The sequence below is a fragment of the Danio rerio genome, chromosome 14 (assembly GCF_049306965.1).
Source record: "Danio rerio strain Tuebingen ecotype United States chromosome 14, GRCz12tu, whole genome shotgun sequence".
In the NCBI taxonomy this organism is placed as follows: Eukaryota; Metazoa; Chordata; class Actinopteri; order Cypriniformes; family Danionidae; genus Danio; species Danio rerio.
Window position 1 is genome coordinate 49,802,449 of NC_133189.1, and position 60,948 is coordinate 49,863,396.

At 36.1% G+C, this 60,948-nt stretch overlaps 3 protein-coding genes and 1 long non-coding RNA gene across 16 annotated transcripts in view; 3 read left to right on the forward strand and 1 right to left on the reverse strand.

Annotated features, from left to right (window-relative positions):
* The window catches only part of atp8a1 (ATPase phospholipid transporting 8A1), a 332,848-nt gene extending 332,536 nt beyond the window's left edge, over positions 1-312 (forward strand). For all 7 annotated transcript variants that reach the window (XM_073922212.1, XM_073922214.1, XM_073922215.1 and 4 more), the window contains one exon: positions 1-312. This exon is cut by the window's left edge and continues 2,887 nt beyond it. The gene's annotated coding sequence lies outside the window, so the exon portion shown is untranslated.
* Positions 313-4,912: 4,600 nt separating this feature from the next.
* Positions 4,913-8,456, forward strand: LOC137487621 (uncharacterized). Of its 7 annotated transcripts, XR_012389975.1 has the most exons (8): positions 4,913-4,957; positions 5,520-5,592; positions 6,546-6,603; positions 6,693-6,786; positions 6,910-7,067; positions 7,163-7,258; positions 7,433-7,550; positions 8,303-8,456. It is a non-coding gene; the product is annotated as an uncharacterized lncRNA (long non-coding RNA). The 7 variants fall into 7 exon arrangements; XR_011006270.2 differs by lacking the exon at positions 5,520-5,592 and having other exon boundaries at positions 7,433-7,562; XR_011006269.2 differs by lacking the exon at positions 5,520-5,592.
* A 9,573-nt stretch (positions 8,457-18,029) lies between these two features.
* shisa3 (shisa family member 3) lies at positions 18,030-24,793 on the reverse strand. Its single transcript, NM_001080662.2, has 2 exons — positions 24,151-24,793; positions 18,030-21,545 (listed from the first exon to the last, which is right to left on the reverse strand). The coding sequence occupies exons 1-2, from the start codon at positions 24,422-24,424 to the stop codon at positions 20,980-20,982; spliced, it is 840 nt and encodes a 279-aa protein (NP_001074131.2). The 5' UTR covers positions 24,425-24,793; the 3' UTR covers positions 18,030-20,979.
* A 6,765-nt stretch (positions 24,794-31,558) lies between these two features.
* bend4 (BEN domain containing 4) lies at positions 31,559-59,220 on the forward strand. Its single transcript, XM_690223.11, has 5 exons — positions 31,559-32,088; positions 43,713-44,273; positions 48,136-48,227; positions 48,557-48,797; positions 57,796-59,220. The coding sequence occupies exons 1-5, from the start codon at positions 31,647-31,649 to the stop codon at positions 58,029-58,031; spliced, it is 1,572 nt and encodes a 523-aa protein (XP_695315.5). The 5' UTR covers positions 31,559-31,646; the 3' UTR covers positions 58,032-59,220.
* Positions 59,221-60,948: the final 1,728 nt, after the last annotated feature.

Here is a 60,948-nt window from a genome sequence, read left to right on the forward strand (position 1 = left end):
ACACTGGACATACGAGGTGACGTTGGTTAAAGGCGGCTCGGACTGTTGCTTTCTAAAATCCCGTCTGATTGCATGAATGGAAAAGTCGTCTGGGTTTTTCGGCCTAAATGTTAATTGTACGCTCTAGTGTTGGTCACTTTAAAGAATGAAGATGCACTTTTCTATGGTTTCTCTATTGGGTGTTTGATTTGATTGGGTTTCGTTTATGTCTTTTTGGTTAAATGATTGTTTAGCATGTTGGAACTGCAAACTTTTAAGTGTTTTGTCTTTTAACTGCCATGAAGGACTACTGAAATAAACTTTACAACTCAAGCTGGACTTTCTCTCGTTATTTGTTGTATCAAGGAATTGCTCAAACAAATTCAAATTTGCATTTAATTGAAGTAGTATAATGCATCTATACTACAATACAATATATAAAGCATCTTAGGGGATCTGAGATGTACAATGGAAAATATAATGGAAGGTGCAATAGACGTTTTCAATGTTTTGTGACTTTGATTGTTCCTCTTATAACTTTTAATGGTGAAACCTTTGAAAATGTGACTTATTGACATTCTGCATAATTTTGTGCAACCCAGGCTCTTTTTGAAAACGGACCCCTTTATATTTTTCTTGAGATCCCGAAATACATCCCATGAGGTACATTTTTTTCGCAAACAGACCCACCCTCCCCCTTCCCTAAACCCAACCAATAGTGTTTTCAAAATCACAGATTGACCCACCCACTCACCCCCTTCCCCAAACCCAACCAACAGTTTTCAAAAGCAATCCAGAAATAGAAAAGCCCTCGCCTGATTTTTACCACATTCTCACCCTGTTATTTACTTCTTTATTTAATTTTTTTGGATTCTGTTTTTGTCTTACCCACTTTTTGGACTCGAACCCTGTCATCCTGTCCAACTTCTCTCTGCATCTTAAGTCCGCCGATGCACATGGCGAGCTACTGGACAAACTGGCAACAGCAGGAAAACCATCCATATTGAGGTAAGCTGGTAAGCGCGTTAAAGGGAATACATCTACCGTCCTGTAGCGTTTGTTTTAAAGACGAAATGAATCCATATGTTCCTCTAGCTACATAATTTGCCATCTCCAGAAATGGATATAGGGGTAAGTTTTCACAATGAGCCTATGTTGGTTTTTTGATCAGTTGACTGAGATGGTGTTGATTTTACAGTACAAAAACCTATTAAAAAACTACCCGTATTTTTTTCTGTTTATTTTTGGACTTATTTCTAACTTTTTTATTTACAATATTTATTTTTAAACAATATATTGGGTAAGACTTTATTTTGATGGTCCCTATTGCATATTTTGTTAACTAACCGTTGCATTGCATTTGCATTTACTTCTCATTTGAGTAACAGTAGACTGTCTGCTTGATTTCTGCTGATGCTGCTCCTTCAACAGACATTTAACTGACTATAAGAAACTTTGCAAGTACATGTCAACTTACACTAACCCTAACCTAACAGTCTACTTATAATCTAATGAGAATTAGTTGACATGTAGATGCATTGTAACTTAAATTCAACAAACAGACCATCAAAATAAAGTGATACTATATATTGTTTAAAACTACTGAAATGTCGAGAATGTTTAATTAGGTTTGTGTGTGTGTGTGTGTGTGTGTGTGTGTGTGTGTGTGTGTGTGTGTGTGTGTGTGTGTGTGTGTGTGTGTGTGTGTGTGTGTGTGTGTGTGTGTGTGTGTGTGTCCTCCAAATACAGCTTCTGCAGACACTGTGTGATGTTCTTAATGTTTATAGTGTTTTTGCAGCAGATGGGACGCGAGTCACTTTCTGCATGTCCAAAACCAAAAGCTTCAGTAAAAGCAGAATGACCTCGATGTGCGAAAGTCTTTCCATTTTCGGCAATTGAACCAAGGACCTTTATTTTAAAATTGGCATTTCTATTACTCATTTCTCATGCAACACATTAAAATGTGCCTTAACTGATAACTAGGCCCACACGGAATCTGCGCGCACAGATTTCCGCAGATTTTTAGCCTATCATTAATTCTGTTTATTTACTAGTTTAGTAAATGTGTAAATCTGAATTTATTCAGTTTTTATTCAGTAATTTATTACTTTTTATTTCATATATTAAAGTTTTAGTAATGATACTCTGCTGGATACTCCCAAAATAGTTCCGCAGAAATCCGCAGATTTTTACCAAAATTCTCCGCAGAAATAGCAAAAAACGTCCGCAGATTCCGTCTGGCCCTGCTGAAAACCCAGCTCTTGACGATTCTGATCTCACAGAAAAACAATGAAATATTAATAATGATTTTATTGTGCTCTCTATATTCTTTATTTTTTAAGCTTTTCAATGCACATCATATTTAATGCATGTCTATGTATAGTAAGCATAGCACAACAGAATACATGTTCCATGTTAAACTCATAGACTGTAAAAGATATGGACGTAGTCTCAGTGTCATCACCCATAGGTTTCTGAAGAGCGCAAAAGAAGCTACAAGTAGGCACGGCCAACCAGCGCCCCATTTACTTCCTACCTGCGACTCGTTTGTGTTCTGACCACATGTGCTCGGTTGTACACTCTATCAATAAAGTGTTTAGTCTTTAAAAAACACTGCTGTAATACATTGAGCCACTAAACATTGTTCTTATGATGTTTTTCTTCAGGAGGAAAGCACAAATTACTTTCAGATACTTTTCAGCTTACTCCCTTTGCAGACTTAATACAACTTAATATAAACAAAACGGATGAGTTATAAAAATGTTCACCCCCTCACAGTTGTCATGAAGGGTAATATTAGCTATATGAACCAAAATCGTTCTTTGTATCAGGCTGTAAACACCTTTTTTCTGCTGTAAAGTTGGCCAATTTAACAGTGGGCTCAATAGAAATCTGCTCTATTATGGAGACAGGAGTAGCAGAATTTCAATGAATTGCAGTTTCGGTTACTTCTGTAATTGCTTCACGAGCGAGAGCGGGAGGTTGCCTCTTGGTTAAACTGTATTGTCAATTAATTATCTTGTAAATATTAGAATAATTAAGTTCAGTGTTTCCATCTTATTCTCAATATAGGCTGTTCTTTATATGTCAAGTGTTTAATTAGCTTCATTAAAAGTGAACATGATTAAACTCCAGACGTCTCATCTGACCATATAGATGCAGAATTTGACAGTTCTACACGTTTACACGCTCACTGACTTTCACAAAGCTCAATGTGTTGTTTGTGTTTTTACATGTCTTAAATCAGCATTACAGGTTTTAAAGGTATGATCACTTTTTATGGTCACACTTTACAATAAGGTTCATTAGTTAATGTTAATTAATGCATTTACTGACATGAACAAACAATGAACAATACATTTACTACTGTATTTGTTCATGTTAGTTAACGTTAGTTTATGAAAATACAGTAGTTCATTGTTAGTTCATGTTAACTCATGGTGCATTAACTAATGTTAACAAGCATGGACTTGAATGTTAATAATGCATTAGTAAATGTTCAATAATGATTAATAAATGCTGTACATGTGTTGTTCATGATTAGTTAATGTTAGTAAATGCATTAACTAATGAAGCTCATTGTTTTGTGCTTGATTAAAAAAAGAGCTGCTAATAGAAGCTTAATATTTGTTTTACCAGTCAAACTTTATTGTAATGTACAATTTATGTTATTAACAAACTATTACCTAAGATTTTAGTTCAATCAACTTCCAATTAAATGCTTGTTAGTAGTTACTAAGGTAGAAGTTGGGATGAGGTATTGGATAGGATTAGGGATGTAGAGTAAGATCATATAAGTGCTTATAAATAGGTAATATCTACTAACATAAACAAACAATGAACAATACATTTACTACTGTATTTGATCATGTCACAGCCATGTCACCCTGCAGCCCAAGACCGGTTACACACTGAAGCTCAGCAGGGCTGAGCCTGGTCAGTACCTGGATGGGAGACCACTAGGGAAAACTAGGTTGCTGTTGGAAGTGGTGTTAGTGAGGCCAGCAGGGGGCGCTCAACCTGCAATCTGTGTCAGTCCTATTACCCCAGTAAAAGTAAAGGGGACACTATACTGTCAGTGGGCGCCGTCTTTCGGATGAGACGTTAAACCGAGGTCCTGACTCTCTGTGGTCATTAAAAATCCCATGGCACTACTCGTGAAAGAGCAGGGGAGTAACCCCGGTGTCCTAGCCAAAGTCCCTCTATCGGCCCATACGATCATGGCTTCCCAATCATCCCCTTCCACCGAATTGGCTCTATCACTGTCTCTCCACTCCACCTATAGCTGGTGTGTGGTGAGCGCACTGGCGCCGTTGTCCTGTGGCTGCCGTCGCATCATCCAAGTGGATGCTGCACAGTGGTGGTGGTGTGGAGAGACCCTCTCATGATTGTGAAGCACTTTGGGTGTATAGCCATACACAATAAAATGCGCTATATAAATACACATTACAGTACATTACATTACATTACATGTTAGTTAACGTTAGTTAATGAAAATACAGTAGTTCATTGTTAGTTCATGTTAACTCATGGTGCATTAACTAATGTTAACAAGCATGGACTTGAATGTTAATAATGCATTAGTAAATGTTCAATAATGATTAATAAATGCTGTACATGTGTTGTTCATGATTAGTTCATGTTAGTAAATGCATTAACTACACTGTAAACCCTAATGCTGTAACTAATTAATTGAGTTGAGTTCTATTAACTTAAATCATTAAAATTCGTTTATCTTAATTAACCTTGATGAGTATTTAGAACTTTTTCTTATTTTTGAGTTTGAAAAAATTTAATCTTTCAAGTAAGGTGAACAATTCTGCTGGGTTTAATCTATACAAAATGTCTCTTTAAAGTTTCATTAACTCAAATTCTGTCAGCCTAGTGATTTTGCGTCTGACGTCATCCAGGTTCACGTACGTGCTCATGCTTCATTCGTTTTTTTCAAGATGGCGGATCGGCCTCGCTTCACACTACAGTAAGTAAAATATTTACAAACCCAAGAAATATTAAATGTATGTTTTAATTAATATAATCACAGTAACAGTTCAATGTAATGTAGAGTTAATCAGGGTGCGTTTACATGTCGTACATTACAGAAAACATGTTTAGCCTCACTTGTTGCTAACTAACGTTAACATTACTGTTTAAAAAGTTAGAATCAGTGCAATGTTAGCGTTAGTTGTAATGTGTTAACTCTGAATTTTAACAGAGTGTGATAAAGACAAAAAATATTTAAAATCGGCAGATTACATTTTTCAAAAAAATTTCAATCTTGGCGCGAGTATGCCTTTTCTCAGCCTGTGCTGAAGTTGTCATGGAGACGTGCGCTCTCACAACCGCATGTCATGGCGCTGCGCTGAACTCCATCCAGTGTGTGAATGTGGTATTATCTTCGCGATCTGTAGGCACTTCGGAAACGAAAGGCGCAAGAAACGTAACGTTAATCATAACTCAAATGATCTCCGCCTAAACACTTAACGGTATTTTCTGATGACGCGCAAAAACGTAGTCTCAAAACTTAACTCTGTCACACGCAGCTTGTTGCTTGCTGATCCATGTATGAGGATAGCCTGACGGAGAACATTTAAGCTGCGCTCCTCACCTGAGCAGGTACAGAGCAGAGCTTCATTTTACACTACCACATTGAGGTAAAGTTGGTTTTATATTCATACATTCATTTAGTAACAACTTGTGACTCGCTCCATAAATTGTTTACCATGGTACTTTGTCTATTCGTTCTGAAATCACATGCAAGTATGACATGAAAACAACATTACACTAAATGCACTATTTTTTTTGACTGAACAATGTTGTACTTTGAAAGTCATTGGCTGCTAATATGATTTCACCATTAAGAATATGCAAAAATTACCTTTCTGAAATTACATTATTAAGGAGAAAGTCTGAATGTGTAAATATAAAACTAACTTTACCTCAATCACCAGCACTGATCAACACTTAATATTTCCTCGCGCTTAAGACGACATCTCTGCATATCAATGATTACCTGATTAATGCGATCAGTTAAATGAGTTTAAATGTCATTTAGGTCAAATGTATTTTAAAGGTATGATAAAAGTTTTTTTTTTCAATCTATTTTTTAAAATGTCTACTCTGGAGAGAATATAAACAGCCTAAAAAACAAAGTATGCATATCTATAACACATTAATACAAAATTATGTTATTAAATAAAATAATAACAAAACAAAATATTCAAGAAGTGGTAAACAAGACAGTTTTCTGATGTGCAAATTTTGTAGCTTAAAATATATTTATATCTTAAAAATATAAATATTTTAGTCTATATATTTTTACATCATTAGACAGTAAGGTAAGTTTTGTTATTTCTAGCTTTTAAAATCAGGCCTTAAATTTCTTTGTCGTCCTATTCAGTTTTAGAAATTTCAATACTGTTTAAATTAAATCTGTGTTCATCGAATTAAAGCAACTAACATGATAATCAGCTCTATTGCTAACCGTTTTGGAGGTTAACGTTAGACATCAGGCAATTGTACTACTTCCACTCTCAGCTAAATGACACTGTGACTTTGTGTACATACAGAATTGAAGGTCAGGTGTTGCTGACTACAGATAGGTTCTTAAATGGAGGCATGTGAAAGGTGGGTAAAATATTTATTTTGTACTACTATGCCTGGCATATCCAGATAAAATAAATATTACAGTGTATTTATCAATGATACTTTTGCAGCAAGGAAAGTGAAACTTCAGCTAGACCTTGAGTTCAATTTACAACATGAAGATCCTGCTTTCAACATCTGATCAACACCTGATTTTCATCTGAGGTAAAAAATAGATAAGTAAATGAAACATAATAATAATATTAATACATTTTTTCTAGAATTGTATATTTTGTGGTGTGGGTTTGTTTTATGAAATTCTCTCTTGTTTCTTTTTGCTGTTTGCAGAGTACCAACATGTTACAAATGAGAATTTTCCCCACAAATTCTTTGCAAAACTGGACCACCACCTATTTCATTTGATGACAATTTTAAGGCAAACAGCATCCAAAACTGGCAAGACAGCAGATACCCTGGCTAATCTTTTAAAGGTTTATGATGAGCAGGTATGTTTGGGGTCACGTGTTAAAGTATACATTAAAATATAATTTGAATTATTATTATTTTTTTAATTTTTAAAAAATTGATTCTTGATTTCCAGGAACTGAATGATGTCAGTTCATGACGGACTACTGTTATCAGAGGTCTTTTGGTCTTGCTGCGTGAGCGTGACTTAAGATTCTTTAGGAACACCATGGTAAGACTTCATTCATTCTTTTCACAATTAGGCATGTTTAATGAAAAGATGAAAGTTTTGAAAACTTTTACTTAAAAACATATATGTAATCAAGAATAGTTGATGAATCATATAATATTGGCTCAGTCATTTTGATACTGTCCTTACATTAATATCCTTGAATTATGTTTTTAGATTGATAATCCTGCTGACTGAAGAAGCTTTATTGGCCCTGCATTCACTGAGGGTCTCTGTTGTCCTGAAGAATGAATTGGACACCACCCACAGCACACTTCCAGACCTTTCTTGTCTTGTATGGATTAATGTATGCTCTTCACATAATATATAGTAAAGGACTTTGAACTTGTGCAAAAAGTTTTGCTTGGCATGGATGATGGAAAATAAAAAGTCTCGTAGCATGGAAACCTTAAAGAATGAGTTAATGTAGAGCTTTTTTTTTTTTTTAACTTAATAAAGACTGTCTCTGGGGTAGTAACTTCAAAACATTTATTTACCTTTAATTGGTAAATATGCATTTTATTATATAAAGGGATAGTTTGTCCAAATGTAAAATTCTGTCATTTACTAACTCTTCACTTGTCCCAAACCTGCTTGAATTTCTTGCTTCTGTTGAACACAAAAGTTAAGTAAAGCTGACAACCTGTAACCACTGACTTTCTAATAGGAAAACAAATACTGTGGAAATCGGTGGTTACAGGTCTCAGCTTTTTTTTTTTTTTTTGGTCAAAAATAACCTTTTAAGTGTTCAACAGAAGAAAGAAACTCAAACAGGTTTGGAATAAGTAAATGACAGAATCATAGTTCAACCAAGACTGAATATATATATATATATATATATATATATATATATTGTAATGAGCGCACACATGCCACGTCGCCCTGGTCGCTAATTCAACCCAGCTGGACCATCATCAACACAGGATCGTTCACAGCTGGACGTCATCAAGTGGAGAGGCATATAAACCAAGCCCACGCAAGGAGAAGATGAGCTTCATTCACCCAATGACTCCATGCGCTAACGCTTGTCTCTCTGTCTCTCCACAGCAGACTCCAGCTCGTGACAATCCCACATCCGACTACTCACTGTCCTTCACTTACTTCCCAGAGCACCAGAGCACCTCACCTTGAAGAAGAGCACCGTTTACACCCCATTCACGTTGTAAATAAAGCACCCTCCGGGGACTTGTCTGTAAACTTATCCAACTGTGTCGCTGTTTTCCCTCTGCCTCGCTACAATATATATATATATATATATATATATATATATAATCTGCTCTCCGTTAAACAGAAATTGGGGGAAAAAATAAATGGGGGCGAATAATTCTGACTTCAACGAGATATATATATATATATATATATATACAGTTTCTGTGTAGTTTACACTAAACGAGTCACTTCACAGAATGTGCACTTATTATTTTTTTTTTAACGAATGCCTTAAGAGTAAGTTTTACACTTATTAATGTATTATTAAATTTTATTAAACTTATAGTTGTTTTTTCTTGAGGCTCTTATGTCTGATATCATATTTACATTGTGGGTAATTTTTATCAATTTCAGAATAGTGTTCATTTTCAATCTCTTTATGTCTAATAGTTTTTATCGTTTTAAGACATTTGTAATTGCATAGGAGACAAATTTGAAAGTACTGTTGGACATTTTTTCTTTAACAATAAATGTCTAAAATGGTATTGTCTGTGTGTTTTAAATTACAGATTTATTTTGACAGATTTATGGGGTTTAAAGATTAAAATAATGGCTAATTTTATTTGTGAAACTGACGATGGAGAAGTTAATTTTAAATGCTATCAAAATGTATGAGCTGGGTGATTTAAGTATTTAAAGTTGAAAGAAATTAAAGCAATTAAGTTAATTGGTATTAAAATGTATGAGCTGGGTGACTAAGTATTTAAAGTTTGGAAAAATTAAAACAATTAAGTTAATTGCAATTAAAACGTATAAGCTGAGTAACTTGGGTATTTTAAGTTGAGTGAAGTGTCTTGCATGAGTACAACAAACTCAAAACTTAATGTTTCTGGTTACTTAAAATAGATAATTTCATAACTTAAAAAATTTGACGTAACTGATTACCTCAAATTTTTTGAGTTTTGTCAACTTATTCGGGATTACAGTGTAATGAACCTTATTGTAAAGTGTTACCAATACCTTAATATTACATCACTTGTTACTTAAACTAAGATATTACTATTTTACATCTGCCATTTCTTCCTATTTTAAAATAAATGTTTAAAAATGTCATTAGTAGTTTACAGAATCAAAAACCTTAAACACCTTAAAACACCTTAAAAACCTTAAAATCTGCTAATTTTCAAGCGGTGTCTTTGCAGGGGCTGTTTGTAGAAAGAAAACGAGTCACACTTTATTTTGATGGTCTGTCTGTTGAATTTAAGTTACATTGCATCTACATGCCAACTAATCCTCATTAGATTATAAGTAGAGTGTTATGTTGGAGTTAGGGTTAGTGTTGACATGTACTTGCAAAGTTTCTTATAGTCAGTTAAATGTCTGTTGAAGGAGCAGCATCAACAGATATTAAGCAGACAGTCTACTAATACTCAAATGGACCATCAAAATAAAGTGTTACCAGAAAGCGAGATAGAAAGAGAGAGAGAGAGAGAGAGTCACTAATCTTGGAACTGTGTGTGTTATGGCTTATTCAAAAAGCCCAGATCAAATAATTCTCCATCAGAGATTCACAGTTATTTGGCAATATTCTGTTTTGTTTCCATATCCTAAACTTCCATGCGCTGATTTCCTGTCTAGACTAATGCATTTTTGCACCAGCATTAAAGGATACTTTAGCAAACACTTCCCTGCATGCGCAAACCTCTGATTGTGTCTTGGAAACAGAGTAAACTGTGAAATGCCGTGTGTTAGATGTCATGTCCTTGTTCAAATTGAGCTTAATGTCTTGTTTACAGCAGCAAAATCTGTTTATTCAGTTTAATGATGAAGCACGGCTTTGGCTCTGCAGTTCCCATGAACACCCAGAGTGCTTTGCAAACTTCTGCATTTTCACAATACTGTATATACTGCCTAAATATATAAACAGACACTCCAACTACAGGCTGCAGTTATTTGATTAAAAATACAGCTTAAAAACATGGTGCGTTAACCCATTTCTCATAACTGATGACTTTTATCTTCGCCACGATGACAGCACATCATTTTTTACTAGACAGTTTTCTAGATACTAGTTTTCAGCTTAAAGTGACACTTTAAAGCTTAACTAGGTTAATTAGGGTAATTAGGCTAGTCATTGTATAACAATGGTTTGTTGAAAAATAAATACAGCTTAAGGGGGCTAATAACTTAAAATTGCTTTTAAAAAATTAATAACCGCTTTTATTCTAGCCAAAATAAAACAAATAAGACTTTCTCCAGTAGAAAAAATATTATCAGACATACTGTTAAAATTCCCTTGTTCTGTTAAGCATCATTTAGGAAATATAAAAAAATAATAATAATAATTTTTTAAAAAAAGTGTTACGCAGCAGATGCCCATCCAGTTGCAACCAATCTCTGGGGGAAAAAAGTTATAAAAAAAAGTATGTATGTATATACATACTTTTTTATATATATATATATATATATATATATATATATATATATATATATATATATATATATATATATATATATATATATATATATATATATATTGACTTACAGTTGAAGTCAGAATTATTAGCCCCTCTGAATTATCAGCCCTCCTGTTTATTTTTTCCCCCCAATTTCTGTTTAACGGAGAGAAGATTTCTGCACATTTCTTATCATAATATTTTAATAACTCATTTTATATATATATATATATATATATATATATATATATATATATATATATATATATATTTCTGCTAATAATTCAACTCAATATAATATTTTATATATTTTTTTAAGCATAACATTTTTTCTGGATTTTAAAATTCTTTCAATGATAAATCTTTGGTGTCACGTGATCATTCAGAGGTTAATCTAATATGCTGATTTGGAGCTCATTTTGCTTAATATATTTATGGAAAATTTATGGAAAAAAAATTTAGGGAAAAAAAATTTAGGGAATTTATGGAAAATTCTAGTAGAAAAGTATAGTAGAATAGTATAGAATAGAATAGAAAATTCTACTATTTCAGTATATTTCAGTATATTTCAGTATATTTTTATGTACAGAATAATTAAGCAGTAGCAACACATTATTTCATTATCTGTTAGGCATTAACTCTACATTAATAGAGGTTATTAAGCAGTTTAAAACTGCAGCTACAAATGCTGTACTCTTGACTTATAGTTAAAGTCAGAATTATTAGCCCCTCTGAATTATCAGCCCTCCTGTTTATTTTTTCCCCCCAATTTCTGTTTAACGGAGAGAAGATTTCTGCACATTTCTTATCATAATATTTTAATAACTCATTTCTAGTAACTGATTTATTTGATCTTTGCTATGATGGCAGTAAATAATATTTTACTTGATATTTTTCAAGACACTTTTATTCAGCTTATTGTAACATTTAAGGCCTTAACTAGGTTAATTAGCTTAACTAGGCAGGTAATGTTAATTAGAAGTTATTGTATAAAGAATGAAAGATGGTTTGTTCTGTAGACTATCAAAAAATTGCTTAAGGGGCTAATAATTTTGAACTTAAAATGGTGTTTAAAAAATTAAAATCTTTCTCCAGAAGAAAAAATATTATCAGACATACTGTGAAAAATTCTTTGCTCTGTTAAACATTATTTGGGAAATATAAAAAAAAATAATAATAATAATAATAATAATTCAAAGGGGGGCTAATAATTCTGGCTTTATCTATATATTCACATTTATAATGTGCTTAATCATTGCACTTTTACGACTGATTGATTTTTCATCACTAAATTAAGCATTGCATTATTTACAAATTATATAGTAATGGTTATTATGTGTGTTAATAAATGCTTTATTAACTCAGCTTGATTCACTTTTATGAGCTAATCTAAAGTGAGGACCGTTAATGCTTTATAAATCCCTTATAAATGACAGTTAAAGGCTTAGTATCTAATGAACAATAATCTTTGCAATCTTATCTAAAAAATAAAATGACATTTAAGCTTAAACATTGCTGAATAAAAGGAGTGTCAAAATGTTTAAACCGCACAGTAATTTTATTTTCGATAAGAACGCTAAGATTTAGTTTTCATTTGTTACAGTTTCATTTGTGTATCTTTAAATGAATAGAAATAAGTCATTTATGTTCTTTCTTCCTGTTTAGAATAAAACTGAGCCTTTAATTCTTATTATAAGGGATTTATAAAGCATTATTAGTCCTCACCTTAGATTAGGTCACCAAACTGAATGAAGCTGAGGTAATAAAGCATTTATTAACACACAAATTAACTACTATATTCTTGAATAATTAGATATATAAATGTTGGTTTGAATTGTTTATTAACCAATTTTTAATTGATTCTGAATGGCCTTAATGAACCCCAACAACTGTCATTAAATACAAATGGTTTGTAAACAATGCAATAATTTGGTAATTTAAGAAAATGAAACTTTAAAGTATGAAAGTACAATTATTAGGCACATTATAATAATGCTTTTAAGTCAAGAATACAGCATTTGCACCTGCTTACTAATGTTTATTAATGTACAGTTAATGCTTAACAGATAATGAATTCACTATTTGCTAATGCTTAATAAATGATTCATATATGTGTTTATTATAAACTGTTACCAAAGCATTCTTTTTTTAAATTAAAATATTTTAATAATCTTACCAACCCCTAGACTTGTAAATTATATTGTTATGCTATTATAAACCATTGAGTATTTTTCTGTGCCGGTCATCGTATGCGGTGTTAAACAGGATGCGATATCAGTCTAAACAGGAAAAGGCGGAGATTCATCAAATAAATGACATCCTGCAGTTTTGATTTATCGTTCTCGCCGTTCTCTCGGTCAGTGACAGAGTTGTTATTTGTTCTATATTTTAATAACTGCCTCTTATTTATCTTGGCCACACTTGGTGTAAATGTATCCACTGCTATGAAGAAAGAATCAGTCCAGGGTTTAAATTCAGTCTTCCATCTTTGGAGACAGAACTCTGGAATGTCAGTCTTCTAAATGTTCTAAAGCTCCTATGTAAGTGATGACATAATTTCTAGAAAAATGCATACATGTTTCTTTTCTTTTATCAGAGGATATGTTTGTTTTTAATTCATAAATGTAATTTATTTTATTTTGAGGGTATAGTCTGTACGTTTTCCTCTGTTTTCACTTATAAAAAGAAATGTGACAGGGTCTGACCTTTAAGCTTGTCCTCCTTTAAAGTCAAACAAAAAAAACAAGCATAAAATCATATTAAATTCAGTGATAGAACTCATCCTTGATCACTGTCAGCTTCTCCTCCATCAAATGACGTCACTTCCTTTGAGTCATCATAGCCTTAAAGGTGTATTGCACACATTTATATTAAATTAAATGCAAATGAGACAGAAACGTGGCAACAATTGTAAATTTATTTGCATAATACATTTATTTGTAGAATTTATTTTTCATTTGATGTTTTTAATCAATTGATGTGAATAATAACAACTTAAACTTGCTATTTCTGAAGTTTTTCCTTAATAACAGTTTTAGCATAACAAAACTATTAAAGCTGTAGGTTTAATTGGGCTGAGGACAAGGACAATAACAGAGTTTGTACAGAGTAGTGTTTTTAATAAAGAACAAAAATCTGAGAACCAAACGAACAACATATTCCAGAACAACTCACAGAAATCAACCTTCAGTCCATTTTGGAAATTTTGGGGATGAAATATTTTTTATTTATTGACTATATTTATGTTTTTATTTTAGATAAAATACGTTTCTGGAAGAATGTCCCATTAACTTTAATTTTTTTATTATTTTAATTATTATTTCTGTTTAATATGCTATTAAACTGGTCTTGTTAAATACCAATATAAAAAATAAATAATGGTTTTAAAAGATTAAATGGTTAAATGTTCTAATCACTGTTTATCGCCAATTTGTGAAAAGCGTGTTATGATGCAAACAAAAATAAATATAAATAGTATAGATGTTTAAAAAAATAAAAAACTAATTTACTCTCCTGTTGGTTGTCACTGAAATCCTGTTCACCATTTATATTACGTTATTAAATCATTGGCAGAAAAATCAAAAGGCTGCTTTAAATTTTTACCAATGAGATCCTTTCTTCCATATATGACATGTGAAATTAGTGCTTATATCCATTCTGTAGTACACTGCAAACAATGCTTTCATTACTTAGCTTATTTTGTCTTGTTTCTAGTCCAAATATCTTAAAATTCTTAAACCAAGAAGCATTTTCTAGACGAGCAAAACATGTCTTGTACTCAGAAATGGTCAAAATTAAGTGAATAATAATCTGCCAATGGCGTAAGCAAAATAATCTTGTCTCTCCTTTTGATGTAAGGTACCCCATTGGCAGATTATATTGCTTAAATTGTTTAAAACATGACCACCCCTTTAAATAATAAGAGTTTTTAACTGTATGCTGCAGTTTACAGAATGGCCACTGGAAACAAGGCTTACTGAATTCTACATCAAGACCTTTTAAATCTGATGTTTTTCAGAATGATGACCAAACAAAGCACATGTAGAAGGCAAATAGTTTAATTTAACTGTTGGTTAGAGACTCATACTGAATCGAAAGCTGTTTAGACACAAAATCCAATTCTGGTTTGTACATTTAGATTCACCAGATCATTTGTGAAAACGGCTTCTATTACATAATAAAACTGCGTGTGCAGTCTGAAACTGAGCCCATGATGGCTTTCAGATTGCTACAAATTATACAACATTGACGAATGAGCTTTGCAAATGCTCAAAACAGAAGGGTATTGCTGTTAGTGTCTGTTTTAAACATTTGTCGCAATTTTGGTTCTTTAAAGGGGTCGTGAACTGAGAAATCATATTTCCCTAGATCCTTTGACATATAAGAGTTGGCTACACTGTAAAAACATCTTGCAGGTTTCACATCTCAAAACCTTCTGTTAAGTCTAAAAACAGCCGATATTGAGGCCAAATATTGATAAATGTGTCATTTTATGTTATAGCGTGGCTAAACTCCTCCTTCTGCATCATTACCTGCTTAGCTCCGCCTACTAATTCACACTGCAGCAGGTACAGAGCATGAAGCGAACACAGATCTGTGTGATTTAGGAATTTGTGCAATCTCAATTCACTCCAAAAAATATTTTTTTACTGCTTGTTCAAACTATATTTAAAATGAGCTGAAACTACACAATTCTGGAGATTTCTTTGAGAAAACCTAAAGAGTCCATATTATACATGAAAAAGGGTCATATTTCGGTTATATGGGTCTCCAACAACATACTGATATGCATGCAAGGCCAAAAAACACTTTCATGGTCTTATAATATGCATTTATTTTTACCCAATTATCCCAGCGACTCCCATATGAATCGTTCAGCGATTCATTTGTTCCCAAACCCCTCCTTAGCACGAAGCTAATCTGCGCTAATTGCTCAGCGTTAGACAAATGCCCAGCGCAAGACAAATGCCCAGCGCGGTTTGTCAAGCCCCCGGCGGACGGGCCACGCCATAACTTAGATCATTTCTATTTGCAATTATTGCTGTGGCACCTCTTGCGTGAAGTGTTTTATGTTCTCAGGGCTTACCTGTACTCTGCTTTGCCCAAAGGTCCCATCCCCAGCCAGAGGGTTGTAGTGCTCACCAGCGTGTAGCAGGCTGCCTTTGTGCTTAATAAACTGGCCTTATTTTGCACGCACCCCTGATGTATTGTCTGCCCATTCTCACGAGTCTCATACACCAGTCTTTTCTGATCCTTCCTTTAACAAACGAATGAATCGCCCACTGTAAGCGTGTAGACTGCTGAATCAATTATTTCCCCTCTCACTTCCAATAATATCCAGGTAAGCACAGCATCTTCTTGACTTATGACTTCATTCATAATAGCATTTTTTGTGTTAGTATGATTTGCTCATCGCTCAACTAGTTGGGTTTTGGGGCACACGTCCTTTTAAATGTCTTGTTTTCATGCAAATTTAATTGTATATATTCATACAAATCACACTGTAAAAAGCTACTGTATGTTACTTTTTAAAAAAAAGTGAGTAAGCCTATTGCCTTAAAATGACAAGATGAAGTTACTTAAAGTAACTGTTAAGTTGACTTAATTTTTATAATTATGGTTCATGGTTTATTAGCTTAAAACAGTCAACCCGTCCTTAATTTGAACTGGATCCTGTTTTGGAAAATGTCAGATATTCGCATTTTGCTCTCCGGTATTTATTTTAATTGATTGGATATTAACTTGTGCATGGTGAATACCTGTATGTGTGTGTATGTATGTGTGTGCGAAGGCTGTGTGGATTGTGTGCGCACACAGATGACGGTAGTCATTTACATAAAAGTAAAAGTCACGTTTAACTATTGGCCCCCAACAATCAACAAAAAAATCAGCTTTCTTACGTTTATAATCACGCTCATTGGTCGGTGATTGTTTTGCGTGCTGTGAGCAGCGAAAATAAATAATGGCATAGTGACCTATACCTAAATAATAATTTATTTTAAACAATGAGTAAATCTGATGATGAGCCTGATCAGAAAAGATCCCCAGAAGATGGAACTGCGCGAATGGATCAGGAAAGCGGGAGACAGAAGCAAAGCAATCTTAAGTCTGCCAGCAAACATGACAGAGAAGGTAACTGTGAGCCAACTTCTTGAAGATTAGACTGAGTGAGTCATTTTGTTTTCTTTTTTTGTTCACTTGAAAGTTAACAGCAATGTCACACCACACAGTGGGAGTAACTATTTTCATCATGTGACCGCTATTGTTTAAAGCTTTTGACTTGTTTCAAATATCTGATAATTCTTAAATCAAGAAGCATTTTCTAGATTAAGTGGGCTGTAATAATAGTAATTTTGTGTTTGGCTTGCAATAAGATTATCTTGCTTGCCCCATTAGCAGACTGTTTTGCTCGTTTTAAGAAAAAGAAAAACATTTAATTTGTACTTATGAAAACAAAACAATATACAGAGTGATTCAAAAAGAATACCACAACTTTGAAAATCTGTATTTAATAAAAGAAACATTATTGAACCTTGGGTAATAATTCAATGTGAAGAGTATTTAAAGTCTTTTTTTCAGTAGAAAACAAGTTCATAGATGTTCAATATGACCCCCCTCCCTTTAATATGACACACTCAAGTGACATCAACCTGAAAGTTGTGGTATTCTTTTTGAATCGCCCTGTATTTTATTTTTTATTTTTACTTGTCTGGAATTTGTTTACTTTAAGCATTTTTAGATCTTTGGACTAAAAAAGACAAAAACCCTAAATAAGAAAAACGTTTCTTGCAATATTGTTTGGTATAATATAAATCCTTTGATAAGCACTTGTTTTATTTTTGAGTTTTTAACCAAAATCACATAAGCGTCCATCTATGAAGGACTGTCAAACATACATGCCACAAGTGTACACCACATATTTTTTGTTTCCAGAAATATATTCACATTGAGTTTCACCTTTAAACAACCAAACTCTGCAAGTGGATTAAGACAAATACATTTATTATTTTACCATAAAAAAGGCTTAATTCTGATTTTTTTTTTTTTTTTTGGAAACAACATTTTGTTTTACTTGTCTAGAAAATACCTCTTTATTTGTTAAATTATTATTTTTTTATTACAAATTTAGACAAGAAACTAGACAGTGGTAGTGCGATGAGACCAAAAAATAGACTATTACATCAAAATTATTTATTGTGAATGTCTTCATAATATTATAAATGGACCCCAGAGAACAGTACAAAACCCAAAAAAGGCAGTTGATGACACATTTAATCTGTCCCTTTCCATTCACAACCCCTAAAAATAGGACTTGGATTGTCAGAGGCTGAATGTTCGGAGGAGCTTCAGCTGCTTTCTCAATACTTTCCTCATATAACCAGATCATATAAGCAGTAGATGTAAAAATATGTTACTTCTGCTTAGCTGGATCCAGCACGTGAACATCTGTCAGATTCATTGCCCGGTAATCTCCAGAGGTGGGACCAAATCAAGTGTAAGCCCTGAGTCTTAACCTCAAGTCTAAATCAAGTCAAGACAATGTTTGTGAGACTCAAGCAAGTCAACTGACTGCTTATTTCAAGCAGGGTTGAGACCAATTCATTGTTTTTCATGTCAAGTAACCTGACTGCAAGTCTGTCATCAAGTTTCGAATCCAATCCGAGTCTTGTTTGATCAATTTTGTGACTCGAGTCCAAGTCAAGTTGCAAGTCATTGACTCCAGTCCAGACCTCTGGAAATCTCCAGCTATACCCTCGCAAGTGCCAATCAGGCTGAAAGATGCATTTGAGAGTCTTCAACAACACCATTGGGCCAGTAGTGGCCTAATGGTTAGGAGAGTTGCACTTGTGACCGGAAGGTTGTAAGTGTGAGTCACAGGCCCGAGTATGGGTCACTGTACTTGGCAACATGTCATGACTTTCATTTCTTCCCCATTGTTCTAGCATTTGTTGTCCAGTGCATCTGGATGTTGCAGATGCCAAATGGTTAGAGTTGCACTTGTGATCAGAAGGTTGCAGGTTCGAGTCCCAGATGATGGGAGTGAATAACCAGCACTCTCACCACCCTCAATACCAAACCTTGAGCAAGGCACCGATCCCCCAACTGCTTCCCGGGCATCAGCACCAATGCCAGTCCACTGCTCCAGCTGTGTGTTCAGTGTGTATGTGCATTCACTGCTATGTGGGTGCACTTGGTTTAGCTAAATGCAGAGCACAAATTCCAAGTATGGGTCAATGTACTTGGTAATACGTCACAACTTTCACTTTATCTCATTGTGCGAGTGTTTGGTGTTCGGTGCATCTGAAGGTCGCAATTGACCAATGTTTAGAGAGTTGCCCTTGGGATCAGAAGGTCACAGGATCGAGTCTCAGGTGATGGGAGTGAATAACCAGTAGTCTCACCACCCTCAGTACCACAGCTTGAGCAAGGCACCGAGCCCCCAACTGCTCCACGAGCTTCCCAACAATGCCTGCCCACTGCTCCAGTTGTGTGTGTGTGTGTGTGTTCAATGCTCTGTGTGCTCCCTTGGATGGGTTAAATGAAGATCACAAGTTCTGAGTATGGGTCACCATGTGAAATATATCATGACTTTCACTTTCACTTTTCCCAATTGTGCTAGTGTTTGGTGTCCGGTGCATCAGTAGGTTGCAAGTGTTGAATGGTTAGCAAGTTGCACTTGTGAACAGTTGGTCGCAGGTTCCCAAGTGGTGGGAGGAATAACCAGCACTCTCACCACGCTCAAAATACCACAACTTGAGCAAGACACCAATCCCCCAACTGCTCCTGGGGCACCACACCAATACCTGTCCACTGCTCTGTGTATGTTCACTGCTGTGTGTGCACCCTTGGATGGGTTGAATGCAAATTCCAAGTATGGGTCACCATGGGAAATATGTCATGACTTTTCCCCTTTGTGCTAGTGTTTGGTGTCTGGTGCATCTGGAAGTTGCCGAATAGTTAGAGAGTTGCACTTGTGAACAGAAGGTCACAGGTTTGAGTTTCGAGTGGTGGAAGTGAAAAACCAGCACTCTCACCACCCTCGAAACCATGGCTTGGGCAAGACACCAATCCCCCAACTGCTCCCAAGGTGCCACATCAATGCCTCCACACTGCTCTGTGTATGTTCACTGTTGTGTGTGCACCCTTGGATGGGTTGAATGCAAATTCCGAGTATGGGTCACCATGAGAAATATGTCATGACTTTTCCCCTTTGTGCTTGTGTTTGGTGTGTGGTGCATCTGGAGGTTGCCAGTGCCGAATGGTTGGAGAGTTGCACTTGTGAACAGAAGGTAACAGGTTTGACTCCCAAGTGGTGGAAGTGAAAAACCAGCATTATCACCACCCTCGAAACCATGGCTTGAGCAAGACACCAATCCCCCAACTGCTCCTGAGGTGCCACATCAATGCCTGCACACTGTGTATGTTCACTGTTGTGTGTGCACCCTTGGATGGATTGAGTGAAAATTCCGAGTATGGGTCACCATGGGAAATATGTCATGACTTTTCCCCTTTGTGCTAGTATTTGGTGTTTGCAAGTGCCGAATGGTTGGAGTGTTGCCCTGTGAACAGGTCACAGGTTCGAGTCCCAAGTGGTGGGAGTGAATAACCAGCACTCTCACCACTTTCAATACCACAACTTGAGGAAGGCACCAATTCCCCAGCTGTTCCAGGTGTGTGTTCACCTTGTGTGTGCACTTGGATGGGTTGAATGCAGAGCTCAAATTCCAAGTATGGGTCACCGTACTTGGCAACATGTCATGACGTTCACTTTTTCCCATTGTTCTTGCGTTTGGTGTCCAGTGCATCTGTAGCTTGCAAGTCCCAAATGGTTAGAGAGTTGCACTTGTGAACAGAAGGTTGCAGGTTTGAGTCCTAGTTTGTGGAAGCACTCCTACCACTCTCAATACCACAACTTGAGCAAGGCAAGGCTAGTATTTGGTGTCTGGTGCATCCGAAGGACGCATGTGCTTATCCAAATGGTTAGAGAGTTGGACTTGAGATCAGAAGGTCATAAGTTCAAGTCCCAGGTCTAAATATGGGTCACCGTGCTTGGCAACATATCACAACTTTCCGTTGTTCCCCTTGTGCTAGTGTTTTGGTGCGTCCCGAGGTCACAGGTCAGCTCTGACTGAAGTCTGCAAAGCTCTTGTTGGTGGAGAAGGGCTCCTGTGGGATAGGAAAGAAGAACTGCTGCGGTAGGAGAAAGCCGGAGCTCTGCAGGGTCTGATGGTGGAGCTGCAGCTCTCTGTGAGTGTGTGCATGCTGCAGAGAGTTAGTGGTGTATGGCGGAGGAGGCGGAGGTAACAGAGGCTGTGTGGGTGTGGATGCTGATGAAGATGAAACCGCCATGAGCTGCTGCTGTTGGTGTTGATGATGTTGTGAACATTGACCCATCGTTTCACTGCGGCCCAGGGAGAAGCGGCGGAGCGAGCTCCCTCCACCCGCAGAGCTGGAGCTGGTGGTGGCGGTGCTGGACTGGCGGGATGGCGTTCGCAGGCTGGGTGGAGCTGTGGTGAGGATCATGGGGATGGTTTCTCCTTGGCTGCGCAGAGAGAAGCGGATTGGCTGCTGGGTTTGCTGTTTGGGTCGCAGACAGGTGCAGCAGTACACTGCCACCAGAGAACCCACCACCACAAACGCCACAAAGATGGATCCCACCATCAGGAAGGGCACGTAGATTGGCTCTGCGAACAACAGAAGTCAGTGCATTAGCATGTGCAAAGGTTTTCAAGAGAACCTCTTGCTGAAGTATTTGTTTCATTAATTGGGATTTTGAAAGTTTTTATTAATGTGTTGTTATTATTAGCTATGAAGCACATCAAGCAGCCATGATGAGAATCACAACATCACAAACTTTGGAAATAAAAATAGGATCATCACCTTTCATAAAAGTTGTCCTAAAACTACTGAACAACACCTATTCTAGTTCTAGGACAATATTGAAAAACACTTTTGATTCTTTACTTTGAGTATTGACGTGCGTGCGTGCGTGTGTGCGTGCGTGCGTGCGTGTGTGTACAGGTGAAGTTAGAATTATTAGCCCCCCTTTGATTATTTTTTTCTTTTTTTTTTATGTTTTCCAAATGATAATGTTTTTTCTTCTAAAGAAAGCCTTATTTGTTTTATTTTAAGTAGAAAAAAAGCTGTTTAAATTTTTTTTTAAAGAATTTTAAGGTAAAAATCATTAGCCACTTTAAGCTTTTTTTTTATGATAATCAACAAAACAAACCATTTTTATACAATAATAATACTAATATCCCTAACCTGCCTTGTTAACCTAATTAACCTAGTTAAGCTAGTAAGTTTAAGTGTATTAAAAATATCTAGTCAAATATTATGTAATAATATTCTCTCTGTTAAACAGAAATTGGGGGGGGAAAAAAAATAATTTAGGGGGGCTAATAATTCTGACTTCAACTGTGTATACACACACACACACACACACACACACATATATATATATATATATTTATATGTGTGTGTGTGTGTGTGTGTGTACATATTTTAATCGGAAGCTATACAATATTAAATTATTGCATATACATCAGATTAATCACTACTGAAGCAAAATCTGGAACATATGTAACAAAATAACCTACGATAACCGTCCAAAATTAATACACTCATTTTTATTTTAATACACACATTTTTATGTTATAGAAAAATATTCAATACAAATATTAAGAAGAGGAAAAATTTTGTTTCAATTTTGTAGGCTGTAATTTTTAAGTTTGATTGTATTATCTTTCCATTTCTAAATATATTTGGTGACTAAAATAATATTTCAATAAATCTGTTTAATGAATCTCATTTGCTTAATGAACCAAAATACATTGCTTATATTCATTGAGAAATTGATAAAAATATTAATTTTCAAAATGGGGTGTACTCAATTATGCTGAGCACTATATATATATATATATGCATTATTGCATTATTATGCATTATTACATTTGAACAAAAACTTTGTCAGAATTTGCTAGTATATGAATGTTCGCATTATATATATATATAAATATATATATATATATATTTATATATATATATATATATATATATATATATATATATATATATATATATATATAATGCGAACATTCATATACTAGCAAATTCTGACAAAGTTTTTGTTCAAATGTAATAATGCATAATAATGCAATAATGCACTAATGTAATTAACGCCTCGCTTTTTACGGTGTATTAAGTGTGACTGTTGTCAAAATTACGTTTTAATTAGTTTAATTAATTATCTCAGGGTTTACTATGTGTCAGTCTTTAAATGCTCTCAGTTATTATCAGTTGGTTTTAGTTTTGTATTTGTTTTGTTTTTTAATTCACCAGTAAATTTCAAAGTTCTGTGGTAAAATATAAACTGACAATACATGTTACATTTCTGATAAGGAAAGGAAGAATATCTGGCAACTTGTAGAAATGACAAATTCTATATTGATATTTTGAGATGTGAGATGCATTGAGTAAAACCAGGTAGGTGTGTCAGGTTCATATAACTGAAAATAATTTATTCAACTAGACGTCATTACAGCAGCTTGTCATAAAACTGTTTATTTTATTATCATATATTCATCAAGGTACATTAGAATTGTTCAGTGACAAACGTATATTCAAAGACATTCTTTTTTTTTCTTTCATAACTAAAAACCCATCTCAACATAATTCCACATGTACTATTCTCTCTTCTATTATTTTTTTTCTTTGCAAACCCTTTACAACAGTTTGCAGTGATGGACAAATTATCTTTCACTACTTTGCAGGAATAACATTTTTCAGGAGATACTTTAGTCAGTTCTTTGAATCATAAGCATACAGACTGGAAAAAAAATCATCGATTTACTTCATTTTTTTAATGTAAGTGGTTGCAAAAAATTTATATGGGCTGAAACTAACAAATTGAGTTTAACATTACTAAATTTAATTTGTTTATTTAAATTTAGCCCATATAAATTGTTAGCAATTACTTATAATAATAATAAAAAAAACTTTTTTTTGTCATAATTTAACTAGCTTAATTAGCTTAAATGGGCAAGTAAGGGTAACACTGGTTTGTTCTGCAGACAATCGAATTTTTTAGACTTTCTCCGGAAAAAAAGTATAGGATATAGTGTGAAACGCTCTGTTTAACATAATTTAGAAATTATTGAAAAAGAAAAATCACAGGAGGGCTAATAATTATGACTTTAACTGTAGTTAATGTTGGTAAATTCATTAACTAATGACATCTTATTGTAAAGTGTGTCTATGTATTTAATAGTTCCTAACTCGGAGTCTTACGGGCAGCATATTGCGTGTTGTTCTCCACTTCTCTGTCATTCGTGCACGTTCCCTGATCGAGGCGCGCGTCCGGCGCCGCGCAGCAGTAGCGCAGCGAGCAGCTCCCGCAGCACACCGTCGCGTCCGCCGTGTCGAAATCCTCCGGACACTGAAAACCCTCATGGTAATTCCCACTGCTGTCCAGCCAGCCGTGACAGTACTCTCCACGGGCTTCAGATATTCGCAGATTCCATGTCAAATACCCCAGAACCAGGCAATTGAGCAGGCGCACCATACCGGCGAGACGCGATTCCAGTTTTTTAAAACTCGCCGACAAACTTGAATTAAACCAGCCTCAAATAAACTATCGATGATTTAAAATACTCCATCAGCTCACAGGATTGAAATCGTTCAGCGAAAAAAAAATCCAAAGATGCTGTCCAAATCCACTAGCTACCAGGGAACACCTAGCAAAATATACCGACTTCAAAATGTCATTTCCAGAAACTCCATGATTTTATCCGCATATCATCCGTGTCGTTTTAAGCTGCTGTTCGTGATTATGTAATCCATGTCAGTGTGGTATAATAAAAAGTTCAAAAATGTTATGAAAATACTTCGCTAACTCGTCGTTGTTCTGACTGCATGAAGATGCGCGTCTGCTCTGAAGCGGAGTATCTAAAGCGCGCCTCTCTCTCTCTCTCTCTCTCTCTCTTTCTCTCTTTCTCTCTCTCTCTCTCTCTCTCTCTCTCTCAATTATTCAAATTACCTTTATTAACATGACCTGCACAGCATTGCCAAAGCAATTATACAAGACGTAAAAAGAGAACAATTAAGAATAGATCTGTAAAATAATTACATATATATATATATATATTATATGCAGAGTAAATAAATATAAGTAAATAGCATTTATATAACAGGAAAAAGATTTTAAAGTGTTTAAGACATTAAAAGCAACAATAATAATGAAATAAATAAATTAAATAAAAAATTAAAAAATAATAAATTAAAATATAAAGATAATGGTATTACTAGTAATTATAAAAACATTTTATAAGAAAAGCTCTTGCTTTAGGTTTGTCCATTGGCTCACAGTCTGAGTTTGTGGCAGGGTGACATTTGGCTGCTGTTGGGATCATTGTGGAATTTTCATCTAACATACTGTATATCTTAATTTTTCGGAATATTTGATAATGGCATAACATTTGGATAAATTAATCACACACACACACACACACACACACACACACGAGCTCGTCTCTGCGTCCTGCTGCCCAGAGGACTTGAGATGGACAGCACGATGCGTAGGTTTGTGTTAGTCAGATTTGATTTTAATCTTTGTGGTCATATCATTGTAAAGTCATAACATTATCGATTTGACTAATTTGTATCACAGCATTAAAAGTAAGACTGATAAACTGTTGCTTAATTTCTAGCTTGTCCTAGTCATTTTAAAGATGCATCTCATTTTATTTTTTTGCCCAAAATGTTTTTATTTTATTTTATTAGATTTATAAATATTAGTTGCCTTTTTCTATGGTTGACTGCTGTTTAAAACAAATTGTAGATAAATTGAGGTCAAATTGTTTAAAAGTATATTTCGCTTTCATTTAGTGTGTCAGTCTGGTAAGCTGGAGAAAAGTTTGCCTCTGGATTCCTGTCATGTTGTCGCCCTCTTCTGGCCATTGTGATCTTTTGCTGCGCCTGTTATTGTCTGTTCATTATATTGTATATGAAATCCTCTGGAACGAGTGTTTTCTATTGTTTTCTTCTTCAGAGAACATTATGTCCCTCTTTTTATTCACAGGTTTAAAATGTTAAAAATATAGTGTAAATAGTTACAAATATTTTAGACCCCATCTGTATAATTATTGTACAGTACCTGACAAAAGTCTTATCGCCTATCCAAGTTTTAGAAACAACAAATAATATCTTGACTTCTAATTGATCATTTGGTAACAGAAGTGGTTTATATAAAAGGCAAAGGTCTCTAGATTACGCTTATTTTACCAAAATAAAATACGATCATGTCTTGATTTTTAATTATTTCATTAGGGCGGAAAGGTCTGACTTTGCTTAGACAAAAGTCTTGTCACTTAACAGAAATAATGTACAGTATAGAATATAAAGTCATGCTGCAGTGCAAGAGAAATGAATATTGTGTCTGACTCCCATGAGCTTGGAGGACTGCATCCATACATCTCTGCAATGACTCAAATCATTTATTAATAAAGTCATCTGGAATAGCAAAGAAAGCCTTCTTGCAGGACTCCCAGAGTTTATCAAGGTTATTTAGATTCATCTTCAGTGCCTCCTCCTTCATTTTCTTCAAGACAAGCTCAATAATGTTTATATCTGGTGACTGGGCTGGCCAATCATGGAGCACCTTGATCTTCTTTGCTTTCAGGAGCTTTGATGTGGTGGCTGAAGTTTGAGAAAGAGCACTATCCTGCTGGAGAATTTGCCTTCTCATGGTGTTTGTAATGTAATGGGCAGCACAAATGTCTTGATACCTCAGGCTGTTGATGTTGCCATCCACTTTGCAGATCTCTCGCACGCCCCCATACTAAATGTAACTCCAAACAATAATTTTTTTATTCACCAAACTTGACTTATTTCTGTGAGAATCTTGGGTTGATGTGGGTTCCAGTAGGTCTTCTGCAGTATTTGTGGTGATTGGGATGCAAGTATACCTTCTGCCACTTTTCCAAATGATCAACTAGAAGTCAAGTTATTATTTGTTGCTCTTACAACTGGGATCAACGACAAGACTTTTGTCAGGTAGGCCAAGTGTATAAAGACCCATGTTTGAACCAAAAAATATTGGTATTATAATTAGATCTTTTAAAATTGTGTGAAAAATATTTGGTTTCTAGTTTTATTGATACTTTGTGCTACTAATTATTCTAGTGCCGTATTTATTTACATATTTTAATCACATTTGTATTTCAGTTAGTCATGTTTCTGTTAGTTATTTTAAAAGCAAATTCATTCATTCACTTGCAATCTGGGGTTGCCACAGCGGAATGAACCACCAACCGCCAAACCCCTTAAGCACTCTCCTGTGGTCCTTGGATATCAGTTTGAAAGTCCCTGTTCCATACAGTGTGGGACTATACAATGATTTGCTTGGTGTTAGTTTTATATATTAATTTGTTCATGAAGTCTCGCTGTTTTTATGAGAATGGTTGTCACTAGCGGTTAATATAGCTATGATCAATAGCGTTTTGGCTCAGTGTAAAAAGCAATTCTTTTCGAGTAGGGTAATTTGCAGACTGACGAAAACAGTTACACAAAAATAACAAGCTTTAGCTTGCATATGATGGGCTACAAGTCCATCTGGAACCAAAGCAGAAGTGGAGAAACAGACGTTTGCTTTCTTGCTCAAAGAGTTTTAATCAGGATGCGAATTACAGGGGGGTATATGGGGGGATTGCCCCCCGCCCCCCAATTACGCCTTGATCTCTCCTGAAGGACATCAAAACAAGATGTGTGGGGGGTCAACCCTTTGAAATTGAGAAATAGTTTGCTCTGACCTGTATTTTAAATAATAATGTTAATAATGGGTGACGCGGTGGTGCTGTGGGCAGCAAGTAGGTCGTTTGTTCGTGTCTGATGTCCAGTGATGTGACTTAGGCTATATATATCCTCCTGAGACCCAAAGAAACATTTTTTTCTGTGATTTTCTGCATCCTTATGGGTAAAAAAAAATTCTACAGAGTTTTTAAATTTTGTTTTTATTTTTATTTTTACAGCATGTCCACTGTAGTGGACCACAGGACCATTTCAGTTCGAAATGACCGCCACTCAGACAACAAAACTGTACAGGATATGGCTGTAAAGGGATATTAATCCAATATTAATGTAACAAAAACAAAACAAAAGCCATTTTTTCCTTTTGTATTGAAATTCCTGAAAACATTTAGTCTGAAAGGGAGCCGAACTAAAAAGCAAAACAAAAAAAAGTGATGTTAATCCAAAACAAATTTAACATAAAAGCGCTTTAAAACGTATTGTCATTCTCTAACCGTCTAATTTTCAGACTCTCCCTCAACTTTCTTATAAAGAATCCTCTCTGCTTTAGTTTTGCCCCCACAACATGCAGTCATTAATTACATTCAGATGGTCCTGGTGTCCACTATAGTGGACATTTAAAAAAGGTGATATTTTGAAACACAAACAAGTTAACAGCTTTGAACGCTAAATGTATGGTTCCTGACAATTTAATAAATAAATATATATGTAATAATAATAGTAAAAAAACATTTAAAAGCTACATTTTACATACCTCTCTCCTTCCTATAAAATGTACTTTTTTTTGTATGTCGGCCATTTTGGATGCAGTGTAAGAAATGGTTCCTATCATGCCAGCCAATCAAATGACATATCACAGGATGTCCTCTGAACATGGACTTGACAGAGTAGCTCAAAAGATTCAAAGAAAATTAATGAAAACGCAATGTCCACTACAGAGGACCCAAGTCAATGGGCAGGGTCTAAGGAGGATAAATCGATCTTTTTTTTCTACTTTATTCAGCCTATTTCCATATAGATTTTATCTTATTTTGATTGGTTTTGTGATTTTTTTTTTAACCTTTAAGGGGACCAATTTTTTACAAGATGTAAAATAAGTCTCTAATGTCTCTAAAGTGTGTATGTGAAGTTTCATCTCAAAATATCAAACATTTAATGTTTTATAACTCTTTGAAACTCACCCTTTTAGGCTTTGATCCTAATTGTACCATTTTGGTGACCGACAAAAAATGGCAGAGTTACAAATGCCTCTGCACCAGATTTAAAACAGGACTAGTGTTATCTCTCTGAAACACTGAAAATGTCAACAGAAGTGGTTCAGAAGAAGATAAATGATATGGCTTACGCCTGCTTTTCACTCAGTTATCATCACTTAGGGGGTACTCACACTATGTACAGTTGCTTTGAACCGGGCCGAAGCAGGCTTGTCCCCCCTCCCGTCTCCCCCGATGGCCCACACTCACATTGCATTCATGCCTGAGCATGCTTACGTCATTGATGTTGTGCTGTTCAGAAAGCACTCTTGCTCAGCATAGTGGACATTTCTGTTCTGTCGTTTTAGTGGTTAGGGATGCAGTGACACGCAGTCAAATATTTCACCGAACAGATCCAGCACTTTTGACCCTCATAAACAATCATAAAGTCCTCTTGCTGCAGGAATTAGGAGGTTTGCTGACGGTGCAGCGAGGGGTTTGCATCTTTAATAAACTACGACAGTTTGCGTGCAATGAATAGTAAGAATGATTTATAAATACATATGAAATGGTCCCTTAAAAGTCACGTCTTGCAGTTTCGGGCTAAGGCATGCTTTGCACTTACAAGCATACTGCGCCCTAGTGAACCGTGCTCTGGCACACTTCTTCCAACTGGGCCAGGGCCGGCCAACTGAACTGCGAACAAGCCGGGTTCAGAGCACTCACACTTCACAAACGATCCGGGAATCGGGCCTGGGCACGGTTCACGTATAGTCTGGGCTTTTTGCCTTTGATGACATGTGCACAGGGAGAATGCCAATCCAATTGTTTCTGTTTTTAGACTGTTTTTATCAAGTGTGATTATAAAAGATAGAATGAATACATTTTTACCATTAGAGGCTATTTTAAATAATGATATTTTGGATCATTTCACACAATGCTGCCACACAACTGTGTTTAAACCCCTTATAAAATTGATTTTTGCATAATAGTTCCCCTTTTAATAGTTTTAGCATTCGAAATACAGTAGCAAAAATTATAAGAAGTTTTTTGTTCAATAAAAATTCCCAAAATGTACACACAATTTCAAAAGAAATCACTTTATGTAAAATAAGTTGTCACAGAATAGGAATATACAGTAATAGGCCTAACTAAACTATTGTATCAAACATTGAGGAGACACTAACGTGCCTTTTTTTTATTATTCATTCATTCATTTTCTTTTCGGTTTAGTCTCTTTTTTTTTATCTGGGGTCCCCACAGCGGAATGAACTGCCAACTTATCGAGCATATGTTTTATGCAGCGGATGCCCTTCCAGCTGCAACCCATCACTGAGAAACACCCATACACATACACTACAGCCAATTTAGCTTAATTCACCTATAGCGCATGTGTTTGGATTGTGGGGGAAACCAGAGCACCTGGAGGAAACCCACGCCAACTTGGGGAGAACAAGCAAACTCCACACAGAAATGCCAACAGATCCATCCGAGGCTCCAACCAACAACCTTGTGAGGCTATCGTGCTACTCACCGTGTCGCCACTATTTTAAAATCATCTATTTATTCATTTATTAAATTACAATAGGCGACACGATGGCTCAATGGGTAGCACTGTCACCTGTCAGCAAGAAGGTCAGCATGTTTTCGCCGTGTTGGTGTGGTGGAGTGTACGACTATGAATGTGAGTGTGTATGGTTGTTTCCCAGTCCTGGGTCGCAGCTGGAAGGGCATCTGCTGAGTAAAACATATGCTTGATAAGTTGGTGGTTTATTACGCTGTGGCGGCCACTGATTAATAAAGGGACTAAGCCAAAAAGCGAATGAATGAATGAAACTAGGCAATACAAAGATATATTTGACTAAATTGGACCACAAAACGTTTAATTGCATGGTGTAGCAATAGTCAAAACACAATGTATGGGTCAAAACCATTCATTTTTTTACACCAAAAATCACGAAGATCATACATTACATTCAATATTTTAAATATTTTTAAAAATTGATTAGTAATGTTTATTAGACAGTGTTAAAGACAGTTTTCTCTGAATTTTTATGCTTTATGTTCAAATATCTGCAAGACATAACATCCTAGGTGGGCTATATTTTAATAGAAAGCTTTAGTCAGATTTTAAATCTATTTTTTTTTACATTTATTTTAAATCTCAATTTCTTACAAAAACACCAGCTATTTTGTTGTTCAGTGTCGCATTTAATGTATTTACAAAAAAAAAAAAAACTTTTTACTACAATTACCTGCATGTGAATGCGGAATTTAATACAGTCTATAATTTATTTTATTTTATGTGTTTATTTATTTATTTATTTATTTAGTTATTTATCTATTTATTTAAGTTTGTTATTTGCATTGGTATTTGTATCTTTAACTGCCTCTAGGCTAAGTTTTGTTCAGTTCAGCATAAAACAACAGCAACAAAAACAAACAAGCATGCCCATAGCACCTCTATTTGCCAGAAAAAAACATGGAGGGATCTCACGCACACCTCTTCATATCCTCATGGACCTCTGTCTCATCATCCGACCGACACTCCCACTGATAGAGCATCAGCCGCCGGTGCCCCCTCCGCCGGTATTCCCCTGTTGGTAGAATTAAAGCCAGCGCGTGCGGTTACCGCCAGGGGATTGGAGCAATGACTTGTCAGTAAAGTCACCCACCCTCTGAGTGTCTCAGACACAGTTAGAAGTGTTTGAGACACAGAGAGGCAGGCAGGCGGCGAGACACTGAGCAAACCACACCGGGACGGAACGACTCTTAACTCCGCGGGAGATGGAGGAGGAGATGCTACCGGCTGACGAAGGTCTCTCTGCGGCCAAAATCAGCAGGCAGCAGCGGAGTCCGTACAGCTCCCTTAAAACCTTCCCGAGCAAGCGCACAGTAGGTAAAGCGAGATATGATGACAGACCCACAATGGTGGACATCCCGCAGCTCGGAGACCATCATCATCATCTCAGTCATCAGCATCAGCAGCAGTTTTCTCAGCGCGTGCCGCTTCCCCAATCCCCGCTGCCCATCAGCAGCAGCACCCATCAGCACCGGCTCCCCTGCGAAATCAGGCCCAGCAGCAGAGCTTCCTCAGCGGGGAGCGGCGCGGCGGCGTCGGCTTCATTTGGCAGCCCGCGGAGGGTCGCGGTCGCGGGCCAAGAGTCCGGTAGACTCCGCGCCGAGATCAGCCACCAGACTCCAGACTGCACCTACGGAATAAGCTCAGGTAAGTGGACAAGTTTGCCTAACAAAACTTTTTTATCCACTATGCTGAAAGCAGAGAGTAGGCTAACTATACCGAAAAGAGGAACTGAATTCTCCTGCATATCGCAGCATACATCCATATTTTGGAACCCACGCCCAAATGATGCGACTAATTCAAGCATGCTTAATTTCCCTCAAGAAAATAATGACTAAAAACAGTAGCAGTTGCTTAATTTCAGTAGGCAGTATGATATTGTGAATGCGTTACGGTCTTTTGTGATGCCATGCGAGTTTTCTATTTACCAACATAGGATACTTGTTTGTTTAACATTTATATCACAAGCCCAAGTGCGTAGGAAATCCCTGGAATGAACAATGATCCATGTAAACACAGAAAGCCATGCGTAGAATATCAGTAATTTGTACTCTTTTAAAAGTAAAGCTTCCGAAAAGGTTTGTGTGATGAAGCGGAATCATTTTTGTTGAGCACCTAAATGTTTAACAACCTTTTTCTATAGTGCAAATAACATTTTAATAATCTAAAGTTTACTGAATGTAGTTTTTTTTTTTTTTTTTTTTGGATGTTAAAAGTTTGTGAAACCATTTTAAAATAAAAAGTCGTTGTTTTAAAAAGTTTAATATAGATGCTTTTTATTAAAGTCATACAAGTTTAAATATATTGGTTATTAATGTCACTATTTTTGGTTGCCCAAAATTAAAAAAAAAAAAAAATCTATTTTTAAATTTTGATCAACTTAACATTTATACCTCAAACACAATTGTGAAATCCCTCAAATGAACAATGTTCTATATATGTAAACACAGCAATTCAGGAAATACTGTAGATTGACTCTCTTAAAAATAAAGCTTCCAAAGTGGTTTATGCATGAACATTTTAATAATCTAAAGTTTGGATATTAAAGCTTTGTGGAACCATTTGTAAATAGAAAACCTTATTTTTTTAAGTCTAATGTAGATGGTTTCTATTAAAGTATTAAAAATATAGGTAAAGGTTACATTAATGCCACCATTTTAGGTTGCTCAAAATTTTCTTACAAAAAACTTGTTTTATTATTTTAACATTAACCTTTCTTTAATGACATTGCTGGTTTCATAACATCCAACTACTTCATTCCACAAAAGGATCTTTATAGTGTAAAAAATGTTAAAATGTTCTGGTATAAAATGTGGTTGTGCATTAACATATCACTTGGGTTGCAGCTGGAAGGGCATTCGCTGCATAAAACATATGCTCGATAAGTTGTCAGTTCATTGCACTGTGGGTAACACTTTATTAACTAAATTCAACAAACAGACCATCATAATAAAGTGTGACCTTAAGTAGTTCTTAGGAATGGCTGTAAAATCACCCCATTGCAATCTTTATTTTTAAGTGCAAAGAACGAATGTCTGGAATGAGAAGCCAGCAAAGTCTGTAATAGATGTCTAAACATAGACGTCTTGGCTAAAACTAGGCTAAATTTGGGTTGTCAGTAAACCACTAATAGATGTCTAACAATAGTCCAAAAATAGACTATATCAAAAAGACGAATGAAATACTCCACATGTGAAGTCTGTCTATTTGAAGGGTCTATTTTTGGACTATTGTTGGACATATTAGATTTTCACTGACAGTAGCTTTGTTTTTGCCAATACATCTTTATTAAGACAGCTATTAGATGTCTTTTAAATACAAAATTGCTTGGTGGGAAAGTTAAATACTCTTTTTAAAATACAAGGTTTTTGCAAAGATGCCACAGAAGAACCATTTTTGTTATATATACCGTATATATATATATAAAACCATTTGTGACACTGAACATTTTTGGATGCATCAATGCCAATGAAGAACATTTTAAGATTAGCTGCAAAAATCTCTACATGCCGTCTGAAATTCTTCTCTAAAATGAACATTTTTATCAAGCTCCTGTGTGTATGTTCAGTAACATCACTTTTATGGCAAGGAATATGTCCTTTTCCTAGTCCCTAGTCTTTAAAGTGAAATAGCTTAACATAAACAAAGGAGGCTGAGAAAAATGTTCATTTTCAATGGAACTTTTGGACGGCACTCTTCATTAATTTAATTATATACTTTTCTTTTTGCAAATTTCTGTACATGTTAAAATTCTTCCATCACACGTCCTGTTTTTCTCACCACCTCGCTGATTTACCTAAAGTTGTCAACATCAGTAATTGTTTTTCATCTGCTTGTTTTGTTGGTTTTCATTCAGCAGAGCCTCAGGCCTTCACAAATTGCGAAGTTGTGTTGTTATCTTACGACAGGGTGCCACTGTGTCTGTACAAACATTCAGCTGATCTCTTTTTCTCCACATGAGTTATTAGATTTGATATGGAAATATTTAAGATTAACCTTGCATCTTTTTATATCTTTTGATTTGGAGCATTTCAAGACATCATTAAATGCAGAATATGAATATTCAAGATGTTTCACAGTCCATACTGTCGTTTTTTTTTTTTTTGCTTTATTGTTATGAAACATCCAATGCAAAAGAATGCATGAGAGGATTTTTTTATAGCCAATCAGACAATGCTAATGGTTTCATTTTTCAAGCCCTGGGGAAAGCAGCCGTAGACACCCAAGGACACAGCTCTGAGATCAGCGCAATAATCCAAATTGCATTTAAAAGCTCCTCCAAAGGGATTGTGATTAAAACAAATGTGGCTCATAAATTTGGCTCTGCGGCACATGTTGTGTTTAATGAAATTTCATGAGGCTCACTCTGCGTGGCACAACCGAGGAAGAAAGAAAGAAAGAAAGAGGGAGGGAGAGGAAAAAACGACAGCAGCAAAAGAGGAGGGAGAATGATATCAAATCCATCTTGCTGGGGGTAAACAGAGATGCCGCGCATGTTAATAAATGGCCACATCTGCTTAAGCCTGATAGACACATCCAGACGACGGCGGCGGAGGCTCTGCCCGTCACTCACATGCTGCCAACGCCGCTGCCGGAGCTGATAATTGTCTGCCCTGTGTCTTTGTGTGAGGTGGCAAATTCATAATCGTCCTCTTAAGATTCTGCATCTGGGTGCGGCTGTGGGAGACTGAGTAATTGTATGCGGTTCGTTGGTCAGCGTTTTCCCTTTATTAATCTCTCAGCTTCTTCTCCTCAGATTCAGAGGATTTGGAAGATGTCAGTGCTGTTTACTAGAATAATGACACAATGAAAATGAGATCTTAGTATGTGTGTGTGTGTGTGCACGCTTTTGTGACATATCAGGACACACATTTGTATAATGGCATGGGTATGGCAGTTATTACATGGAGATGGTGAATTATGAGGACATTGCTGATGTCCCCATTTTCAAAGGCTTATAAATCATACAGAATTAGTTTTTTTTTTCTTTAGAAAGTAAAACTGCACATAGTTTCTTTTAAGGGGTAGGGGTTGGGTGTAGGGTTGGGGTAAAGGAATAGAAAATACAGTCTATATCATATAAAAAGCAATAGAAGTCTATAGTATGTCCCCAAAATTTTCTAAAACCTTGTATAAGCACACATTTTTTTGTGACATATCAGGACACACATTTGTATAACAACATGAGTATAGCAGGTGTTACAAGAAGATTGTGAATTATGCGGACAGTGATGATATGTCCATTTTTCAAATGGTAATCCTACAGAATGAGTTTTGTTGTTTTCAGAAAGTAAAACTGCCACAGTTTCCTGTAAGGGGTAGGGTTTAGGTGTGGGTTTGGGGTAGGACAATAGAAAATACAGTTTGTAACATATAAAATACAATAGAAACCTATTGAATGTCCCCAAAATTCTCAAAAAAAAAATTGTGTGTGTGTGCATGTTTTTGTGACATATCAGGACACAAATTTGTATAATGGCATGGGTATGTCAGGTGTTACAAGTATAGATTGTGAATTATGAGGACATTGCTGATGTCCCCATTTTTCAAAGTGCTTATAAATCATACAGAATGAGTTTTTTTTCTTTAGAAAGTAAAACTGCACATAGTTTCTTTTAAGGGGTAGGGTTAGGTGTAGGGTTGGGGTAAGGAAATGGAAAAAACAGTTTGTATCATATAAAAAAAGCAATAGAAACCTATAGAATGTCCCCAAAAAACTTGTGTGTGTAAACACGTTTTTGTGACATATCAGGAAACACATTTGTATAATTGCATGAGTATAGCAGGAATTACAAGGAGATTGTGAATTATGAGGACAGTGCTGATGTCCCAATTTTCAAAATGGCTTATAAATCATACAGAATGTAGAAGTAGAAGTGTTTGTAGAAGTAAAACTGCACACAGTTTCCTGTAAGGGGTAGGGTTAGGTGTAGGGTTGGGGTAGGACAAAATAAAAAACAGTTTGCATCATATAAGAAAACAATGGAAACCTATGAAATGCCTGTCAAATTCTCAAAAAAACCTGTGTGATTGTTTGTGTGTACGTTTTTGTGACACATCAGGGCACCACTTTTGATAATGGCATGGGTATGGCACTTATTACAAGTAGATTGTAAATTACGAGGACATTGCTGATGTCCCAATTTTTAAAAAGGCTTATTAATCATACAGAATAAGTTTTTTTCTTCAGAAAGTGAAACTGCACACAGTTTCCTTTAAGTGGTAGGGTTAGGTGTAGGGTTGAGCAATAGAAAATACAGTTTGTATTGACTAAAAAAACAATTGAAACCTCTGGAATGCCCCCAAAATTCTCGAAAAACTTGTGATAAAACTATAATGGCATGGGTATGGCAGGTCCTGCTTCCATTCATGGCCAAGATTCTGGAGAAAGTAGTGTTCAAGTCCTGAACTTTCTTACTCAAAACAACCTCATGGACAACAAGCAATCTGGCTTTAAGAAAGGCCACTCAACTGAGACTGCCCTGCTCTCTGCCATGGAGGATCTCGGACTGGCTAAAGCAGACTCTAAATCATCAGTCCTCATCTTGCTGGATTTGTCAGCTGCTTTTGACACTGTAAACCACCAGATCCTGCTATCTACGCTTGAGTCACTGGTTATTCAGTGGTTCAGATCTTACCTCTCTGATAGGTCAATCAGGGTGTCTTGGAGGGGAGAGGTGTCCAACCTACAGCATCTAAACACTGAGGTACCTCAGGGCTCTGTTCTTGGACCACTTCTCTTCTCCAGCTACATGACATCCTCAGGATCATTCATCCAGAAACATGGATTCTCCTACCACTGCTATGCTGATGATACCCAGCTATACCTCTCTTTTCACCCTGATGATCCCTCAGTTCCAGCTCGCATCTCAGCCTGCCTGTCAGACATTTCACACTAGATGAAATCATCATCTTCAGCTTAACCTCGTGAAAACGGAAATGCTTGAAGTTGCTGCCAACCCGACTCTTTACCAACTTTTCAGTCCAGATAGATGGGGCAACCATTACTGCACCCAAAATGGTAAAAAGCCTTAGAGTAACAATAGATGACCAACTAAACTTCTCTGACCACATCTCTAGAACTGCTCGATCTTGCAGATTCGCACTCTATAACATCAGAAAGGTCCGACCCTTGTTATCTGAACATGTCGCTCAACTCATTGTTCAAGCTCTTGTTCTCTCCAGACTGGACTATTGCAACTCTCTACTAGCTGGGCTTCCAGCTAACTCTATCAAGCCTCTTCAGCTGCTTCAGAACGCAGCAGCACGAGTGGTCTTCAATGAACCTAAAAGAGCACATGTCACTCCGCTGCTAGTCCGTTTGCACTGGCTGCCAGTTGCTGCTCGCATCAAATTCAAAGCTCTGATGTTTGCTTACAAAGCGACCTCTGGCTTTGCTCCTTCTTATCTGCTCTCACTTCTGCAGATTTATGTGGCCTCCAGAAACTTGCGTTCTGTGAATGAATGTCGCCTCGTGGTTCCATCCCAAAAAGGGAAGAAATCACTTTCCCGAACTCTCGCATTCAATCTGCCCAGTTGGTGGAATGAACTCCCTAACTGCATCAGAACGACAGAGTCACTCGCTGTCTTCAAAAAACAACTAAAAACTCAACTATTTAGTCTCCACTTTCCTTCCTAATCTGTAATTGCCTCTCTGGCTCCACCACTAACTGTACTCAAAAAAAAAAAAAAACTTACATTACTAATGCTTTGCTTCTTAGACTTTACAGACCTGAAACTTGCCTACAGCACTTATTCATTGTTGCACTTATAGTTGTGTAAATTGCTTCCTTGTCCTCATTTGTAAGTCGCTTTGGATAAAAGCGTCTGCTAAATGACTAAATGTAAATGTAATACAAAGAGATGGTGAATTATGAGGACATTGCTGATGTCCCCATTTTTAAAAAGCTTATAACTCATACAGAATAAGTTTTTTTTCTTCAGAAAGTAAAACTGCATACAGCTTCCTGTTAGGGTTGGGGTAAGGCAATAGACAATACAGTTTGTATTGAATAAAAAACAATGGAAACCTATAGAATGTCCCCATAATTCACAAATAAAACCTGTGTGTGCATTCACAATGTCCTCATCTTGGTTTCCTAAATCTGTAGGCATGCATGATCAGTTGTTGAGTTAATTCTAATGATAAAAAAGTGCTAGTATTAGACAATAAAGACGGAAGAAAAGAACAATAATAGAGCTAATGAAGATTAAAAAAAAGTATTTATAATTGTGAAATGAGCTTTAAATTGAATTGTGAATTTACTGTATGTTTAATCGATTTATTTTGAGCTCCTTGTGATTAAAAAAGAAAAAGTTGTACATTGTTACTTATAAATTCATTCATTCATTTTCTTGGCGGCTTAGTCCCTTTATTAATCCGGGGGTCGCCACAGCGGAATGAACCGCTAACTTATCCAGCAAGTTTTTACGCAGGGGACGCCCTTCCAGCCGCAACCCATCCCTGGGAAAATTACTTATAAATATTAAGTGAAAATATGGAAAGTTTTTAGTTTGTAGGCTATATAGCAATCTGTAAAGCAAATTTACTACACACTGAAGGTTGACTTTAACTTATTTTAATTTAATATAATAAGTTCCAAAAAAAGCATTATAATAGTAATATTACTATCACCATAAAAATCTTTATTTTTGTTACTTACTTAAATGTTAATATATATTTAAAATTCACAAATATTTGATGTGCATTTTCTTAACATATGTTATTTTAATTATTATTTAAATGTCTAATCACACAACCAAATTACTAAATTTATAAAAATCTGAACTAAACTAAAAGTCTAAATAAGTTAAAAGCATTAATAAAAATCATAAAAGCACTGATACACAAACACAGAAAAGCAGTATTTAACATCTTTCCTTGATACAGAAAAATTGTACAGGAAATCCTTAACAAAATACATGGGAGCAATAAAACCCAGCAGAAGATTCCTAAAAGGCAGAACCATTCCCAGAAGCAGATTTTGTTTAAAAGACTTCCAAACATAGACATCTTTGCTAAATCAAGGCTAAATTTGGGCTGTCAGCGAAAAATCTAATAGATGTCTAACAATAATCCAAAAATAGACAGGAATGAATGACTCCACATGTGAAGTCTGTCTATGAGCTGATGACTTCTCTATTTTTGGACTATTGTTTGAGGTCTATAGATTTTCACTGACGGCCCAAATCTAGCCTCGTTTTAGCCAAGACGTCTCTGTTTAGATGTCTTTTAAACAAAATAGCTTGGCGGGTTTCTTTGAACAGGAAAGCAGAAATCTGATGCTTCAATGTTATTGCTACAGATTTTCAAGTACAACCACGCAAGCAAGCATGTGTGTGTGTTTGTGTTTAAAAGGCGTCTAATAGACATCTAAATGCAGACATCTTTGCTAAACCGAGGCTAAATTTGGGCTAAATCTAATAGATGTCTAAAAATAGTCCAGAAATAGACAGAAATAAGTGACTACACATGTGAATTCTGTGTAATGACTAGTCTATTTTGGGATTATTTTTAGACGTCTATTACATTTTTTGCTGACAGCCCAAATCCAGCCTCATTTTAGCCATGATGTCTATGTTTAGATGTCTTTTACACAAAATAGCTTGGTGGGTTGCTTCAATGTTCTGGCTTATGCTACAGGTTTACAAATATAACCAAGCAAGCATGTGTGTTTGTGTTTAAAAGGTGTCTAATAGACATCCAACTATAGACATCTTTGCTAAACCGAGGCTAAATTTGAGCTAAATCTAATAGATGTTTAAAAATAGCCCAGAAATATACAGCAATGAGTGACTAACATGTGAAGTCTGTCTAATGACTAGTCTATTTGGGGATTTTTTTTAGATTTCTATTAGATTTTTTGCAGACAGCCCAATTTTAGCATGGTTTTAGCCACGACGTCTATGTTTAGATGTCTTTTAAACAAAATAGCTTGGTGGGTTGCTTCAATGTTATTCTGGCTAATGCTACAGGTCTTCAAGTAACAAAGCAAGCACGTGTGTATGTGTGTGTGTTTAAAAGAGTATAATAGGCATCTAAATATGGACAACTTTGCTAAAATGAGGCTTAATTTGGGCTAAGTCTAATAGATTTCTACAAATAGTCCGGAAATAGACTGGAATGAATGACTACACATGTGAAGTCTATCTAATGACTATAGTCTATTTTTGGATTATTTTTACACGTCCAATTTTAGTCTGGTTTTAGCCAAGACGTCTAGGTTTAGATGTTTTTTAAACAAAATAGCTTGGCAGGTTTTGTTGAACAGGAAAACAGAAATCTCAGGCCTCAATGTTATTCTGGCTAATGCTACAGGTTTTCAAGTTTAACCAGCATGTGTGCATGCGGTTAAAAGGCATCTAATAGACATACAAACATAGACATCTTTGCTAAAGCAAGGCTAAATTTGGGCTGTCTGTGAAAATCTAATAGATGTCTAAAAATAGTCCAGAAATAGACAGGAATAAGTGACTACACATGTGCAGGCTGTCTAATGACTAGTCTATTTTAGGATTATTATTAGATGTCTATTAGATTTTTACTGACAGCCCAATTTTAACCTTGTTTTAGCCACAACGTCTATGTTTAGATGCCTTTTAAACAAAATAGCTTGGCAGGTTGCTTTAATGTTATTCTGGCTAATGCTACAGGTTTTCAAGTACCACCTACCAAACGTGTGTGTGTGTGTGTTTAAAAAGAGTCTAATAGGCATTCAAATATTGACAACTTTGCTAAAATGAGGCTAAATTCGGGCTAAGTCTAAGAGACGTCTAAAAATAGTCCAGAAATAGACAGGAATGAATGACTACACATGTGAATTCTGTCTAATGACAAGTCTATTTTGGGATTATTGTTAGACGTCCAGTTTTAGCCTGGCTATAGCCAAGACATCTATGTTTAGATGTCTTTTAAACAAAATATCTTAGTGGGGTTCTTTGAACAGGAAAACAGAAATCTCATGCTATTCTGGCAAATGATACAGGTTTTCAAGTATAGCCAGCATGTATGTTTGCGGGAAAAAGCATCTATAGACATACAAACAGACATCTTTGCTAAAACAAGGGTAAATTTATGCTGTCAGTGAAAATCTAATAAATGTCTAACAATAATCCAAAAATAGAGAGGAATGAGTGACTACACTTGTGAATTCTGTGTAATGACTAGTCTATTTTGGGATTGTTGTTAGACGTCTATTAGATTTTCAGCCCAATTTCAGCCTCATTTTAGCAAAAATGTTTATGTTTAGATGCCTTTTAAACAAAATAATTCTATTAGATTTTCTCTGTCAGCCCAATTTTTGCCTGGTTTTAAACAAGTCGTCTATGCTTAGACATCTTTTACTGGATGGAAACTGAAATCTGTGAAACTCAGGAAATCTAAAATCTCATGCTTTAAGCCAGGGCTGGGCGGTATAACAAAAATACGATCACAATAACGATACAGGAATTTGCTTGTAAAATCAATCAATTATTAATTTTTAAACTTTAACCACATAAAAATGTTACTTTTAAATTTTTTTTAGCTATTATTATTATTATTATTATTATTATTATTATATTTTAATGTTTTTACTTAATGTATTCATTTATGTGGGATCCGATTTAGCACTTTATTTCAATCTCCAGACCAAATGTTTGATTAAGAATGTGGAAATACAAAATAAATATTAATAAAATATTAAACACTTTGAAAAAGTTAATGATTACAGGTCCAGCGTAAAATATCACTAAATAAAATCCAAAATGTAAACTTTGTACTTTCAAGATTGCAACTTTCAGCCTGAATCCTATAATGGTGTGTAATATTGCGCTCATTTAAAAGATTTGTAAAAAGTGTATTTATTAAAAAAGTGTATAATGTATTTTGTGACACCAAGCTATAACATTGAGTATAAAATGAAATGATAGACTTTTTATTTTGTCCATGCATTATATGAGCAGGATCACACGAGTTGCAGTGCCTACGAGTGTGATATTTCATTTATACTGTACAACAGTTTGATGGCATAATCATGTATATAAAAAGAAAATCAAACATGGAGAATCACAAACACCCTTTTGTAAGAGGAGCTACTTTCTTCCACCATTCATTCATATCTGCAGCTGAAGTCAGAACAGCAGAAACCGTTGCTACTTCACTAACGTCACTTTAGAGCTAGTATTTGAATGTGTAATGTCTAAAGTGATGACAAAACAGGTGATTTTGCTCACATTTTAAGATTATAAGGCTGAACGACATGAAATGCCATCAGTCTACAGAGATTTCCCAGTATTTCTCTGTTGCAATCTGGAGATCAAAAAAATTAACCCTGAAAAAGCCAAAGCAAAGCAAACACTACGAGATTACTACTGTATAAACAGAACTACAACATACAAAAGAAAAAGATAAACTTAGAATGTCAAAATCTGCTTGTATAATTGATTGATCAGCTGTGGTTTGAAATTAAATAGAGTTTTTCTCCCCTAAGGACTTATCATGTGGCCTCTGTCGCCATCTTGAGGCAGAAGGTCAACCAACTTTGCTCTGCTCAATATCAAAGGCTGATGCAGAATTTCAACCGTAACCAATCAGTTACATAAATCAATTAATTAAAAGTTGGGCGATGCAGTGGCGCAGTAGGTAGTGCTGTCGCCTCACAGCAAGACAGTCGCTGGTTCGAGCCTCGGCTGGGTCAGTTGGTGTTTCTGTGTGGAGTTTTCATGTTCTCCCTGCGTTCGCGTGGGTTTACTCCGGGTGCTCCGGTTTCCCCCACAGTCCAAAGACAGGTGAATTGGGTAAGCTAAAATTGTCCATAGTGTGTGTGTGTGCGAATGAGTGTGTGTGGATGTTTCCCAGAGATGGGTTGCGGCTGGAAGGGCGTAAAAACGTGCTGGATAAGCTGGCGGTTCATTCTGCTGTGGTGACCCCGGATTAATAAAGGGCCTAAGCCGAAAATAAAATAAATGAATGAATAATTAAAAGCTTATTGCCGCCTAATGAGTAAGTTAAACACACCTGTTTAAGTTTTGATTCCAAAACTTGGTATTTTAAGTAATGTCAAGTTTATTTATTCATTTTCTTTTATATTAACTTAATATCTTTAGTAATGACAACAGCGGAGTTTACAGTGTACATAGACTAGGATAAAAGAAACAAGTATAAATAATAAAAACAACAAAGAATAAAAAATTATTTAAAAAAAAGATTAAAACAGATTTAAAACAGAAAGACATAATACTAAACTAAAAATACTGGAAAGACTAATCTATTTGTTTTTCTCTGCCTCTAGAAAACCGTCTGATCCTGGATGCCTTTGCACAGCAGTGCAGTCGAGTGCTCAGCCTCCTGAACAGCAACGGTCGCCTCCTCGAACCCCAGCCATCCCTCATCCCCCCATCCTCCTCCATGTCCACCGCACTCATCAAGCAAGAGGAAAGCTGCCTGTCTCCAGAAGAGCGCCTCTCCTCCAAACCCAGGTCTCCATCGGTGGAGAACGCAGGAGAAGAGACCCAGCGGGGAAACCAGTGGAACCAGCAGCAAACCTCCACGTTCCTGCGCATCTTCACAGAGTCCCTGCAGAACTACCTGCTGTCGGGGCCGCAGCCGTCTGATGGTGAGCGCTGTCGGCAGGTGGATGCGGAGCCCGTGGCGTCGGGATCCCCGAGGCAGAATCTAAGCGGATGGGCGTCTCCTGCACCATCAGAGTCGTACGGACACCCGTCGTCCACACTGCCAGAGGAGGACGAGGAGGAGGAAGGCTGTTGTCCGCGCTGTGTTGAGCTGGAGCAGGAGGTGCTCAGTCTGCAACAGGAGAATGAGGAGCTCAGACACAAACTCGACAGCATACCAGGTAGGTTTGGGCCGCTATAAGTTTGATAAACTCAAATAAAAAAATGTCATGGTATAGTGATTACTGCTCTAATGGCCCGTTTCCACTGAGAGGTACAGTACGGTATGGTATGGGTCGGTAAGAAATAAATGAACACATACAGTATAAAATAAATAAATGCAACACAAATGAACACATACAGCCCCTTACAGTCTCCAATATGTTATTAATTACAGAAAAACTACACACATCATACATTTAGTCCTATTTTGGGTTCAAAAACAACACAAAATATAGCCTACAGTCAAAGCAAACCTCTCATATGTATCTTCACCAGCACATGTAACCTCTGTTAGAGAGAAATTCCGTCATTCAGAGTTCATAATAGTCCAAAAGGTGATGATTATAGTAAAACATGGCAGTTTGTTCATGTTTTAGGTTGTAGAAGCATCATTTGCTGCTTTTTCCCGGCTTCTCCTTTATTTTTTTACGATTCACTCTCCCGTTTGTCTCGTTCTGACAGGATCGGATATCACAGCACTTCAATGATCACATGCACATATTATAGAAACCTTATGTTACCCTTTGGGCCTGTTGGTACCCTTTGCAAAGGGTGACCAAAAAGTGGTACGGTACTGTTCGCTTGTTGGTACCCTTTGACATTGGAAACGGCCATAAAAGCGTACCAAACCGTACCATACCGTACCACTCAGTGGAAACGGGCCATAAGATATCTGCTTTTAAAATGTCTAGGTAAAAAACAACAATATTTTTCTCTATTGGACACCAAATATTGTCTTTTAAGAAAAAATTTAAATATTTTGGAACAGTAAACATGTCAGGGTAAATCATTAAAATTCATCATTGACTTTGTGAGTTTCAAAAACACAGATGTCTTTAAAACTTGAAAAGGCGTCTTTGGATAGCTTTCTTTACCTTGGATATGAAGTAAAGCCACTGCACTGTTCAGGTCCATAGCATGATTGGATGTTGGCACTAGGCATGGGACGAGAACCGGTTTCAAGGTAAACCGAGGTTTGGAAAAGTTAAGGTTTTTAAACCGCCAAAGTTTTTAGTTATACCATTCCTAAGGTATGAGTAAGATTTAGTTTTTTTTGTTTTGTTTTTTTTATATGTTTTTCACAACTGTTTTATTTAATTTTTAGAGTAACAGTATCTCCAGCAGAAAAGGAACCTCTACAACAAAACCTACTGGTCCAAAATATTTAAATGTTTTTAAATTGAAATATACTGTATTGTGTTCAGTGGCAAGGCAAGTTTATTGATATAGCACATTTCATACACAGTGGCAATTCAAAGTGCTTTACATAAACAAGAATAAAAGCGTCAAGTATAAGAAAAATAAAAACAAATAATAAAAATGGTTTTTAAAAAACAGATAAAACAAATAAAAATGTGTTAAAACAGGTTATAAAAGAATGAAAAAGAGAAAAATAAAATAGTGTGATCTGTGGGGGGGAAAGGTTATTTTTTTAACCCAGACATTTTAAAACTTATTTTAGAGCAGTTATCACCACCGTGATACCATAAAAACGTGATATTTTATCCAAGGTAATCATACCGTCAGAATCTTATACCGGCCCATGCCTAGTTATCACATAAGCTATTTGTTTTTTAGATGTTTCCTGAATTGTGGGCTGACCAGCAGCTTTTGACGTGGAGGATCCTTTTGATTAAGATACGGTTGACCTAAAAAAAATGAGCAAAATAGTCAAATGAGCAAAAAAAATCAATGCTGAAACAATATATTGTGTAGCCCTATTAGGAATGTAGAATAAGATTATACTTTATAGCTACAAATAGAAAGTTAATATCCTACTAATAAGCAGGTGAAAGCTAGTAATTAATAGCAGTGTTGGCGAAAGTTACTTTTAAAAGCAGTGCATTACAATATTGAGTTACTCCCCAAAAAAGTAACTAGTTGGGTTACTTTTTATAGAAAGTAATGTGTTACGTTGCTTTTGAGTTACTTTTGAGTTACCTTTGAATTACTTTTCCCTACCTGGCTAAGGTTTGATCTCTTTCAGAACTTGCAGGTGTTTTTTCACCTTTTATTTAGAGAAGCTCTGCATTTATCAGCCACTTATATAACCTACACCTTCATTTTCCTTTAAAAAAAATACAGGATAAAATTATATTTTGAGAATTTTCTGAGCCCAGAGCTATACATGCTGAATATACAGATTAATAAAAGCATGTAATGTGTTTGCTACTTCTGTATGCTTTGTGTTTATTGTTAAGTAAATTCACTGTCCATTGAGATAAAAACTGCAGTAAAGCCTACGAGTATTAATATGAAATAATTTATATTAAGGAAAAACCTGATTTTAACCTTTAAAATGCTTAACAACAAATTGAACAGTAAGACGATAAAAACATCCCCAAATCAAAATAAATCTTTGAGCTTCAAACATTGAATGAATTGCATCACATGGCCTTCACATGGCAAATCGTTTCCCAAAAGAGAAAAAATCTTGATATATTACGAATCATAGTTGCTTGTACAGTAGACAGTGGCTGCACCTCATCAATAAAAGCAATAACCATTTTTTTGAGTTTATTCGAATTAATTATTTTACCTGGAGAACGTGAGCTGATGTCAATCATTTGTTGTTTAGCTGGAGGTGGAGTGGGGGTGTAGTGCTTCGCGTCCATTTTATTTATTTATTTTTTCAAGGCAACTGTACAGTACCTAATGTGAGTACGCCCTACGTCTCTAGCCTGCCATTGTTTCTGTTTCTAACTGTCTGAAGTGATGAGGGGCGATTCCCGAATGAATTATTTGTTTTAACTGGATCTTCTAAGGGAACCGATTGAACTAGTTTATTGAATTGAGTTGTCATGAAATGGTTTGCTTCATCAGTCATCAACACTTACATAGTCGATACCCCCTCAGACTAAACCCATATCCTGGGTTATTCAGTTACTAGAACAGTACACTGACTCATCTGCTGTCAAAAAGGAGACCTGATGATGATAATGATGAGTGCGAGCCCACTGTCTGTTCCCTTGCAGCATGCTTTGTCATTGAGTGTGTGGTTCAACCTGACTAAGGTCATTTTTATTCCGCAATATATTTTGTAAGTCCAATTAAGCAAGGTAAAAAGTAACTCTCGTTACATTTTTTAAAAGTAACTCAAGTAATATTACTTATTTTTAAAAGTAATGCGCTATTTTACTCGTTACTTTATAAAAGTAATATTATAACATAACGTCACTGACATCACGGTGGCGCAGTGGGTATAACAATCGCCTCACAGCAAGAAGGTGGCTGGTTCGAGCCTCGGCTGGGCTTTAAAAGTAATGCGCTACTTTACTCGTTACTTTATAAAAGAAATATTATAACATAACATGCGTCACTGACATCACGGTGGCGCAGTGGGTATAACAATCGCCTCACAGCAAGAAGGTCGCTGGTTCGAGCCTCGGCTGGGTTTGGTGGCATCTCTGTGTGGAGTTTGCATGTTCTCTCTGTGTTGGCGTGGGTTTCCTCCGGGTGCTCCGGTTTCTCCCATAGCACACAGACATGCACTATAGGTGAACTGAATAAGCCACGTTGTCCGTAGTGTACAATATGTGTGTGAATGAGTGTATTGCTGCTGGAAGGGCATCCGCTGCATAAAACGTACTGGATAAGTTGGCGGTTCATTCCACTGTGGCGACCACAGATTAATAAAGAGACTAAGCTGAAAAGAAAATGAATGAATGAATGAATGAACATGCCTTATGTATAATGCATTACTCCAACAGTGATTAATAGCATGAATTGTGACTTCAAATAAAGTGTTACCATATGACTTGTGTGCCCATAAAATCAACATGTTAACTAACGAACAAGTTTTGCTGTTTCTGCCTTCAACAGCTCCCTGCCAGAACGTTCTGGACTTTTTTAAGACCGTTCTCCAGCACTACAACCAGTTTGTGCAGCCCCAGCCTGAAGAGCAGCTTACCGAGGTGAGCCGACACAACAGCTTTCAGTGCTGCTAAACCATAGTCTGGAAAACCACAGCAGCACAGGTTTATGCAAGAACAGTCTCACAGTGGAACATGAACTGAAACTCATTCAAATCGAGGTCTAATATTGGGTTATGAAAATATCACTCTGACTAAACTGTTACATAAAGCAAAATCTTTTTAGCCTCCCGGTAAAGTTTCAGTTCTTTATTTTGAATTTGCTTGTTTTTAAGTCTAAGTGTTGATGCATTAGAGCGCATTAAAGATTAAAGAGAACATTAAAGATCTCAAATCTATAATCTTATAATCTCTTTTTATTTTCTAAATAGGGCAGTAAACAGCTTCTGGGAAACTACCCGCTCTTCATCACCAATAAGCAGTGGGATGAAGCAGTGAACTCCTCTAAAAAAGACGGCCGGCGGCTCCTGCGGTACCTGATCCGCTTCGTCTTCACCACAGATGAGCTGAAATACTCCTGTGGTTTGGGGAAGAGGAAACGCTCGGTTCACACAGGGGACACGGGACCAGAGAGACGACCTTTGAACCCTGTCAAAGTCACTTGTCTCAGAGGTATTGAGATTTCACATTATTTTGAGTTGATATGTTTAGTTTTAAAGAGCCCCTATTATGCATTATAAAAGGTCAAATTTTGGTTTTGGGGGTCTCCGATATGAGGCTAAAATGCATGCAAGGTCAAAAAATACTTTCATTGTCTTATAATATGCATTTATTTTTACCCAACTATACCAATGACTCCCATATTTTTTATTTTTTTTTTTTTATTTATCAGGATCCCTATTAGCCACTACCAAGGTAGTGGCTATTCTTCCTGGGGTTCATCATACATAACAAACAATTACATTAATACATAACAACAAGACCAGTAAAAATATTAAAATACAAAATTCATGCATAACATTCAGATCAACAATCCACTTAATATTGTGCCATTAAATATTTCCTAAATTATTTTTAAACCTAATTTTACTTGTTACAAAGCATGTGATGTTTGATGGCAATTCATTCCATGTTTTCATTCCTCTATACATTAAAGTGCGTTGCTTTGCATTAGTTTTTGAAATAGGAAGCAAAAAATTTCTTTTAATGCATGCCTGGTGTTAAAATGATGACTAGCATTACTATACCAAAGTTGACTGTACTATACACTTGGAACTCTTGACACAGAAGTATTTCTTATGAAACACAGCAGAGAAACAATTACCCTATCCTTCACCAATAACCAACCTAAAGTTTTATACATTTTCATAATATTAACTCTTCCGTTGCAATGTAAAGTTAGTCGTGCAGCTCTATTCTGGACTTACTGTAATTTATCTAAGTCTTTATGCACACGACCATACCACTGGACAGTAATCTAGATAAGAAAGAACAATTGCCTGAACAATTTGAGAGATGCAGTACTGTGGTAAAAATTGTACACATCTCTTAATAATTGATAAACCTTCTCCCATAACTATTACCATTCTATCGATCTGTTTTGACCACTTTAACCTCCTATCAACAAGAACTCCAAGAAGTCTAGTTTCCTCTACCCAGGGCCGGATTAACCAATGGGCCTTATGGGCACAGGCCTAGGGGCCTGTGCGCACTTGGGGCCCCTGTGAGGGGGGAGAAAAAAAAAGACTATTTCGGAGTGTCTTTTTAGGCTAATTGCAGATAGCGCACCTAATTGGAATAAGCTGTTCACGGTTTACGCCTGTCTGTGCCTGATTGACATAGACAAGATGAGTGAAGAGCAAGACAGAACTACAGCCTCAGTGGTGCACCTCGTAAAACGCACAGCAACATCTTTTGACGCGATTGACCAACCTGCTTCGAATCCACTATCAGCTGAACTTGTGCAACTTTTTTTCTCCCCTTAACATATTAGATTGGAAATATATTTATTTTTAACAGGAAGGAAACATTTTTAATAAACAATGTAAATGTGATATAAAGTCACAAGTGTCTTGTGGGTATTTAACAATGTTTAGCCTTAATAAAGGTGCCTCCCTTTCTGTAAAAACTATTTTGCTCAGACAACTGTATTTCCTCTGAGCAAAAAAAAATCGCTATCACGTATTAATATTATTATTATATCTAAATTGCCTTTCTTTCTTTAACTAAACAGAATGCTGTAATTGGTCAAGCACAGAAACGTCACTTTTGAAATAACCCGCACTTAACTGAACGGACTGTAGTGTAACGTTAGTATTTGTCACAGATCAAAAATGAGTGAACAAGTGGATTTAGCGAGAGAAAGTGGAGATAAGGCATACTTATTGAGGCATTTTCCAAACACTCCATCTTCAAACAAACCCATGATCAGGAAAATGAGGGTACAGAAGAAGACGTTATGGTAACGTTAAATGAGTAAGCTAGCATTTACCAGGCGGAGGAGGCTAACGGCAGCGCAGAGCGGACTGGAATCATCGTGTGAGAGACAGACAAAAAAAAAAGGAGAGAGAGAGAAAGAGGGAGTAAAGCCCTGAAGAGAAGAGAGACGGGAGAGAAGAGGTATAGTGTGTGTGATTTCGGATACTTTAGGTTTATAATCAAGTTGTTCTATGCTGTTTGCCTATAGTCTTCATCACGAGGGAGAATACAGGGAGAGGAGGAGAGACAGTAAATCATTAATAAGTGTGTGTATTAAGAAAGACTCAGATTCATAGAACTGGATTGGAGAGGCATTGTGTGTTATATGCCATGCCAATAATATGCTTTATACGTTTGTAAAAGCAATACATTAAAATACCCTTTAAAAATTATATATATATATATATATATATATATATATATATATATATATATATATATATATATATATATATATATATATATATATTAGTACTATATTATATATAGTACTGTTTTAGTGAACTTGAACAAGTATACTAAAAAACAGTTTATTAGTATTTTTATTCAATGCTTTGAAAAATAATTAAAATCTTTGTAGACTATAAATACATATGTACTATATATTATTTATTTAAATATGTGGGCAACAAATTATAGGTTCATTTTATTTAAAAATTATTATATTATTCTTATTTTATTAATTCAACTATAAGGGTGCGGCCAGGTAGGGGGCCTTACAAGACAATGTGCCCAGGGGCCACTGAGTTCTTAATCTGGGGCTGCCTCTACCTGTTCATTAGGCACACTCATTACAGAAAAATTTAACTGTGGTTTACATTTAAATTGAAAGTTTGATCCAAACACAATACTTTTGTTTTTTGTCAAATTTAAAACCAACTTACTATTCTGTTCCCACTTTACCACTAATTGTAACCCCTCATCTTAATCAGCAGATAATTTTTTAATTGATGCCGCTAATGGATATAATGTTGTATCATCTGCATACATAACTGCCCTTGCATGCTTTAAAACCAAAGGAAGATCATTGGTAAAAACAATGTAACAATGGTTCTAAATGGAAAATAACAATGGCTCTAAACAACTTCCTTGAGGCACACCACATTGCAACTCTTTCACTTCCAGATAACTTCCATTATAAAATACACATTGCCTCCAACAAGTCGGATAACTTTTAAACCAATACACGGTTTGAGAAGTAAAATTATAACATTTAAATTTTTCAAGCAATAATTTATGAACCAGTACATCAAAAGCAGAGCTAAAATCCAACTGTCAATACTGTTCCTGAAAACAACGACACACATTCACTATTAATCCACACAGTGGAAAAAGTTGAACTATTTTAAAATTGACCACACTGTGCGTGTGGAAGAAGCAGGCATCGCGTTACATTACTAGCACTGATCTATAATAATGCATGGATCAATTACAACTTACAACACACAAAACGAGGCGACCATTTAGTTCACACTTACAGGTTGTGATCTGGAGAAAGTAGAAACTGATCCATGTGAACTGTGTAACAGTTACTGACAAAGTCCCTGTCAAAGTCCCATACATTAAAGGTGCAGTATGTAAGTTTGACACCCAGTGGTTGAACTAGGTATTGCACTCCTGGATCAAAACACACGCAAGCGCAGGTTGCCAGATTAACGTGAGTGTACCTAAATATCGAGCCTAAAGGCTGATGTGAATCGTTTTCTAACTAAAAGCAAAGGCATGGGATAGAAGAAATATCTTTACATACTAAAAGGAGTTTTTTTTCCTAACAAACCCCTGAAATTTCTGTTTTAGAAACAGCTTCTATTTCTTACAGGTGAACAGGATGAACTATGAGGTACACCTCATATGCTTTATTCAGTGTTAAATCATAATAATGTGAGTTTGAATTTATTGTTTTGTTACAAAAACAAATATCAATCATTCAGCATCTACATTTAATAATGTTAAAGTGTTAATATGTATAATTAGATTATAATCCTTACCATTTTGTGAGTGAGTGCATATTCTGTGCTTCTGAATGGCTGTATTACAAATTCTGTGGTGTTTCGTCTGGTGCAAACAGCCAAATGGATTATCACTGCAAATCTCCTCATGTAGCGTGTTGTTAGGACACGGGGTTACAATGTAACCTGCTCACATAATGTTTACATTCGTGATATATATACTATTTGCCAATTGTAACCTCATGTGGAACTGTGAATCTGCGTCTCATTTCAGAGTCTGCTCCTGTCCACCAGAGGTCACATTTCAGTCACGGACGCATGCTTTGAGAGCCTTCATAAGTGAACGAATCAAATACACGGTTTTCCAGCAAGGCAACCCGGGCTGCTGAAATACAATTGGCTAAACTGGCATTGGGCAGGTTAAAATAACCAAAACAATGTCAGACGTTCCGGCACAGAAATATCTGACTTCAGCACTGTTTTTCAGACAAACAAGAATGTTCACTTGGCATGTTTCTGAAATATCTACAAACATATTATGGTATTCTTATGCTTTAAAAGAGTCAAAAACTTACACACACACCTTTAATACCTCACCTAATACCTCGCAAACCTCACATTGTAGGCTAGGTTATTGCATAAACCATCAGAAAAATGACAGGAACAAACACAGCTCTGGGTAGGCTATACTGTGGTATTGTTGTGAAAATGAACGTTAACCTTTATTCCTCAAATCCTCATCTCTGGCTATTTCTCAGTGATCATAATCTTCGTGTCATGATCAATCCCATCATTCCCTGTGCTTCGCTAGTGTTTGAAGGGAAAGGTGTGTTCATATATTACAAGATCCAGCACTTCCTATTTTGCAATGTCTCATATTGATGTCGATATGAGCAGGCAAAAGATTCAAACAAAAGTCGACTCTTTGCTTTTAGATTCAATAGTTTTAAACATGATGCACTTTTAGATTTAATCCTCAGCTGGATGTTTTCATTCACTTAGCGCTGTGTTATACACTGCATGGAAGCTCATTTTCAAAAAACTAATAATAGGGGCTCTTTAAGCTGAATACGAGTATCTTACAAAATAGCTAGAAAACATTATGTACTGTCATCATGGCAAGGCAAAAGATATTGTGCATTCCAAAACCCATTAAAAATCACAGAAGGTCAAGCAAGTTTCCCTTCAACTGTGTATGATGATTAAATTAGTGTTTTTTTTGAACTTGCATGGATGTGAATCAAACCACATATAAAATTAGCAACCTTTAAAACAGCTTAAATGGGCCACGTTTATCAGATTATCAGCATGATAATTATGCAAACTTGATTTAGCATCTCACACGCTCCGTCTCTGATCTCCTCATCCATCTCTGTCCTGCGGCTCTCTCTCTCTCTCTCTGTCTCTCTTTCTCTCTTTGTCTCTTTTTCTCTCTCTCTCTCTCTCTTCCTCTGAGTGTTGAGAGTGATATTAAGCTTTTTTTGTTTAGTTTTCAAGCTGCGGTTGAGTAAAAGCACAGTGTTCAGTGGAGAGTGTTACACGCCATGGTATTATGCTTTTATTTCAATCCTGAATCCAACTGTGCAAGATAAATGTCCTTTTTGTTGTGACAGAGAGAACAGTTTTCACTCTTTTATGCATTGTGAAAGACTCTATTTGGTCAATTGGAGGTTTTATTTCTTGCTGTTGATAAAATCTTTATGAAAAACTGTTTGTGATGGTATTTAATATGCTACAAATAAACGGAGAAAAGGGTGTTTATTACATTTTATATTAGGACAAGCAAAACTGGTTATATATATATATATAATTTATTTTATTTTATAAAGAGAAGGTTTCATATTTTGAAGAGCTTATTGAAGCAAGAATAAGACATTATTTTTACTTTTTGCTTATCAATGATGGATGCAGGCTATTTTGAAGGTGTTAAAGTATAGAAAGTGTGTTGTCGGGTTAAAAATGAGTTTTTTGCTTATAATTTGAAAGGTTTTTTTCTCAGTGTAATATGTTTGTATCAAATTCAGGTTTATTTAAATGACAATTAAATTTTTTATTTCTCTCTCGCTCTCCTTCATTAACTTGAGTTTTTTTTAACAAAGGGCTCTATTTTAACAATCTAGCTGAAAAGTCTAGAGCACATGGCACTTTAAATAAGGAATTATTGTTGAATTTAATTATTACAAATGGATAAATTCAATTAATGTTTTTAAGGATGAATGGTGTTATGACGTTGGCTTGTGTTTTGTCATGAATGAGGAATTTTTGTTCCATTGTTTTTACAAATGAAGTGATTTAAATTTAGTTTGTGTAAGTTGGTCTCTCTCTCTCTCTCTCTCTCTCTCTCTCTCTCTCTCTCTCTCCCTCTCTCCCTCCCTCTCTAACGATCAAACAATTGAATAATATAAAAAAGAGAGAAAACAGGAATAGATCTGTCAAATAATTAAGTAAACTTTATACTTTATATAAAAATACATTAAATGAATAATAAAAAAACGTAATGCTGCGTTCACACCAGATGTGGAAGAAGCATCAAGCGCAAGTGATTTACATGTTAAGTCAATGCAAAGTAATGAATAAACATTCTGCGTTGCAATACGCGCGAATGAGGCGGCGCGAATGGCGTGTTAAGCGCGCTTTGATCAAATGAAGCGGCGCGAGTCGAGCACTTTATGTGAACATTCGCATGGCTCTAACCAATCAGGAGCTTTCTTTTGTAGAGGCGTGCTTATGACTAAGCACCTGTTGTTGGTGTCCCGGGGGAAATCCTCGAGCTGTTGCCGGACGACAAATCAAACTGGGCTTGGCTCTGTCGGAAGCAACGTTGAAAGCTTCCATAATCCAGGTTAAGTTTCTGGAGGAGTTGATGAACTCACAGAGATGAGTGCACCTCTAAAAGGATTTAGTAGACTCAGGCACGGCTCCAAATGAATCAACGTTGTTTTTCAGCCTCCATAAAGCACATAAACACAGCTATTCTCTCAATAAAATCCATGTTAGCCATTTAGCAACAAAGCTAAAGTCACCGGGCAGCGAGAAGCCCTGCCCATCATGCAAATCCACATCTATTGCTCAGTGAATTTTTCACAGTATTTCCTATAATATTTTATCTTCTGGGGAAAGTTTTATTTGTTTTATTTCGGCTAGAATAAAAAAAATGTAAAACTATTTTAAGGTCAATATTGTTAGCCCCTTTATATTTATTTTCAATAGTCTATAGAACAAATCATCATTAAACAATGACTTGCCTAATTACCCTAACTTGCCTAATTAACCCAGTTAAGCCTTTAAATGTTACTTTAATCTGAATACTAAAATCTTGAAAAATGTCTAGTCAAATATTATTTACTGTCATCATGGCAAAGATAAAAGTAATTCGTTATTAGAAAGTAGTCATTAAAATTATTATTTTTAGAAATGTGTTGAAAAAAAATCTGCTCTCCGTTAAACATTAATTGGGGAAGAATATACAGGGGGCTAATTGTTCTGACTTCAACTGTACTTACCTACTGAATGATGTGGGATTCTTCCATGCACCTGGCTCAAGGATGTAACATAATGAGGAAGACGACAAGGAGAAGTATAATCAAAAAGAATATTTATTTAGCTCAATTTAAATTATATAATCAAAATATCAGTATGTTCAATCAGTGTGAAATGCAAATGAATGGATGCTGTAAATGTTGTCAGTGATAATGTATGGATGCGAAACAAAGCATAAAGGCCAAATAGGAGCGCGGCTCTGGCCAACTGCCAAGTGAATGGACAGCGGCCCCGACAAACTCTCTGCCGGGGTTTAAATAAGGGCGCTGACCAGCATCAGGTGCGCTGAAGGCACGCCCCCAATCTGGAATCAAAATCAAACCCAAACAAAACAACGCAGTCCTAACAATGATCGTGTTGAAACAGATAGTTCACCCCAAAATGAATTTGCTATTATTCACTATTTACTTGTCTTCAACCTTTTTCTGCAAACACTTTTTTTCAAATGTTAGTAATCTGTAATCTGAGCGAATGAAACGAGTAAACTCAAAATGTTCATGCGTCTATTTACGCACGTATAGCGCGATTTATCTGTGTGTACCGCGTCTGGTGTAAACACAGCATAAGACACACACACATATTTCTATTTACCCTTTTCGGGGTTAATGATTGTTATCTCCTGATTGCAAGACAGAAATACTGCGAAGTCTCTATAGATGATGGCATTTTATGCTGTTCAGCCTTATAATATTAAAATGTGAGCACAATCACGTTTTTTGTCATCACTTTAGACATTACACAAGAGAATCATTCAGATACTAGCTCTAAAACATCGTTTGTGAAGTAGAAATGGTTTCTGCTGTCCTGACGCTCAGCTGCAGATGTGAATGACATCCCACCAGTGCCGATATACAGCCATATCACACTGCTACTCGTGTGATATTGCCTATATATATTAGTTTACATATAAAATATCATATATTAAATATTAATATTAGTTTATATAATTAATATATATTAATTGCAATTAGGCAGCATGGTGGCTCAGAGGTTAGTGCTGTCGCCTCACAGCAATAAGGTCACTGGTTTGAGTCCCAGCTAGGCCAGTGTGCATTTCTGTGTGGAGTTCTCCCGTGTTGGCATGGGTTTCCTCATTCATTCATTTTTTTGTCGGCTTTATTAATCCAGGGTCGCCACAGCTTAATGAACCGCCAACTTATCCAGCAAGTTTTTTTATTTTTTACGCAGCGGATGCCCTTCAAGCCGCAACCCATCTCTGGGAAACATCCACACACACATTCACACACACACTCATACACTACGGACAATTTAGCCTACCCAATTCACCTGTACTGCATGTCTTTGGACTGTGGGGGAAACCGGAGCACCCGGAGGAAACCCACCCAAAGGCAGGGAGAACATGCAAACTCCACACAGAAACGCCAACTGAGCCGAGGTTCAAACCAGCGACCTTCTTGCTGTGAGGCGGCAGCACTACCTACTGCGCCACTGCCTCGCCGGCATGGGTTTCCTCTTTAGGTGAAATTTAGCTTATTCAATTCACCTATAGCGCATGTCTGGACTGTGGGCGACACCGGAGCTCCTGGAGGAAACCCACAGCAACACCAACCAACGACCTTCTTGCTGTAAAGGAGACAGTGCTAACCACTGAGCCACCGCCAATGATACCATTAATAATGTACTATAAAATAGAAAGGAATATACACAGTATACATAAAAAATAATCTCTCTGTCTCCCTCAGAGTTTATCCGGATGCACTGTGCTTCTAATCCTGACTGGTGGATGCCCTCGGAGGAGCAGATAAACAAAGTGTTCAGCGATGCAGTGGGCCACGCGCGGCAGGGCCGGGCTGTAGGCAGCTTTCTGGGCGGCAGCGGCAGCAGCAGCAGTGGGAGTTTATACATGGAGAGCTACGACGGGCAGCTCTCTCAGGACGAGCTCTATCTGAAGGGCTCACAAAACGGCCTGGTGGACTAAAGGTGATGATCGAGTCCTGCCGTCTCTCCAGACTCTGACCCACGTGGAGCTGTGTTTGAGTATAATCCTTATTCCTTCCGCTCAAAACATTCCAGGGAGTTCACTCTTACAGTTGATGTCAGAAGGTTTCGCCCTCCTGTGAGGTTATTTTTCTGAATATTTCCCAAATTATGTTTAACAGAGCAAGGAATTTTTCACAGTATTTCCTATAATATTTTGTCTTCTGGAGAAAGTTGTATTTGTTTTATTTCAGCTAGAATAAAAGCTGTTTTTAATTATTTAAAACTGTTTTAAGGTCAATATTATTAGCCCCTTTAAGCTATATTTATTTGCAATAGTCTATAGAACAAATCATCATTATACAATGACTTGCCTAATTACCATAACTTGCCTAATTAACCCAGTTAAGCCTTTAAATGTCACTTTAATCTGAATACTAGTATTTTGAAAAATGTCTAGTCAAATATTATTTACTGTCACCATGGCAAAGATAAAAGAAATCCGTTATTAGAAAGTAGTCATTAAAACTGTTATGTTTTGAAATGTGTTGAAAAAAATATCCTCTCCGTTAAACATTAATTGGGGAAGAATATACAGGGGGCTAATTATTCTGACTTCAACTGTACTTACCTACTGAATGATGTGGGATTCTTCCATGCTTTATGATCGTGTTATAAGGGATAGTTCACCCAAAAATGAATTCGCTATTATTCACTATTTACTTGTCTTCAACCTTTTTCTGCAAACACTTTTTTTCCAAATGTTAGTAATGTGTAAGCATTAACTTCAGTGGTAGGAAAAACAAACACTATGGAAGTTAAGGCTGATTTATACTTCTGTATGCAGCACACGCGTATGCTCCGGTGCAGCATTTAAATGGTCGCATACCCCTCACTGTGGCTGACGCACACCTCTCAAAAAATTTAACTGCACGTCGCAATAAAGCGGAGCGCAGGCTCTGTGATTATTTGGCTTGGTAGCTGTGACCGGTGTGAGTGGGACCGAGAGCCGCACGAACCCGTTGGAGCGAGTGTTTACAAGTGTCGAGTCCTGTGAAGTAGCTCTAGAGCAGGGGTGCCCACTTTTTCTTATGAAGAGCCAAAAACATGAGGGCTGCGGGCCGAAAGTATTACAAACTGTATTACAAAGTTGCCATGGGTCATTTCCTAATTTTGTTAAAATACTATATAAAAATAAATAGAAAGCTTTACTTTAATCATATTAGGCTAACTAATGCATTATATATATATATATATATATATATATATATATATATATATATATATATATATATATATATATATATTAGCATTTTATAATTAACTTATCAAAAACAAACAAATGTAGCCAGGGCTTTACATTAACTTTTTTAATCACTGGCCACTGTGGCTAGTAGTTTTCCAATGTTACTAGCCACTCTGCATTTTCACTAGCCACAATTTTGTTGTTGGGAAAATATATTTTATATGCTTAAATTTGACGTTAACATGCTAAAATTACTTGATTTAAATTTTGTGCTGTGTCCACATGCCTCCTCATTCATTTCACTTTTTGTGTGTCGAGTATGAGTTTGCTCAATGAGTGTGAGCAAATGGGTCAGGGTTTTATAGTGTTATACTGCAATTAGTTTTTATTTCACATGACTTTTTTAGAGCTCAAAATTAACAATTTACCAAATTTATCTCTATAACCACATGAAACAATAATTATTTCTTAACAACATATTTTTAATGTGTCAAAACAAGCAAAATATAGCTGTATACTATACTTTTTATTTAACAAAACATTTCTTAAAAAAGAAAAAAAAGCAATTGACTTTTAAAAAAAAAACTATTGTCTTGTATCAAAAATATGCACAGTAATTTGTCTTGGCTAAAGATCTCTCGGATCACCAGTTAACTGCACATAAATAGAGAGTTCATCTCCCATTAAAGCATTATTGTAAAAAAATAATAATAATTAAACCATTTTAACAAAAATAAAAGCTAATAAAACCGTAAGCAAATAAAAGCAGATAAAACATACCGTGTGTGATATTGAAAGGATGATCACATGCTCACGGTTAACTTTAGGCAATTTAATAATCTGTTCACAGTAGCCGCATTTCCACTATCAGGCCAGTGCGAGCCAGGGCTTATATCGGGCCAGGCCGGGCCAATCGCCCGGGAGGTTGAGCAGTGAGGCCAAAATCATGTCGCGTTTCCACTGTGGGGCTAGTAGCTTGCAGTGCGTCAGCAAACCCCGCCCCCAGAACATCCCCCGAATCGAACGTCACTCAAACCGCCCACTTCAGCGAGAATCATGCAGATAAAGCACATCGTCACGAAACTATTAAAATAGGACAACCAAAACAAACAAATGACACGTTACTGTACAGCAGTACAACGCATGTCTATACGCACATGCCTGTGTGTTTTCATTCATCATATTCATTTACTCGCCGACCGATTGGCATCGAAATCCAGTGGTCTTGCCACCAACGGAGGGACCTAGCACAGGGAGCGCACACATCCATAATATAACACCACATATATAAAATTCTCCGTTAATAACTCGATATAAAATGTATTTTATAACATCCTCTAGACAGACGCTGTCCAACATTCATCCCAAATGCTCGGAGAGAACTGAAACATGATTTTTTTTCCCTATAGGCTTTACGACACTTAATAGGTGATTCCCTTTATTTAAAGACGTTGCTTATTATATATATCTTAAGTAAAGGAAAGTGTTCAGTGTTTCAGCTCATAAGAGCCGCACGTAATAAAATATAGCCTATATTTCGTTGCGCTCAGCAGCAATGCACTAATAAACCTCTTTATGTATTTTAAATTTCCTTTTTTAATTTTACCACGTTATATAAAAACATACACACTTGTTTGAGGACACAGAACACATTTTGAACTTGCAGTTTTCC

Excerpts from the sequence above, each read along its gene's own strand:
- shisa3 (NM_001080662.2), bottom strand. The coding sequence starts at position 24,424 with ATGGTGCGCCTGCTCAATTGCCTGGTTCTGGGGTATTTGACATGGAAT. Across the intron at positions 21,546-24,150 it reads CAACACGCAATATGCTGCCC|AGCCAATCTACGTGCCCTTC; the intron begins GTAAGACTCCGA and ends TGTTGTTCGCAG.
- bend4 (XM_690223.11), top strand. The coding sequence starts at position 31,647 with ATGGAGGAGGAGATGCTACCGGCTGACGAAGGTCTCTCTGCGGCCAAA. Across the intron at positions 44,274-48,135 it reads CAAACTCGACAGCATACCAG|CTCCCTGCCAGAACGTTCTG; the intron begins GTAGGTTTGGGC and ends TGCCTTCAACAG. Across the intron at positions 48,798-57,795 it reads CAAAGTCACTTGTCTCAGAG|AGTTTATCCGGATGCACTGT; the intron begins GTATTGAGATTT and ends TGTCTCCCTCAG.